We start from the raw sequence: 61,575 nt of genomic DNA, 5'->3' as shown, positions 1-61,575 counted from the left end.
AAAGAAAATTACTAAGTTTTTACTCGCATTTTAAATATTCTTTTATTTTTTGTGAAAAATTCTACTCATCATCTTTATACCATACATTATATATTTTCTTTATCAAATGTAAAGTATATGAATGATTAGTAAAATAACTTAATTAGTTTACGAAGAATAAAATAAAATAAAAAATTTTAAAATAAAAGAAATTAAATAAAAATAAATGTGATGTGTGAGGATGACGATGAGTAACAAAACTCAATTTCTAATTATAAAGAGATTCTTATGTGTCATCTCATAAAAATATTTTAAAAAGTTAAAATAAAATAGGTTAAAAAAGATATCTAAAAAAACCTTTAAAAATGAAAAAACAGAAAAACTTGAAAGCAAAATGTAACAAACTATGAAGGCGACTGAAGGCCACAGACATCGGCCACCTCTGTGTTAAGAACTTAAGCTCGTGCTCCGAGGAGCCACCATGGTGGTGGCTTACGAACCTTCATGGAGGCTAACGAATTTTTTTTTTTTTTTCAATTTCTTTAATTTATATTTTTACATTATTTTTAATTGGATAGCGTAGGATGTCATGCGGCAATTTTTCTTGCTAGAAAATTAATGAGAGATATAAAGGGAAATTACTAAATTAGAATGGAAAATGCTATTTATATTTATAATTTTTATTTAAGTAATATTAAATACAGTAATAAGTTGTATAAATATTGTGCATTTTTTTTTAAAAAAAATGAGATCTATTATTAAAAAATTATTTTTTTCATGTAAATCTTGTATTTATTCACTTTTTAATAAAAGTGTGCCGTGTTTGTATATTTATGACTATAAATATATTTTCTCTTTTTATTTACATAAAAATATATGCTGATGAGTTAGCTATAAAAATACTCAAAATTATGAAATTTAAAATTTTAAAAAATGATAAATAAATTATATACATAAAATTATAAATAAAATTATGACTACATATTTTACTATTCAAAATGCAATTAATAATAAAAATATTTATATATTCTATAAAAAAAAAATACTCTCACATTTTACGAAAGTTATAAGTGTTTAGTATGTAATATAAACAGTTACTAATATGTAACTAAACTCTGGCAATAAAAGCAATCATGGAATTCACTCATCAGCCGGGAATCTCATGATTGACAAGAAAGGGTTAAAAAAACAAAAACAAACAAACAATTTAAAATAAAGAACAGAGAGTGTGTGTGTTTCGTAAATGATAATAATTATTATGCTTTTTCCACTTGCCAGGTGAAAAAAAAAATAAGTAAATAAATAAATTGACCACGCGACGTCAAAGTAGATTCAGAGGTGTGGGACTGGGCTCAGTGGGGCCCACTTGCTGTTGGTACAGCCCCCAGCCAAATTTGGTGGCGCGTGGAACTACCTCGGCTTTCGGTGTTTGTGTGGCGGTGCATAAGCCACAGTAGAAATTAGAAGGCAAGTGGGGTGTGGACCCCACAAGATCAAATGTCAACATTATTAATGCATCTCTTTATCCGTCTGGTTTTACAACTGTCAACATCGTAGACGTAAGTCGCGAACGCAGCCGGTGTTTTTGGTCTAAACCGCCAACAGATCTTCGCACGTGGCAGCCTTGATAATTTAGGTATGGATTGAATTCGAATATGAGTTGAGATAAATTGTGAATAATAATGAGATGAATTATGAATAGTAATAAAATTTATGAGTTAAAATTGATAAATAATAAAAAATAATAATGAGATAAATTAAGATGAATTAAAATAAATTAAAATGCCTTACTAATACAAACTAAATCTTAATATTAAAGAGTCTTGAAGTAGTCGGTTGTGACTGAGTTTGATGTCTGTTTCAGGTGGGCGGCCATCTGTCTTGCTCCTATAATTCTAGTCTATAAGACCGGTGATTAATTTATATTATACTCTATATTCTAATTTTATTTTAATTATATTAAATAATATATAATATATTTATTATTATTAAATAATAATAAAAATATAATAAATAATCATTTAATGATAATAAATATATCACATTATATTTAATAAAATAAAAGTAAAATGATAATATAGTGTATAAAATTTTTCTTAATTTATATGTATATTTTCAATTGTCTGATAAAAAATATATATATTTATATATACAAATCTCACATAAATCTTTTATAAAAAAAAAAGGTGAATGTCATCATAAAAAAAATTATGAAAAATTCACTTTTTTTTTTTTATGAGATTCATATTTCTACAAAAATTTTGTATAACGTTTGTACATTCCTAACATTACTTAATAAACAATAAAGATTGATAAATAGTAAAGATTCATGTGCAGATTTATATTGACATAATTAAGATCTAGTTTGTTTTCATAACTCATCTCATCTCATTAATATAATTTTTTTAAATTTTTACATAAAATAAAATAAACAATTTAATTTTTTTCAAATTTGAAAATAAAAATAATATTAAAAAAATATATTTTAATAATATTTTATTCAATTTTTAATTTTAATATCAACTTATTTCATCTTATTGTAAAAACAAACGAGAACTCAATATTGAAAGATTTATTAATGCGTATAGACTCCTTTAAAAACTGTATCATCTATATTCTATAGGATTTTTTTTTTTCTTTACTGCATATATACACACATCTAAAAAAAAGATGTGGAAAGGGAGGGAGTGTTCGAATAAAAATCTCAATAGACTTCTAACAAAATTTCAAATAAAAAGGAAAATTAAGCCAGATTAATTGTCTCATCTTGAATTTCCTTGGTTGATCTGGTTTAAAGGAAAGAGTTGTGGCAAGGGTGTTTAATTTGGTAGTCAAATAACATGACAAATGATATTTGTAATTTTAAGAGGTGTAAATCTCGCGTATCTCATTTAAAATAAATAAATAAATATATGACTCATATAAAAAAAATTATTTTTAATGGTAGACTTTACTTTTTTTTTTAAATGAAGTATACATGCGTGATTTACACACTTTAAAATTATATATAACATTATTAAAAAAAATACAATTATAGACTTTTGGTTTGCCCATAGCAACACGTCAGTAGAGTGTGTTTCTACAGATTGTCGTTGAGAGTTCACTAGAGAGTTCCGCATTTTTCACAACAAATTAAGAGGTGTGTAGACTTTAATTTTATGGGAAAACATTATAAAAAGGTTTAAGGTATGAAGATTGGACTAGTCAAAGTAAAGTTAGATTAATCCAAGCCGTATACAATTATCCAGTGGCATGTGGGATTCACATGTCATCGATGGTAGTCTGCTTAAACACACACTAATTATGTGTGTGTGGCTGGATTTGCACATGTGGATGGTATATTGTTGGATCGAACTGCAACTATGCTGGATGCACATATTGACATTCTAAGAAAAATTCTACTCTTCATTTTCAGCACACCACACGATTTTTGTATCTTTTTATTTTTTTCTTTTAATAAGTATGTAGTATATGGATGATAAGTAGAAGAACTCAATTAATTTAGTATGAATAAAATAATAAATAAATAAATAAAATATGTGGTGTGTAGTGTGTGAGATGATCATGAATAACAAAACTCATAGTCTAAACATCATTTGGTAATCCTAGAGAGAAGCTATTGTAGCAGTGTATACTTTGTACTTATTGCATGATTACTTTTAATTGATTGTTTCTAATACTAATTTAGAGAGATGTATGGTCTAAATAATGTCATATCATATATGTAAAATAGATTATTCTAATAATAATTTTTATCTATATTTATTCATACAACACATCTTAGAAATGACGGGAATGTGAAAAATGGATCATTTCTCATCATAAAATAGGGAAAGAAAAAAGGTAAAAAAACAGAATGTGATCTTCACCTAAATCTTGGAAGGATTAGAGACAAAAGAGAGGGACGCTCCCATCTCAGATCAACCCAAAAAGGAGCGCTTGTTCGAATGAGTTTAGAGAGAGAGAGAGAGAGAGGGCCTAATGGTTTGCTCTCTCCAACATATATATATATATATATATATATATATATAAATTATAACTATTTTTTCCAAGCAATTATTCCATTGTAGTACAAAAAGGACGAGGAAATGAGACCTCAAACAAAAACAACACCACCTAAAAATTAGGTGTTAAACAATAAGCTTAATACAAAAAAAGGACCAAAAGGTACACCACAACCGACCAATCTGCCAAAATGTCAGAAAAAGATAAAACCCTCTCACATGCTGCAAAGGGTGGAGACTCTTTCAATCAAACACGCAAAAGAAAACCACCAAACCTTCGTACTATATATAAAGTTAATTATCATGAGCTACGACCTTACAAATTACAATAATTATAATAAGCTTATTTTACAGTTTTTTATAGTCACTTACTTTCACTATATAACAGGTTCTGGATGACTATATTCTGATGAAGATATCGTTTCTGTTATGAGGTTGAAAAAATTTTTTAGAAGAAGTCTGACTAAAAATTCTCAAAGTTATTTGTGTCTGTATCTTTTATCTTCTACTCTTTTGATTTACGTCCCTTCACCTCTTCTTTATATCACATCACCTATTTTTCTTCTTGACACTCTACACTCTCTTAGTCATTTGTCTCCTCATTCTCTTCTAATGAGTCTCTCTCTTGGGCTAGGCCTAAAAAACACTATAGACATGATATATTTTATCTCTTATACTAGTTTACATTGCTTGTATATATCAAGATGAGCTTAAACGTTGATTGTTATGAACTACACTAATGAAAATGTAAAATAGAAAGGAACAAGAATAGAACATTAGTTTGACATTCTCTAGGATGATAAGTCTTATGATTGGACCAAGTTTTTGTAGATGTTAATGGACAAAAAGATTATTAGATGATCTTATTTCTAAATAACTCATACTATATGATGTTATTACTAAAAATAATAGCGCATGAACCTAATCCTAAGCGTGTCATAGCATAAGTGGATGACCAAATTTACTTAAAATTTGCCCAAAAGAAATCTCAATGGTAAAAATGTAATTTTATTTAAGGGACAATACAATTTAATTAAGGCAAAATAGACCGTAAGAAAAATAAAAGAAAAAGGCAAGAGGCACTAATCATCTAAATGAAGACCTCAGTAATTTTGTAGGCCAAACGTAAAATATTTTAGAACCTTGTGGACAAAACGGTAGCCCTCAAACACAAACCTCAACAATAAAGAGGTAAATTTTATTCAACAACCACATTAGACCCTCGAGAACAAAGAGGTAATTTTGCTCATCAAGCACAAACCTCAAAGTCAAAAGGTAGTTTTTCTTTGCTTATAAATAACAAACCTCAAGGTCAAAAAGATAATTTTTTCTAAAATACAAACTACTATTCACATGTTGATAGCTGCTTTTATAATAGAAGGGATATATATATATATGAAAAATTTTACCATTTCTTACTTCATATATTTATATGTAATTTATAATTTTTATCATTTTATTTAAATACATACATATTAATGTAAATATGTGTGTTTAAATAGAAGGATAAAAATGATAAATTAAATATTAGTGTGTGGTGTAAGAATGGTAAATTAATAACATGCATTTATATATATATATATATATATTTATATGAAATACTTTCACATTTTTTTTCATCCAATCAAATGCCATCTGCAGTCTGAAAAACTCCATAGGTGAAAAAAAGCTGATCATTCTGAAATTAATAGACTGGTTAATTGAAACATATTAGGGCTAAAAAATAAAAGACTTTACTATTAATTTAAAGGTCATTATAATGAAATTTGATCTTTTTTTAAATGTAAAAAAAAAAAATTAAAAAAAACAGAAAGAAAAAGAAGAAAACAACCTTATTTTTTCCTTCAACTTTCTCCTCCATTCATGCTACCTTGTCTACCAATATCATAAATTTCTGTAAGCTTTTTCTCTCTAACATATGCAAATCATCATCACGTACTACGGCTACCTCTCAATATATGTACCTAGCGATTGTCGTTTTCATTAACATAAATATGCATGATAGATCAATAATAACAGTCGAAATTAATGTTACCATACACATGCAGTGGGTGATTTAACGTACGTACGTAAAGCTAGGCCTGCAGGCACTAATCACTCGGATCATCACTTCATGCAGATTCATGAGTTTATATAGGATGAATCTTCCATATTGAATCGTACGTCCATTCAAGACAGACAAATATTATGTAATAATTATTATTTACTTTTACATTTCATATCTATAATTTTTTTATAAAATATATAGATATTTTTTTATAGGATATATAATTATAATTTATAAGATATGAGGTACTATAGGATAATAAATAGTAATTGATAAAAATATTTTTCTTCATCAATATATATATTTATATATAATCATTTCACACTAGATCGACAAATAAAACAATTAAAATATACTATAAAATTTTCACTAAACAAATCCTTTCCATTTTACTTGAAGGCCAGGATTGCTCTCCTACGTACTCAAGCTCTAAGAAGAAAATAAACCATTTTAATCAAGTTTCATATATTTAAGAGTATTAGCATTAGTTTTCTTATATGCATATACAAAATCACATTTTTTAGAAAATGATTTTCCTAAAATTATTATTATTATATATTTTGTAATTGACACCCATTACAAATTCTATCATTTAACTTGTGCTCAAAAACATCTATCCCATATATTCAAATATTACCAATTTCATATATATCAAAATGATCAATTTCATCAACAAATATTAACATGTGCTCAAAAACATGACTTTGTATCATCAACTTACTACACATTACATGTATCAAAATCAATTTAATATAAATTTTACAAAGTTGATTTTAATACAAATTTCACAAATTTCAAAAGTGATACAAATCAGCAAGCAACAAACTATCAGCAAAACTGGCAATGATGTTGTTCTGGGATACAACTAATTCAAATTTATCTTTTTCAGCCTTAATTTCCGTACATAGCTATCAAATTGTTGGCAAGGAACACATTGTTATTAACATGTGTTTAAGACAAACCACCATTGAATAACAATAATAATACTTCATACAAGAAAATAAGCAATTATCCTCGTTCAGAATAACAATCAGAACATGACATAAATGCTTTAACACTACATATAAATGAAATATTGGATTAACATTATTGCAGAATCTCAACTGCCAACCAAAATCAATAGACCATCCAACTGCATATAACCACACAACTTTTACATATTTTATAACACTAAAAATTCTCAGGAATGCAGGTTATAGGTGTAGAAGGTTAGTCATACTAACCAATTACATTCACTATTTTGAGATTCGAGAGAAAACTTTAACAGCTCACTAACGGGCGAAATCGACAAGCCAAATCCAAGCCCAAATATTACCAATTTCATATATTAAAATGACCAATTTCATCAACAAATATTAACATGTGCTCAAAAACGCTTTCTATCATCAACTTAATACAAATTTCATGTATTAAAATCAATTTAATACAAATTCTATAAAATTGATTTTAATACAAATTCATACATAAAGTTGATTTTAATATAAATTCCACCAATTTCAAAAGTGATACAAATCAGGAAGTAGCAAACTATCTTCCTAGAAAGTAGCAAATCAGCAAAAGTGATACACCCCTCCCATCAGCAACTCCCGACAGTTTTTATGTTGTTGATAGCAACCAGTAGTACAAAAAATGATGAAATTAGTGTGCAACCAGCAGTACAACAATACCCAAAACATGTCACCACACAGTCAAAACAATTACAAAATCACCCAAAACCAAGCAAACAACTATGTACGAGATATGATTTTATTCCTTTGTTCATCAACGATTTCCTTATCGAAATCAAACAATGATAGCAATAGAAACAATGTTTGTCACGATAAACAAGGTCCAAAAACAAAATTTCCACCCAACAAGACCATGAAAATCAAGAGTACTACTTCTTCAAATGACTTCACCTTCATGTTGATATAATTAATGTGGTTTGGTATAAGATTAGCTTCACCAATATTTGGTAGGTTTGTTCTATTTCTTTAATTTCGAAAGGACTAAAAAATAGTTTCTCAAGACAATTGAATGAAGCGTTACTTTATGTTCACCATCAATATTTTGCCTGAACTAGTTTTGTGGAACAAAAGAAAACATGACTAATATGTGTCTAATCTAATTTGCTCCGCATACATCTACATACCTCGCCTCCATTTTTCTATGAAGAAATAGACAGTGTGAGGACAGATTCCTCCTAGTGATGATAATAAAAAGGATCTAAATACATACTAAATTTGGAGTGGTATAGAAAGCGGGTAAAAACATGGTAGTTCTTTTCTATGGTAAAATTGCTTGGTTGACACATACATCTTACAAAAGTAAACTTATTTAAGAAAACAAAGTTTTGGAACTCGAGAAATTCAATAAACAATCTAATCATAACGATTGCAAACATGTCCCACAAAAAAATTGATTGTACTAGATTTGAATCTCTAAACTTAATACAAAATTTTTTTTGTGAAAAAACCCTAAAATGAACCAAGTAAAAACAGTAAATAAAACCCCTAAAATCACCCATTAAAAACAATAAAGAAAAATGCTATATTCGACACCCATTAAAAACATATCTATACTAAAAATCAACTCTTCTATACGAAGAAAAACTTCAAAAAAAATAGAGAGAATTCGAGTTTTCCTATATTCAACATTGAAGAGATGTAACGATAATGAAGTGTTGTGACGATGGAGGATGTGCAGTGACGGTGAGGATGACAAATACGAAGAAAGAGAGCATTTGTTGATGTCGTTGATGAGCACTTATTGGTGTTGGTGTCGAGGGTAAATTTTTTTTTTCGAATTTCAGTCTATGTTGGTGTCGAGAGAGAGTAAAGAGAGAGAAGTTTCGAGAGAAGGTTTGTTTATATTAGTGTCGGGAGAGAGAGAAAGATAGAGGGGGAGGAGAGAAAAAAAATAAAATAAGTTTCAAAAAATAAACAGTATATCTTCAAATTTATAAAAATACTATTCATAATGATATAAATTTTTTAAACATGCATAAATCTATTTTAAGGTACGTGCATGTAATTATCTGTAAGATACAGAAAGAACGAACAGTGAAGCTTTCCTGCTTTTTGTGGGTGAGATTGCGGAGAGGGTGACATTGATGTCCGAATCTAGTCGTGCCGAGCAAGTGGGGTGGTAAAGTAGCCGACCTACCTAGTTTGCATGGATAATATATATGTATATATAGGCTTTGGCCCACCAGAGGCTCAAAAATTTTCAGAATTTCAAGTAATTATTTTATTTTTAATCATGACTCTTATTAAGTTATAGGTAGCTTACGGATCAGAAAAAAAGGGGCCAAAAAGAAAAAAAGTGAAAAATAATTATAAGTTGGGAGGTTTCAAAAACTTTCAAGGGTGACAATGATGCCTGTGGTTCGGCTTTCATATCGACTATATATCGTCTTGTGTATAATGATTATTATTACTTGTGGCCAAGTGTTTACCATTACCAATTCCCAAACCACCTTATTTTTTATTTTAATTTTATTTAAATTGCACGTTGTAATATAATATTATATGCATATGATCAGCTTCAATTTCTCCATTGAGTACACAAAACTTTTGTTTAGGTCCTCCCATTTTTATTCTTATTTTTCTTCCGGGAAATTTAGAATTCATCAAGAAAAAATCAAGTGGAGTAGGATAATTAATGCATTTAGTGGATATTAAAAAAGAAATAAATACTAGAAATGGACTAAGTATTTGGTTATATCCTATTCTTGACATGAAGATAAAAAATTAAAAAAAAAAAAGAATAATTTTAGTATGTCCTCTCATTTTACTTTTTGATTTTGACCGTTTATATATTTAATTTTTTATTAATTTTTTTTACTTACCGATTAAAGAAGTGATTATTAGTGTATTGATATTTTTTTTTTATTTTTTAAAAATGTTAAAAAAATATGAAAAATAAAAAAATAAAAAAAATAAAAAAGCTAAGTGTTGTGTAGTGGCATGCGGCTTAGCAGTCACTACAAGACAGCAGCCTAACATTACTTAAAAAACAAAGGGTTGCACGAAATAAACGTTTGTAAAAGTAGATCACGAAGGCCTCACTTGCTCGAGGAGAATCACGTGCCCAACATGGGTGAATTACTATATATGGAGGAAAATATATATATATATATATATGGAGGAAATATGTATGCATCAGTCTACAGCTGTAGCACACCTCATGTGCTGCGGTAAAAAAAAAAAAAAAAAATAATGTGAGGTATGCTGCGAGTTGTAGGCTGATGTATAGCAAGTCTCATATAGGGACCTTTGTCTCTGCAAACCCGTCTCCTATCTAAAAATCGTATTCCAACTACCTCCTCTTCTCCTCCCACAAGGCCTTGTTCATATAGTTTTTTTCTCTCTTTATTTTATTTTATTTTATTTTTTATTTTTGAAAAAAATAAATTATTTACCAAGTCAGAAAATGCATAATTTGTCACTTTTTGACTATCAAAAGAGTACACACGCCATACTACCACACTCTCGAGATGCCAAGCTACAAAGATTGGCCAAAACTTTCTGTCGTTTGACAAACATGTGTGGCTTGCATGCCTCTGTGATTCTGTAATTTCAATGATCACACGCTGGACACCGGCAGATTTCACTCCATTCTTGCTTAGTGCATGGTTTTCACGCACCAGTACAATGGGAAGTAATTTTTTAGGTGTAGCCAATGATCAGATTTTTCTATTTCTAGCTATCCCACTATATATGTTTATGCTTTTTTTGAATGAATACACGAAGGTTTGGTAAGTAGAGTTACCCTACAAAAAGTCCCAAACAAACGATCATAATGTTTTTCTTTTGGTACTTGTGGTTTGAAATCATAACCAATTCATCCACTTGCTCGATCAAAATAAATTGCCTTTGACGATCCCCTCTTTGGCGGGTCCGAACTTATAGTTTATGAGTAAAGTTACATACAATCGTGGAGTGTGTAAGTGCCGTACAATCGTTTTGAAAAAGAAAAGAATCTACTATTAAAAAATTAAATTTTTTATGTGAATCTTATATTTATTTATTTTTTTTAAAATAATTGTGCGGTACTTGCATACTCACGACTGCAACTATTATTTTTCATAATTCATTGGCCATTTCTTTTTGAACATTGCTATCGCTACAACATGATTTTTGTATGGAGGTAGAGAGAGTAGAGTTCTCTTATGAAAAGACCAAAACAAACAAATTAAAGCAAACGGCCACCTTTGATAGTCCAAACCTATAATTTATCACCCATTTCTTTTTTATTTTAACCCCTCCCTTCGAGCACTGCTATCATTGTAATGAGATTTTTGTATGGGGTTACCACACCCCTTTCTTTTGTATCTCTAGTAGTTTGATTTTAATGCATGTTTTATTATAAAAATTACTATGAACTTCACTCTACTATCTTCTGAAGGAGGTGCTTGACTATTGACACATTGATGATATTCATGGTAACTTAATTGTCACAAATTTACTTTTCAATTAGCATTTAAGATTCACATGCAACGTCTTATTGACGAAGCGAGATAACTCAAGGTAAAGGAAGACGATGGAGATGAGATAAAAGAGCTCTAGTATTTAGAATAAATAACAAAAATGTTAGGTATGTATACAAATCTTACATTGTTAATGTGGCTTAATACAATACATTAGTTACTTTATAAAAAAAAATATATATATAATATGATGGATCACATTAAACTATATCTGTGCATAATTCTTATTATTTAAGATATATGCGTTGATAAAATATTTCTAGAATAATACTCTAAAGGCTTGTTTGTTTTTGCAAATGAGATGAGTTGAAATTAAAGTTAAAAGTTGAATAAAATATGGAAAATGCTAAATGTACTCAAGAAAAACTTACAAAAAACTACTTATCCACATGTCAATTATTGATATGCTGAAAATCATGAAATTTAAAATTCAAAACTTGAGTTTCAAAAGAAAACTAATAAAATGAGTCTTGTAAGTAAAAATATAAGTAAAATTGTAAGTACATGTAGCACTATTCATAAAATATTGTTAGTATATATATTTTTTTAATAATATTTTTTTTGAGATTTGAAAAAATTGAATTTTTTATTCTATTTTGTGTGAAAAATTTAAAAAAATTGTAACAATTAAATAAAATTAGATGAATTAAAAAGAATTATGAAAATAAATGAGACCTAAATATAAGAGCAACGCTAGGTACAGTTCCTATTTTGGGGCTGCAATACAAGACTAGGAAATTTTATCTTTAAAATTTTTTAAAATTACAAAAATATTCTTTTTAAAATTATATTTTTTCTCATTTAATAAAAGACCTGCATATATAATCTCTAAATAGAGACTCCAAATAGAATTTTTCTAAGTATAATAGTCCTACAATGTTACTATGCGATTTGTGCTCTGCAAGATAGTGTGTGGGCTTTAAAGGTATGTGAACTTGTTCGTACAAAGAAAGAATGGGTCCTGTCTTCGTGTGAGCCCAACAAGTTTTTTGCATACTCGTCGTTAGATTGCTCCAGCTCAAAACTGTCAAAACGACGCGTGTCTCAACACTCCTTCTCCATAATTTTTTGACCTCTTCCCCAACTGACATCCCGAGAAAAGGAAACTCCCAGAGATTCCTTGAAACCAAAACCCCCTCAACGCCTGTCCCTCCACCTCCACCTTCACCTCCACCTCACCTAAACCTCTGTTTGGCTACAAAGATTTCTTGTTTTCCGTCGCTTCCAGAAAGCCCCATTTCCTGCAAGAGCGTTAATTCGTTTCTGTTGCTTTCATTCTTCTCTCATTTCCCAAATTTTTCACCTCAGGATTTTGGATTCTTTCCGACGCTTCCCAAAACTGCATTCCGAGAATCAAGTTTTGCGCAACAACCTGTTTCCTTTTCTTTCTATCTCGTTTACCGCGAGTTCCAAGCAGGAAAAGAAACGACAAATAGAGAACCTTGCGCTGTTTGATAACGTTTAGCGTCGGGTTTTGTTTTCGAAGCCCTACTTTTATATACCAACCTTCAATTCCGGCAAGGCATGGACAATTTGGATGAAGAATCGTCAACGGAGATCTCCAATTCGTACAAATTCTCTAACGGACCGTATATGAACCACTCGGCTTTGTTCGAAACCCGGCTTTTCTACGTGCGGATCGCTCCGTGCGTGATCAACAGCGTCCCGAGCCACCTCACGCTGCACCATCTCCGCCGCGAGATCGGTACCTCGCTCGAAATCAACAATTCCCGGGTACCTGCCTCGGAATCTACGTCACTGACCCTTCGGCGCGACCGGCTCGACAAGGAGTCATCGGAGGTAACCTACGTGAGCACTGATACTGTCAGGGTCACTGGCGGGGTCGAGTTCGAAGTTTACGAGAACCAGGACTTGATTCTGTGCGGGTCTTTGGAGCGAATGGAATCGGATTGGGGAAATGGGTGTGCGGGCTTGGACAACAAGGCGAGGACAGGCTGGAGTATGGACTGTTATATGTCAGCGTCGATCGGTTCTGGTTCCTCGGCGTTTTTCCAGCCGAAGCTCGGGGTTTCCTCGCCATCATTTGAGGTTTATATCGCCGGCTGTTGCTCGGGAGTGCCTGTGATTTTGACCAAGACTATTCAGATTAGTCCGAGGCGGAAGGCGGTGAGGCATCCTTTTCTTGATGCCATTCCGGAGGATGAAGAAATGGGGAAGGAACAACGCAATGCTAATGGGTTGGTTCGACATAGGAAAGGGCAGGTATTGATATTGTCTTTTTAAATTTTTATTGTTTATGGGTTTGTTTGATTTTAGAATGTACGTGCATCTAATTGGGTTACATTGTAAAACACTTTGTTAATTTTGTGTATGGGTGCTTGAAGTAGCAATAAGTTCCGGGCGAAATTGATTAATTATAGAAATATTATAGTAACAGAACTAAGCCCTTTTCGATGCATTGGAAGCATTATTTTTAGTACCAGGTTTAATGCGTGCCAGAAACTGGACTTGTGTTTAAGTTAGGCATTGGTGATGTAGGCTCGGAATTGCGAACTTGTAATCTGTGGCTTTTTAGCTTTTGTTTTATTCTGGATCTTATCGGTTTGGTTTGGATCCTTGTCGAGAAACGTTTCCTTGAATAGTTATTTTTGTTATTAACTTTCTTCTAGTTTCCTTAAGCTTCTTCTAGTTTGGTCCTAGATTCAGCAACTTGCAGTCTGCTACATGGGAACTTAGATTCTCTGCTTTTTCGTTATGGGGAAAAATGGAAACTTGTGTTCGGATTGTGTATTGGATTGGTGCAAGAGTCTGCTTCAATCTGTTTTTTTTTGACACTTTACGTCACCATGACACATATTTTAATGGAAAAAAAAATCTTTCGAAAATGCCCATAAATGTGCAAGTAAAGTGGATTAAACTTGAAAATAGGCAAGTTTGAAATATAAAATTTTCAGAGTTCAGTCTTTTTTTTTTTTTTTTGTTTTTTTAATAAGAGGTAAATTTTATTGATAAGAATAGAGTTCAATCTTGGAAAATGTTAATTCATTTTGGAAACTTTTGTCTGTTTAGTTTGGGGTGGAGAGTATGAATTTTTTGTCCTTAAATTCAGCAAAATATTATGCAATGCAGAAATGCACTTCAAAAACTTTATCCGTATAATTGTTCATGTGATTTTAGAGAACATCAAAATTATTTTTATTTTCCATTCCAATTTTTGTTGGCAGTTTTTCTTCTTTACTGGTAGCCATGTTTCATTTCCAGTTGAGGGAAAGAGAACATTTGAAATTTAGCTGAACTTTTGGACCAGGAAAAAATATTTTCTTTTGAATGGAATGATTTGTAATCAATCCTCTCTTGGGAATTTTGCAGATCACGGACTCAGATGTTGAAGATTCTGAGCCTGATGGGAAGATTGGACATGATTTTTACCCTGAAGATATGTACTATGGCGAGGATGGCCAACTCTCTTGGTTTAATGCTGGTGTTAGAGTTGGTGTTGGTATTGGTCTTGGGATGTGTCTTGGTATAGGAATTGGCGTTGGACTTCTGATGCGATCATATCAAACCACTACTAGGAATTTTAGGAGGAGGTTTCTCTGAACTGGATCATTTAAAACGAAAATATTGTTATCCTGGTTTTAAAAGATGCGGAGGGAGGAAGCCTTTTGGGATTTTAATGGAAGTCATAAAGGATTTCAAGCTTCAGGAAGAGGAAGCAAGAGATGTTATTTAGCAGTTAGCTTGCCTGTTAGGCATGAGCTTTTTGTAGGTGAGGTGGATGCTGTATAGGCCTTTGGATGGGTAGTTTTTCTGATTACGTGGGGGGCACTTTGAGACTCTTGTGAAGTCTCTCATCCTAGACCCAATCACTGGGTATTAATGTATTATGCCATGCATTTCTTCTTTGAAATGAAGGATTGAGGTGTGCGCAGTTCAATTTTGGTTTTTGATCTTTGGTCCAATACACCCTTCGGAGATGCTAGCATGCAACAGGTCCAATACACCCTTCGGAGATGCTAGCATGCAACAGTTTTGAGCCGAACTAAAAGAAGACTTGCTCAGCCAGCCAGCATAAGCGTCTTGAAGTGTGACTTCGCTTCTGTGATGATATGTCTATGTCCACCCCATATAGAAGTTTCAAGTGGTTTGATGTTTCTCTGTGAAGTGTCATTTTATGCTTTTTTTTTTTTTTTTTTTTTGTAGGAAAATGCTAGATGGTTTTCTTTTGTTGTATTAAGTTTTGGAAGGTTCTCATTATTCTATTCAATTCATTAGTTGTAATCAGCATTTTGTGTTTGAAATAGGTATTGTTTATAACTTTATTTACTTCTTAACAATCCGTATACTGTGGTGTGATTAAATGCATCCTTGCCGCTTGGAGGCATTGACAGGGATCCCATTTCCTGGTATCTTGTGGGGTTCAGAACCTGGAAACATGGTTATGTAAATTGTATACTCCCTTGAGTTGAGAGGTACATTTTTTTCTTTTTCTTGAAATCCTCTTGGGAACCCACTTTTTGATGTCATGCTTCGGCATTAATGTGATATAGCATGTTTGGCTTGAAATTTTTTAGAAATATTTAAGATGTTTGGATAATGAAATGAAATGAGAAATTCTCAAAACTTCCCAAAATTTATTTTTCAAACATTACTCAAACACAACATTTTTTCAATTTTAAATCTTTAACTTTTTTTATCATTATATATCTATTGTAATTTTTATAAACTTCAAAATAAAATACAAAAATCAATTCAACATTTTTAGACAAAATTAATAATAAAAATTAATATTTAAATAATTTTTTAATATTTTTATTCAATTTCTTTTCTTACATTTCTTAAAATTTAATAAAATATTTTAATTCAAATAGTTTTGAGATGTGAATTGAGAAGAAGTTTTGAATAAATTTATCTGTAATATGTTCTGTATTGTTTGTAAGAGTAGCATTTGTTTGTAATTTTGTCAAAGCTGTTTTTTATTTATTTATGTAATGATTGAGTGAAAAGGGGAAAAATTGGAATACAAAACCTTTTTTAAAATTTGAATATGTTCGATTGGAGAAGCCAAAGCAGAGGACTGGTTATTTGTCTTTACCGTAAGCATCTCTTGACCAATGCTATTTGATTCGACAGCCCATGAAATTGCACTTCGTGGACAGACTCTCAGCTGAGAATTGAATTGCTATCAAAGTCTCATCATGAAAAAGCAAGTAACGCATTATATCTCTCTAGTGTAAAACCATTAAAAAATAGAAATTGATAGATATTTATTTTTTGTGAAATAATTTATAAATATTTTTATTTTAAAATATATTTATATAAAAAATTATAAAAATGATGTACGTGTATCATTATTCTTAAAAAAATTTCCATCCTAAAATGGTATATAACGAATTTTAAGTAGTTATTTTTATCTACCGCTTAAATATAAAGATATTTAAAAATACATTACATCAATCAATAGGAAAAATGAAAATTATTGTACGGTAGATGTGGTTTTGATCTTTTCAAAAGTAATACTTATGGTTTTAAAAGCTTTAAAATAATACTTATATTCAACTTTCAAATTAATCATTCTGCCGATATAAATACTGACAGGACATGTCAGCACCAATCAGAAAATGACACGTGACATAAATATTTAAAAAATATAAAATTAATATATTTTAATATGAGAAATCAAATTTACTTTATAAAAATAAAATTACATTCTTAATAAACAATAATATACTTTCTTTTATCAGGGATATTCTAAATACTCGATATATGTATAATCTTTTTTATAATTATGTTTTAGGGATATTTATTTAAATAATTTATAAAAATATTTGTCATTTAAAATATAATTATATAAAAATAAATTGTATATTTATTATTTTTATTTTTAAAAATGATAGACCAACGAAAGTTGAAACGACTGATAAACGATTTGTTTACAGCTGCATAATAAAATAATATTTTTTTTAAAATTTTAGTTTGAAGTTCATTTTGTTAAATATTTAAAAAGTATTATATTATTAAAAATTATAAATGAACTGTAATTCAGTTGTAAGGCTATTCTTTTTTTCTTTTTTGGGTATTGAGTCTTGACCGGTCCCCGAACATTGTTGGAATTCAGAAATATCCAAAGGACACCTTTACAGAGAGAGAGAGAGAGAGAGAGAGAGAGAACTGGGTTCGGTTCTGAGCGCCAGAGAGAACACTTGAAAGAATCCAAGAGCACTGGAGCAACCCTAGAACGACTCCTCAGCTAAGCCCCAACTACCACACAGAAATGCCCCCCCAACAAATTGCATTTTCAGACATAAAACCCTAACTACCACACTCTGTCTCAGATAGCAACGGCAATAACAACATTCTACCTTGTCTTGGTCCTAGACGAGGTGAATCGTGACCACCAATAATCTCACGTCCTCGACGGCAATGTCCCACCGTAATAGCCCTGCACCACCTCTCCCCTCCGTTGTCTCCCTTAACTGTATCGAAGATTGCGCTTTTGAGCAAGATTCCTTGGCCGGCGTCGCCTCCGTTGAGCACGTCCCTCTCAGCCGTTTGGCCGACGGTAAGATCGAGTCTGCCGCTGCCGTTCTCCTCCAATCCCTTTCTTTCCTCCCACGCGCTGCCCAGCGCCGGCTTCGCCCCTACCAGCTTATCCTATGCCTCGGTTCCGCCGACCGCGCCGTCGACTCCGCCCTTGCCGCAGACCTCGGGCTCCAGCTCGTACACGTCGACGCGTCGCGAGCCGAGGAGATCGCCGACACGGTCATGGCGCTCTTCCTCGGCTTGCTGCGCAGGACGCACTTGCTCTCCCGCCACGCGCTCTCTGCTTCTGGATGGCTCGGTTCGCTGCAACCGCTTTGCCGTGGAATGCGACGCTGCCGTGGGTTGGTTTTGGGGATCATAGGTAGATCTGCGTCGGCTAGGTCTTTGGCTACAAGGAGCCTAGCCTTCAAGATGAGCGTGCTTTATTTCGATATTCACGAGGTTCGAATATTATTATACTCCGTAATTTTTCACAATTGTCACTCAGTTCTGTTCTAATAAAATTTCTGTATCATTTTTATTTGGTGCTTGAAAGCAGTTGGATTTGAGTAAATTTGGCTAATTTGAATTTCATGTTATCATTTGAATGCGAACTTTTGTTTGTGATGTTTCGGAGAAAAAGATACTTTGTATTGATGCCAATGGGCTATGAATCAGTAGGAAAGTGAGTACATTATGTTCAAATGGATGCTTTTGCAGCTTGAAATGTGCTTCCTCTATTATGATTATGAACTGCAAATCAGATCGAGTTGACATGTTCAGTGTTACAACCTGTTGAGCTTGCCAAATTTCATGGCTTTTGATTTTTTTTGGGACTTTGGATGAAAGTATTAGTTGCCAAAAATGTGCTAATTTGGATGTTGAGAATTACATATTGTATAGAACAGTAGTCTTTTATAAATGCTTGAATTAAAATAGAAAGGAAAAGAAACAGTTTTGTGTTTTACTCTACTGCCGGTTGTGCTCTATGGAAGTGTTCACTAAAATGAAGCTGTGTTTATACTGTTTTGTGTATGAAACATTCTTGGAAATTTTCCATGTCGACTTATTATGTATGAAACTGGATTTATAACTTTATCCACATTTACTGCTCAGGGAAAAGGAAAAGTAAGCAGGACTTCAATAACTTTTCCTCCCGCAGCCCGGAGAATGGATACTCTTAAAGATTTACTTGCAGCAAGTGACCTTATTTCACTTCACTGTGCTCTAAGTAATGAAACAGTTCACATTATTAATGCCGAATGCTTGCAGAATATAAAGCCAGGTACATGTATTTTCATAATTTGTGGATCTTTTTTTACAGGTTTGTGGTTCAGCTTTCTTTTTTATTTAGTTTTTGACATGAACAATTTTTTTCTGCAATGCACAGGGGCTTTTATTGTCAATACTGGTAGCACTCAGCTGATGGATGATTGTGCTGTGAAGCAGCTTTTGATTGATGGCACCTTAGCTGGATGTGCTCTGGATGGTGCGGAAGGGCCACAATGGATGGAAGCCTGGGTGTGTAACTAGTATATATTTATGAATTCGTACAGGCGTTTTCAGACTCATGCATGCTTGAGAATATCTTCAGCCCTTTACTTCTTCCACGTGGACCAACTACAGAAATTGTGTCCCAGTTGTCATGCTGTGGGTAACCGAAATGACTATAATGTCTGGTTCCACATTCTGTGCCAGATACACTCATATTCCTGCACATGTCTGAGGGTTTGAGGAAAGAAGTAAAGACTAGAGGGCTCTATATTGTTTTTGCCATAGTCCTTTTGGCATCTCTAAATAATCAATTTTTTTATCTCTTTGCAAATTTTGCATGGAGGAAGTCTGGTACAGCGTAAGAAGTTGCATTATTTTTTTAATCTTATGCTGTAGAATATTTCCATATGTGACAGATTTTCTAAATAGAGCCACTAGGAATATGGCAACTCTGTTGACTCTAATACATCATATCATGTGCATTTCAGTTAAAGGAGATGCCCAATGTATTGATTCTTCCACGAAGTGCAGACTATAGTGAAGAAGTATGGATGGAGATAAGGGAGAAAGCTATTTCTATGTTACACACATTCTTCTTTGATGGGATTGTTCCAAAGAATGCCATCTCTGATGAGGAGGAAGAGGAAAGTGAAATAGCTGATGAAAATGAACAATCTGATAAGCAAGACAGAGAAAGTGCTCTGCAAGGTTCAGTTGGTGAGCGATTGAAAGATAATGCTCTTGTAAGTCCAGAAAGCTCAGAGAAAAAAGATACCATCAAATCCAAAGAGTCTCCTGGCCAGCACCAGGTTTCAAGTTTGTCTCGAAGCACCACTACCAGATCTGAAGTAAGGCGAAGCAGATCAGGTAAGAAGGCCAAGAAGAGACATGCACATCAAAAATCACAACAAAAACCGGATGAACCCTCAGCTCTGGAAAAGGAAAGTATCTCACTTCGAGAAGATGATACTGCTATGAGTGGCACAGATCAAGCAGTAAGCTCTGGTTCACGATTTGCTTCCCCTGAAGAGTCAAGAAGTAGGAAAACACCCATGGAGTCAATGCAAGAATCAACTTCTGACCAGCGTCTAAAATCAAAGAAGAAGCTCGGTGGAAAGTCTGATGAACTGTTGAAAGATGGGTATGTTGTAGCTTTATATGCTACAGATCGCCCTGCACTCCATGTCTCTAGGCAAAGAGTTAAAGGTGGTGGTTGGTTCCTAGATACCATGTCAAATGTAACCAAAAGAGATCCTGCAGCACAGTTCCTCATTGTTTTCAGAAGCAAGGTTTGTTGACTGGAACTTTTTTCTTTTATACTGGGCCAAATTCCTGCCTATTTTCAGTTAATGATAGGTAGCTTAAATTGGACATATTAACTGCAATCCTGGTTGGCTGATATGTCATGTGGATGCCTCTTCTTCAGGACACAATTGGCTTGCGATCATTTGCTGCTGGTGGAAAGTTATTGCAGGTACTACAAAATCGTACAAGGTGGAGTATGTGGTCTTGAAATTGAAATTGGAGTGGCTAAAAGGGTTGCTTGTTATTGTCTGATTTTTCATGCATTACTAATTTAATATTTGAAAAAAGTGGCTTCGTCTATTCTTAATAAAATTCTTATTTACTGATAAAAAAAAATAATATTTGAAAAAAGGCCCTTAGTTATCAACGGGGTCTGACAATATATGCCAAACTAGCTGACTTCCTGACAATTTAAATGTACTTGTACATGAATAGTCTTGTTATTTGGTAGTTGAAGACGTTTAAATTTTGATATGGCAGATTAATAGAAGAATGGAATTTGTATTTGCTAGTCACAGCTTTGATGTTTGGGAAAGTTGGATGTTGGAGGGTCCCTTGGAAGAATGTCGGCTCATTAACTGTAGGAATCCTTCGGTAAGTTTCGAAATAGAACTGTTGTCTTTTATTTTCATTTTTTCTCAATATAATCCTTTGGATTATGATCAATGTGCTTAAACACTGTGCCTTGTCCTTCAAGGTGCTTAGAATGTTACCACCACATTCCTCTTGTCACAGGTGAGGGTATATAAATAAAATGATGGGGGCTGACCTCTTTAAGAAAAATGATGAATGTGATGGGGGTGACGTTTCTTCCCACGGTCTATATTTAGTATTATGAAAGCTGAAGAATCAGTGGGAATTCTTTCAGTTCAAGGATCCTTCCCAATGTCTATATGAGGATTCCTCCCACTGTCTACTGGTCGAGGCTGCCCATTTTGCTAGGTTGTGTGCATAGAAATTAGCCCCTCTATGACTTATATAAAAAAAAGAAGAAATTAGCCCCTCTATGAATTCAATCCGAGGCTGATTGAAAACAATTGGATGTCAATTACTACTGGGAAAATTCTCCAATTGCTGATAAGACCTGTTTTTTGGATTGCCGGCAAAACAGCTATAGAATCACCTTCCATCATCACTTTTTCCCAAATCCAACTTAGTTGCATCATACACTGCTAAAAGGGCAGCTTTGACCTCTTCAATATTGGGAGCCAAAGGTTGGCATTTTTCTGTCCATCTATGGAGAATAAAGTCCACATCATCCTTGCATAAAGCTATTGACGTGGATTAGTTTTCGCAAATGGAAAGATCATACATGGTGGGAGATACCAAGAGTGTACTGGGTGAGTAGGGGAGGTGATCTGCCATGACATCAAGTTTTCCCTACTGATTTTCTTGATCTGGCCAGCCTATTGAATGGAATTAGTCTAATATGTTCATTAGTTATGATGCCCCATATGATAGGGATAAGGGTAGGTGGTGTATGAGATCCTACATTGCTTGGGAATGAGAAGTTCTTGCACTTTATAAAGTTCCAATAAGGCTCAAATTGTATTATTGACTAGTCCTTTTAGAGTATAGACCATGTAGTTTGGGCCTTCTATTGACGCATTACATATGGTATCAGAGCCTATCTCAACTAGAAATGTGAGACTTGAGTCATGCTACCTACAATAGACAGGTTCGAAGAAGACGTCGGGAATTTAAGTGGGGTAGATTGTGATACCCCATATGATATGAATAAGGGTAGATGGTGTATGTGATCCCATATTGCTTGGGAAGGAGAAGTTCTTGTACTTTATAAGGTTCCAATGAGGCTCTAATTGTATCATTAATTAGTCCTTTTGGAGTATAGGCCATGTGGTTTGGGCCTTTCATTGGGGCGTTGTGATATTTCATATGATATGGATAATGGTAGGTGGTGTATGAGATCCCACAGTGCTTGGGAAGGAGATGTTCTTACTCTTTATAAGGTTCCAATGGGGCTCCAATTGTATCATTGACTAGTCATTTTGGAGTATAGGCCATGTGGTTTGAGCCTTCCATTAGAGCGTTACATGAGTCCCTTTGTTCCTTGTTAGCCATATTGGGTCAATAACCCAATTGTTAGTGACAAGCAAGAGGAATTGGTGGATCTCTTATAGGTTGATATTGAGGATTGGGTTAGGTTTAAGAGCTAATTCGACCCAATCAACTAGCAACATGTGCACAGATTGGAATGTGTCAATGCTGGCATGCTTTAGTGGGGATAGTGTGCCAAACCACTTTCCGAAGTAGGATTTGTTTGTCTATGGTGCAAATTTGCCTTAGGGAGTTTCCATTTGTAGGTGAGCCTTTTTTCAAGGAGGGTTTGAGTCCCCAGTATACCTTTCCAAATCCAAGGGCCTCTCTTTTCGGGCTGAATTTTTGGAAAGCTGGTATTTTTATGGTACTTGTACTTTAGTACTCTAATCCATGCATACTTATGGCTAGAAGCCACCCTAGTTTGGAAACTAAGGCTCTATCGGTGTCATGCATCCATCTACTACCCAACCTTCACCCCCCCCTCCTTTTCGGCCCTCCCGGATTTAGGACATTTTCGGATCTTAAAAACGTGATTTTTGGTTCATTGCATGAAAATAGGATGACCCCGGTGTTTTTTCTTTGGCCTGTGTTAGCCTCAGATTAATGATCGGGATGCTATCCTTAATGTGTAACCCTGTATACTGTTGCTTAAAATATTGACGGAACTGGTCTTATTGAGCAGTTGGCTAGACTAGAGAGAATACGTTCAAGTCTTGATCTGGTCCTATTGAATGGAAGCAGATTCTTGTAGTGATGCATGGCTGAGTATAATCAGATCATCAATATATAGCAAATTGGTAATGGTGGCACATTGCAACTGATTTTGACTACCATAGAATTGCATCATTACCATCAGTAGGGAAAAATTTCTAACCCAATGATAAATGCTAAGACCTCTTCTTGGTTCAAAACATCCACGTGGACAGCCATTAATTAGGGTTGAAAAGGTTGAAGTTATGGGCAGGAAAAAGAACTCAATTTCTATCATTTCCGAACTGTGATTGAAAGGATATATGGAGAATAATTCCTTTATGTATCATACTATCATGTGGTGTCTATAGATTGAAAGAAATGGTTGAAGCTTTGAAGATAAGGAGCGTTCTCCGGATGAGCTTAGAAGTTTCTACTTTCATACTTTATTTCTTTGGGCCTCATCTTGTGTTTTTAATGGAGCTTGCTTAAATGATTTTCTCATATCACTTTCGAGCTCCTAACTTTTTAACCAGGTGTATGCTGTTTGTATACCTCTTGTGTATTTGGGCAATGCCTTTTTACAACTTTCAATAAAATGTTATTTTACTTGTAAATAAAAACATTTCCAAACTGTGATTGACTACAATTCAAGCCAATTTGACACATGCTCACTTGAATGTCTCCTTATCCCTTCCCCTGGGTGATTGAGAGCAAAGCCAAATCAAAGATTGCATGTATGACAGTCTACTTTCCATAATGCATCGTTCGGATTTCATTCCTATTATCGATCATTCTAGTTTGTGCATGTCTATATGCATGGATATTTGGAGGAATGTATAGGGGAGTTTTCGGTAGCCTGCCATTTTAGAAATGTAGATGATGGTTTTGAATGGGCTTTTGTTGGTATTGACGGCTCTACCGTGGACAGCAGCAGAAGATTTTTGGAGAAAGAGCTTGCTGGTTTTATTAGTTGGTGGGATGTGCCTTGGTGTGATGGAGGATTTCAACATCACTTGTTTTTCGAGTGGGAGATTGTCGGATTCCAATTTTACCTTGGCAATGAGGGAGTTCTTTGAATTCATTTTTTAGACTGATTTTGTTGACTTACCTCTTGCGGGAGGTGCCTTTTCGTGGTCCAATAATAGGACTTGGTTCCCGTTTAGATAGGTTTTTGATATCTCCTTCGTGGGTATCTCATTTCCCTGAGGTGTACCAAAAGCGTTTGTCTAGAATTTGTTCGGACCATTTCCCTATTCTTTTGGATTGTGGTGGTATTCATGGAAGTCGTATATATTTTAAGTTTGAAAATGTGGTTGTTGGCTAATGGTTTCAAAGATATGGTAAAACAACAGTGGACTTCCTATGAATTGTGTGGTACCCCTAGTTTCATATTGGCTGATAAGTTAAAGGCTTTGGAAAAGGATTTTAATTAATGGAATGAACAAGTCTTTGAGAGTGTGGATAGACAAAAGGAGTCTCTTATTGAGGAATTGTAGGGGTTGGAGAGTGATGCAGGCCACTTGAAGCAATGACAAACGAATATGGATTCGCTGAAGCGATGCATGTGACTTGCAAGAATATGTGAGGATCAAATGCAAAATAAAATGAGGAAAAAACTATTGAGTATGGAAAAGAAACAAAAGAACAATAGAAAGAAAAATGGATAATCATGGGATGTCACTCAACACTATCTAATTGTGGATGTCACTCACACAACCTAGTCAAACATTTGATGGAAGAAGATGAACTCAACTTCAAATGCAAAACTTGCAAGAGGGTTTTAAACTCAAAATTATATTTTCATTTCGTCCATTTCATGGTCCTTATATAAGAGTACATGGTTTTGGCTTATTATAGCCTACAATAAATGAAAAACATTTCCATTGAAGAGCATTTGGCAGACGAAAGCTCATTCAAAAGTTGCTTTTTTTATTTGGACAACAGTGTTGGGCAAAATTCTCACCATAGATAACTTAAGGAAACGACGATTAATGGTGTTGGACTGTATTGCATGTGTAAGAGAGATGGTGAATCAATAAATCATCTATTTCTACATGGCGAGGTGGAGAGGACCATGTGGGATTATTTTTTTATAGGACTCGGATTATAATGAGTCATGTCTCTTAGATTGGTGGATTTTCTATCTAGCTGGAGAGGTCTCAAAGGTAATTCACAGGTTGCAACAATCTAAAAAATGGTCCCTATCTGAATGTGTTGGTGTATATGGTGGGAGCGAAATGATAGAAACTTCAAAAACCAATAGAAAGACAATGGAGGAGCTAAAAGTTTTTTTTCTTTAAAACATTGTTCTCATGGGTGGGGACCATTGTTTGTAACGTACTAAATGTACATGACTTTTTATTATCAGTTGTAAACTATAGTTAGACATTTCTCATGTATACTCCTTGAGGACCTTGTGTACTTGGACTTTGCCTATTCTTATAATAAAATCTCTTGATTACCGATAAAAATAAATAAATAAATGAAAAACAGCTCCCAACATTCATATTAATGCTTCAACCAACTTCCAACAACCTAATAAATGAAAACCAGCTCTCAACACCCTATTAATTGCTGCATACAACTTCCAACCACTTCTACAATCTCCAATAGCTATAAAACATTAAATGCTCAACTACTTTCTATATCAACATACCATTAAAGACACATAAATGCTTAAATTCGAAATTCAAAGTAAATAACATTCTAGGTCTTGACCAGCACATGCCATATGCTCAACTGCAAGGTTAGGTTGCCACGTCAACTTCGATGAAATGACATTAAAATCCTTTTGCAAGTCACGTGCATCACTTCAACGAGTCAATAATCGTTTGTTGTCGTTGTCTGTGCCCTGCATCAAATTGGTAACAAAGCTTTTGATTCGAAATGGATCAAAAACAAAATTATCTTATGTATTTCACTTTCGATGCTCATGAAAGTGCATATGACGTTCTGTTTGATTGGTCAAAACTTCTGAACTACAATGAATATTTACCAATCTTTGATTAAGTAGAAAGAGATGAAGAACAGAAACATTGTGAAACTTTTGCGGAAGACTTGGTTTCTCAAAGAGCAAAGACTAGCCTCATATCCTTCCAGAAGTACGAGTAGAGTTATAAATGGGACGATGTCCCATCCTTTGTGGTTGCAACGAAGAGTAAATTTGATCGAAAAACCATTTGGGGAGGATGTAAGTTTCAACTTAAGGTCAAGTTGATTTTTGAAGAAAATGAGAATGATGCAACTATACAATCAAACTCCTACATGTCATTTCAACGAAGCTGACGTGGCATTTGACTTGGCAATTGAGATAGCATATGGTATATGTGTTAAACAAAACCTAGAATGTTATTTATTTTGAATTTTGAATTTAAGCATTTGTGTCTTTAATTGTATGTTAGGTATAGGAAGTAGTTGAACATTTAATGTTTATAGCTTTCAGAGGTTGTAGAAGTGGTTTGGAGTTGTCTGCAGCAACTAATAAGGTGTTGGGAGTTGTTTTTCAATTATTAGGTTGTTGGAAGTTGGCTGAAATATTAATATGAGTATTGGGAGCTGTTTTTCATTTATTGTGGGTTATAATAAGCCAAAACCATGTACTCCTATAGGACTGTGAAATAGGGATCAGATTTTGAGTTTTAAAATCCTCTTGCAAATTACGTGCATCGCTTCAACAAATCCATATTTGTTTGTTGTCGTTGCCCGTGGCCTGCAAGAATATGTGAGGATCAAAGGTCAAATAAAATGAGGAAAAAATTGAGTATGGAAAAGAAATAAAATAAACAAAAGAATAATGGAAAGTAAAAATGGATAAACCTGGGATGTCACTCAACCAAGGGATGGTCAATGTCACTCGACACTATCTAATTGTGGATGTCACTCACATAACCAAGCAAAACACTTGATGGAAGAAGGAAATGAACTCAACTTCAAATGCTAAACTTGCAAGAAGGTTTTGAACTCAAAATCTGGTCTTCATTTCGTCCATTTCATAGTCTGTATATAGGAGTACATTTTTTGGGTTATTATAGCTTACAATAAATGAAAAATAGCTCCCAACATCCATATTAATGTTTCAGCCAACTTTCAACAATCTAATAAATAAAAAACTTCCAATATCATATTAATTGTTGCAGACAACTTCCAACCACTTTAACAATCTCTAACAGCTATAAACATTAAATGTTTAACTACTTAATTCCTATGCCTAACACACCATAAAGACACAAATGCTTAAATTCAAAATAAATAACATTCTAGGTCTTGTTCAGACATATGTCACAATATCATGCCACGTCAGCTTAGATGAAATGACATATAAGAATTAGATTGTGCAGTTGCATTACTATTTGATGCAGGCCACGAATAACAATAACAAATGAATTTGGATTCGTTGAAGTGATGCACGTGACTTAAAAGAATATGTGAGGATCAAAAGCAAAATAAACTGAGGTAAAACTATTTAGTATGAAAAGAAACAAAATAACAATGGAAAGTAAAAGTAGATAATCCTGGGATGTCACTCAACCAAAGGATAGTGGATTTAACTCAACACTATCTCATTGTGGATGGCACTCACACAACCAAGCCAAATTGTTTTTTTTTTTTTTTATTGGCAGCAGGTGTCCAGAAAAAGCGTCCCAACTAATCTCGGGGGTATACAGGCCCTCGGCAAGGAGTTTCCTGCTAGTGCACCTTGGGTAATTCAAGGGGATTCCCAAGTCCGATGGCTCCTAGAGATTGTTTGCATCTAAAGGGATTTGAACCTTAGATCGGGTGCTCGGGGGGGGGGGGGGGGGGGAAACCATGTCCAAGGCCTTTACCACTTTAGCCAACCCCTAGGGGTTGCCAAATACTTGATGGAAGGAGGAGATGAACTCAACTTCAGATGCAAAATTTGTAAGAGGGTTTTAAAACTCAAAATTTGATCCCCATTTCATCAATTTCATATTCCTCCTATAGGGTACATGGTTTTGGTTTATTATAACCATAATAAACGAAAAACAACTCCAACCACTTCTACAACCTCCAACAGTTATAAACATTAAATGCCCAACTACTTCTTATACCTAACACACCATTAAAGACACATAAATGCTTATATTCGAAATTCAAAATAAATAACATTGCAGGTTCTGTCTAGCACATATGCCATATGCTACCTCAATTGCTAAGTCAGGTCGCCACACCATAATGCCACATTAGCTTTGATGAAATGACATGTAGAATTTTGATTGTGCAATTGCATCACTATCCCTTGCTTGAGTTTCATCCCAGGATTATTCATTTGTACTTTCCTTTGTTCTTTTGTTTATTTTATTTCTTTTTCTTAGTAGCTTTTTTCTCATTTTATTTTGATTCTCACATATTCTTGCAAGTCACATGCATCGCTACTGTAAATCCATATTCTTTTGTCATTGCTCGTGGCCTGCATCAGATAGTGGATGTCACTCAACGCTATCTAATCGTGGATCACTCACACAACCTAGCCAAACACTTTATGGAAGAAGATGAACTCAACTTCAAATGCAAAACTTGCAAGAGGGTTCTAAACTCAAAATGATATTTTCATTTCGTCCATTTCTGTTGGGGTATATGTGGAGACTGGTTTTGGAGCTGAAAAGGTATTTGCTGAAAGTTGGCTTGAGCCAAAATTCGTTTGACACACCGCTCGACATACCGCTCGAGTGAAAATCAAGTCTGAGAGTTCGCTCAAGTCTCCCTCGACACTCCGCTCGAGCGAGACACAAATCCTAGTGTTCGCTCAACAATCCGCTCGAGTCAATGTTCATTTGGTTGTTCGCTTGAGGTGTGCTCGATACTCCGTTCAAGCAAAATATGCAGATTTTGCCAGATTAGGTTTCCAGCGCCACTCACTATAAATATATCATATTAGACTTGTATTGGACGGCCTCAAACATATTTTGAGAGAGAACAACTGTCTTGTGAGTGCATATTGTGTGAGAGAGTAAAAAAGTCCTAGAGAGTGAGTTGAGATTGAGTGAATGTAATCTCCTCTAGTTAATAAGATTTCTACAGGTCTGTGGACGTAGGTAATTAGCCGGATCATGTATATTGTGCGTCGTGTGCTTGATTGTGATTGCTTTTATTTTATTTGTCATCTTTGATGTGTGTTTTACATAACATTTCACAACAATTTCATTGTCCTTATATAGGGTGCGGTGCATGGGGCTGGAGTTTACTCTGCAGGGGTGGATCCGAAGGGCCTTGCCTTGGAGAGGTTACCCGACATAAAAAAAGCTCTCAATACCCATAATAATGTTTTAGCCAACTTTCAACAACCTGATAAATAAAAAACAACTCTCAACACCCTATTAATTGCTGTAAACAACTTCCAACCACTTCTACAACGTTCAACAACTATAAATATTAAATGCTCAACTACTTTCTATACCTAACACACCATTAAAGACACATAAATGCTTAAATTCGAAATTCAAAAATAAATAATATTCTAGGTCCTGTCCAGCACATATGCCACCTTAGCTGCCAGGTTAGGTCGTCACGACATCATGTCACATTATCATGCCACGTTAACTTCGATGAAATGACATGTAGGAGTTTGATGTAGGCCACGAGTAGTGACAACAAACAAATTTGGATTCACTAAAGCGATGCATGTGACTTGCAAGAATATGTGAAGATCAGAGGCAAAATAAAATGAGGAAAAACTATTAAGTATGAAAAGAAACAAAAGAACAATGGAAGGTAAAAATGGATAATCTTAGGATGTCACTCAACCAAGGGATAGTGGATGTCATTCAATACTCTCTAATTGTGCATGTCAATCACACAACCAAGCTAAACACTTGATGGAAGGATGAGAAATCGCCGCATTTATAATTGTGCTTGTACTTCTAGAAGGATATGAGGCTAGTCTTGGTTATTCGAGAAACCAAGTCTTTTACAAAAGTTTCACAATGTTTCTGTTCTTGGTCTCTTTCTACATTATCAAAGATTGGTAAATATTCATTGTAGATTGGTTCCTTCTCTTCTAGATACTCGTCGTAGATTGGAAGTTTTGACCAATTATCAAGAACGTCATCTGCACTTTCATGAGCATCGAAAGTGAAAGACATAAGATAATTTTGCTTTTGATCCATTTGAAACCAAAAGTTCTGATATCAATTTGATGCAGCCCGAAAGCAACAAGGATGAATACAAATGGATTTGGTGGATTTTGACGAGGGAACAGATGTAGGAAAACAAGAATATGTAACCTGGGATGTCGCTCAACCAAGGGATAGTGGATGTCACTCAACTCTGTCTAATTGTGTTGATAGACATAAGGCGCCTCTTATGGAGGAGGAATTGCAGGGGTTGGAGAGTTGGGCAGAGGGTTGTATTCTTTCGGAGGATGAGATTTTGAGGAAGAGGTTTGTTGGGTCTGAATTAGAGAAGGTTATTTTGATGGAGGAGACTTCCTGGAGGCAGAAATCAAGGGCCCTATGGTTAAAAGAAGGGGATAAATGTGCTGAGTTTTTTCACAGGGTGGCAAACTAACTCTCATCGGAGAAACAATGGTATTGAATTGATTGAGGTTGATGATGCTGTTTTTTCTAACCAGTCTGACATTAAGGAGCATATTTGCCTTTTCTATGAGAATCTTTTTACGAAGATTGGGCTTCATTTGGGGGCTACGTTCAAGGCTAGTATGGTTTGGGATGGGGTGTTGGAGAAGGTAGAGAGAAGGTTGGCAGGTTGGAAGATGTATTTGTTAAAAGGGGGAAAAATCACCTTTATCAAAAGTACGTTGCCTAACCTACCTAAATATTTTCTATCTTTATTTCCCATTCCAAATCGTGTGTCTAATTGGTTGGAGAAGTTATTTTGAGACTTTTTGTGGGGTTGTATGGGGGGAGTGATGAGGACATTTTATTATTGTTATTTTGGTTATTTTACTTATGTTTTCTTTATTTTAATGGGCTTGGGCTTTAGCCATAGACTTTTTAAGGTTTACTTAGAGTTTTGTTATTTTTCCTATTTAAATGCTTGTAATGAAACACTGAAGATTAGTTTTGAAGAATTGAGAATTGAGAGCTTGTTACAGCCGCCTCCTTCCAATCCCCATTTCTCTTGCTTTCGTCTCCTTCTCTTCTCTTTCTGGGTTTCTTTTCTTCTCTGTTTGCTATTATTTTGATTCTATTTCTTGTTCTCATTTCTATCCTACATCATATTTGGTATCAAGAGCAAGGTTATATTGTTTTCTCAAACAATTTCGATCCCCATTTTTTTCCATTCCCACCAAAGAGTTCCCTTCGATCCAAACCAAAACAAAACAACTGTTCACCTTCTGCAACCCATCTTTTCATCTTCTTTCTTTGAAACCCATTCACCTTTTTCTCAGATCAACCATACCAAACCACGTCGACAAAACACCCAGCGCCGAAAATCCACTCATCTTCTTCTCAAACCGTTTCATCTTCTCCATCTGGTTTTTTTTCCCCTCTCGGCCTTCTTCCCCTTTGGTTTCCCTCTCTTGGCATTCTCTCCCCTTGCGTCGAGCAACAAATCTCAAGTCCACGCCGATAAGCCTCTTCGGCAAAAACAGACATCGTTGAAACCACCAAACCTGAGACAGACGGTGCCGGAAACACGAAATCTTAGCTCCGATTCTTCACCATCTAGCAGACGTCTCTCCCTCTTTCAGTCACTCCTCTTGCAGGTGCGAAAAAAAAAAAGGTCGAGAACAGGAACTATAACATCGGGTGCACCATCAGAAGCGTTTTTTTCTCAACGATCAAAGGGAGTCTTGTTTCCTATTTCTATTTGGTTTTATACTATCGGTTTATTTTAAAATTGTATCAATTGTTTTTCTATGTGCTGCTGTTACCGTAGTAATTTTCCAGACCCACTTGATTGGATCCTTTTTGCTAATTTAATCTTTGTGGTTAATTTTACTCCACTTTTGCTGTAACCCAATTTATCCAATCCTTAGATTTTGTATTCCCATTCTCTCATTTTAATAGTCCCAAAAAAAAAAAAAAAAAAAAAACCTATGTGATTGGATTTTCTTGATTGGTATATGGTCTTTGCTTTGTCATTTTAAATATCAGCATTAGTTGCTTGCCGTATTTGGATTTACGTAATCCCAAAAAAAAAAAAAAAAAAAAAAATTGCTCAGGTTGATATTTTTCATTGCTTGCATTTATTGTTCATTAATCTCTCCATTGTACTTCATTTAGTGGGTGTTGCATTGCATGCAGTTGCGTAGTGGTTGTCTTGTCACCCCTAATTCTAGTACCTTTACCATGGATCATTCCCAATTTGATGCCCTCACCCGACAATTAGCTCAACTAGCTACTAACCAACAGCATTTTCAGACTCAATTAGCGGCTGTCCAAATTGAGATGGCTGCTACTCGTGAGGAGAACAGGGACTTAGCTGCCAGGTTGAACAATTTTGAGGAAATCCCTCATTCATCTAACAACTCTGAAGCGTCCCATAATAGAGACCATCGTCGTCGACGAGGTGGTCGACAACACTTTAGACGTGATCGTGGGGATATGGATTATGATGGTGAGCGCGGACGAGACTATTACCGTCAGAGTACTTAGTCTCCTACTCGTCATGAAGATCGCTTATTTAGAAACATCAAGTTAGATGCCCCTACTTTTGATGGTTGTTTAGGATCCTCGAGTTTTTACTCGATGGATTAAGGATATGGATCGTTTCTTTACTTGGTATGGGGTTCCTGAGGATTGGAGAGTTCAATTCGCTAGCTTGAAATTAACTGGCACTACCCAACTCTTTTGGGAAAGTGTAGAGGATCTTCTTGAGAGGCGCCATGTGCTTCCTGTTGGGAGTTGGGAAGAAATGAAACGACGTCTTCAAGACCCCAATCTTACAGGGTAATCTATTGGACCAATGGAATGCCCTTGCACAGGGCAATCGATTAGTGACTGAGTATGTCACTCAATTTGATGAATTCTGGATGAGATGTCATGTAATTGAGAATGAGGCCATGACTTTGAGTAGGTTTAGACAAGGCCTAAAAGAAGATCTTAAGCGCGAGCTTGTCCTTTGAGGTGTTAGTACTATTGACCACGCTTATTCTTTAGTTCGAGATTATGAGTCGGTTACCAGGACTCTGTATGGAAAGCGTGGTGACAACCGCCCGTCTATCACCCCAGCATCCACTATTTCCCCTAAGTCTCTCTTAGGGCCTCTCCCATGTAATGTTCCTCCCATACGAGAAAATAAAAGTAAAGGTCTTGAAATTCCTAGGACTTCCTCCCACTTGCAGTGCTTCAACTGTAAGGGTTTTGGCCTCATTACCTCCAATTGTCCTAGTCGAGCCTTGGTCATTGAGGAACATGAGGGTGTTGTTGATGAACCGTTAGAGGATTAAGTCTATGAACCTAAGCTTGAAGAGTTTGGTGATTTGGGTGATGATGAAGATACCTTCTTAGGTTGCATCTGGACCCTTCCTCTGGGTCTAGGTTCTATGCCCCTTGTTTCAGACATATCCCGATTAAGTGTTGTTCATTGTACCCTTAGCCAGCCCAAAGATGCTGATGATTGGCGTCGTCATGCCATTTTTCATATTGGCATTAAAATAAATGATAAGAGTTGTAAAATCATTGTAGATAATGGTAGTTGCATTAATGCAGTTTCTGTGGCTACTGTGTCACGTCTTGGGTTGAAGTCAGTTCCTCACCCTCAGCTGTATAGCAACTTTAGGGTCGATACTTCTTCCATAGTTGTAAAAGAGCGTTGTTTGGTGCCCATCCAGTTCCTAGAGTATAAGGATCGTATATGGTGTGACGTCATTCTTATGGATGTCGGTCATGTCATTCTTGGTAGGCCTTGGTTGTTTGACTTGGATGTGACCATCCATGGTCGATCCAATTCATGTTCTTTCGTGTTTAATGGAAAGAAGATTCATCTTAATCCTTTACCCCCAAAACCTGTTGGCTCCCAACAAGCAAAGAAAGTTGTGGAACGGAAAGGGTTAAATATCATTAACCCTACGGAGTTTGAGCGTACACTTGTAGGTGATTCTATTGTGTTTGTTGTGGTTGTTATGGAGGTTCCGTCAGAATCCCCAATAGTTGCCCCTGCTGAGGCCCAACCATTTCTTTAGAAGTTTTGGGATGTCTTCCCTGAGGATCTCCCTGACCACTTACCACCTTTATGAGATATTCAACATGCCATAGATCTTGTCTAGGAGCGTCTCTTCCAAACTTGCTTCATTATAGGATGAATCCCACTGAACATGTTGAGCTCCAGAGGCAAGTGGATGAACTCCTTCACAAAGGATTTATCCATGAGAATTTGAGTCCTTGTGTAGTTCCTGCCCTTTTGACTCTTAAGAAAGATGGTTCTTGGAGGATGTGCATTGATAGTCGTGCCATTAATAGAATCACAGTGAAGTATCGTTTTCCCATCCCTAGGCTTGATGATATGTTGGATATGATGGTTGGTGCCACTATATTTTCTAAGATTGATTTAAAGAGTGGGTATCACCAAATTAGGATTTGCCTGGGTGATGAGTGGAAAATTGCCTTCAAGACGAAGGATGGTCTTTATGAGTGGTTGGTCATGCCTTTTGGACAAACCAATACCCCGAGTACTTTTATGAGAGTGATGACACAAGCTCTTCGACCTTTCATCGGTAAGTTCCTCGTTGTCTACTTTGATGATATTCTTGTTTACAGTAAAACTAGAGAACAACATTTAGATCATCTCTCCCAGGTTGTTTTACTCTTCGTGAAACAAGTTTGTATGCTAATGTGAAGAAATGTTCTTTCTTCACCGATCGAGTTGTCTTCCTAGGATTCATTATATCCTCTACAAGAGTATCTGCTGACCCCACAAAGATTTAGGCCATTGTTGGTTGGCCAGAGCCCAAGACTATACATGATGTCAGGAGTTTTCATGGTTTAGTTACCTTTTATCGTCGCTTTATTAAGGGGATTAGTACAATTATGGCTCCTATCACAGAGTGCATGAAGAGAGGAGAGTTTTGTTGGATACCGGAAACGGCTAAGGCTTTTAAGTTAGTCAAGAAGTGAATGACGGAAGCTCCTGTCATTCGACTTCCTGACTTTTCTAAAGTTGTTGAGGTCGAGTGTGACGCCTCAGGGGTAGGAATAGGTGGAGTCCTTAGCCAGGAACGCCACCCTGTTGGTTATTTCAGTATGAAGTTAAATGATGCCAAACAACAGTATTCTACTTATGATAAGGAACTGTACGCAGTTGTGCAAGCTTTGCGCTATTGGCGCCATTATTTGTTGCCTCAGGAATTTGTTCTTTATTCGGACCATGAGGCTCTCTGTTACCTAAACTCCTAGAAAAGATTGAATTCTAGGCATGGCTGTTGGGTTGAATATTTGCAGGCTTATTCTTTTGTTTTGAAGCATAGGAAGGGTGTTGAGAACCAAGCAGCTAATGCCTTGAGCCGCCGCATCTCCCTTTTGTCTATCATGACTGTCAAGTCATAGGCTTTGAAAGACTTAAGGAAGAGTATGAGTCTTGTCCTGATTTTAGGGATATTTTTCTTGCTTTGCAAAGTGGGCAGTTGGATACCACTAATGGTTTCCGTCTGGAGGCTGGTTATCTTTTTAAAACCAATAAGTTGTGCATCCCTCGAACTTCAGTTAGGGACTTTATAGTTTGGGAAATTCATGCCGAAGGCTTGGCCAGACATTTTGGACGAGATAAGACCATAGAATAGATTGAACGTCAATTCTATTGGCCTAGTTTGAAGAAAGATGTAGGTAAGATAGTTAGTACCTGTAACACCCGTCAATTGGCCAAACAAAAGCGACAAAATACTGGTCTCTACACACTCCTTCCCGTCCCTAATTTTCCTTAGCAAGAAGTCAGTAGGGATTTTGTAGTGGGACTTCCACGCACTCCAAAGAAGCATGATTCTATTTTTGTTGTAGTGGACCGTTTCTCGAAAATGGCTCACTTTATCCCTTGTAGCAAGACTTCAAATGCATCTAAGGTCGCTAGGTTGTACTTTAATGAGATTGTCAAGTTGTATGGTCTTCCTAAGACTATTGTTTCAGATAGGGATGTTCGTTTCACTAGTCATTTTTGGAGAACCCTCTGGCATATGGTTGGCACTAAATTGAAATTCTCCATTGCTTACCATGCTCAAACGGATGGTCAAACTGAAGTTGTTAACCGCAGTCTTGGCAACTTATTAAGATGTTTGGTCCAGGAAAATCTTAGGCTTCATTTGGATCGTCAATTCCTCTCAACTCCTCTCAACTCATTTCAATAACTTTTTCAAATTTCAATACAAAATATAATAAACAATTTAACTTTTTCAAATTTCAAAATAATAATAATATTAAAAAATAATATTCTAATAATATTTTATCATCTCAACTCAACTTAACTCAACTCACTTCAACATCCAAACGCAGCCTTAGGAATTGAGATTTGATCCTCCCTACAGCTCAGATTGCATATAACAGTTCTGTGAATCGGTCTATAAGTATGAGTCCATTTGACGTTGTTCATGGCTATAAGCCTAGGAAGCCTTTAGACCTTGTTCTCATGTCCCCCCATGCTAGTGTGTCTGTGTCAGCTGAGGCATTTGTTCAACATCTTCATGATTTGCATATAGAGATTAATAAACTTGAGGCCAATAATGCATCATATAAACTTCGAGCTGATTTGCATAAACGACATGTTGAATTTAAGGTTGGGGATTATGTTATGATTCGAATTAGACCATAACGGCGTCCACCTGGATCTGCTTCCAAATTGCAGGCACGTAGTGTTGGTCCTTTTAAAATTTTAAAGCGTATTGGTCCAAATGCCTATGTCATTGATCTTCCATCACATTTTGATTGCCACTCTACTTTCAATGTTGAGGACTTAGTTGCTTACAAAGGCCATTTCAATCCCTCCAATGATCATCTTTTACCTCCATCTGTGGACCTTGATCCTGACCCTTTTGTCATTCTTAATCCAATATCATCTTTTACAGAACACAAAGATAAAATTGATGCTATTTTATATGAACAAATTGTGTTGACCAATGATGGAGAGGTTCAACGCTTCCTTGTTCGTTGGGTAGATCGACCTGATTTCGACTGTACATGATTTCGATTGTACATGGATTCCCAGAGAGACACTTCAACAGCTTGAGCCAGATTTATTGGAGTTTTATCAGAATCAACAAGATCTTCTTATGCCCGGGCCACCGTCCACCCATTCCAAGGGAGTTGGTGGTTGGTGGGGATACTAGATTCAGGATACTAGATTCAGGCCTCCGCTCACTCGTGTTTATGGACGTCGGAAAAAGCTTGCTCAACCACTTAGCTTATGGCTGAGTGATTGATTGCAGCTTTATTGTGTCCGTCGAGTTTTTTATTATTGTTATTTGATTATTTTACTTATGTTTTCTTTATTTTAATGGGCTTGGGCTTTAGCCCATAGACTTTTTAAGGTTTACTTAGGGTTTTGTTATTTTTCCTATTTAAATGCTTGTAATGAAACATTGAAGATTAGTTTTGAAGAATTGAGAATTGAGCGCTTGTTATAGCCGTCTCCTTCCAATCCCCATTTCTCTTGCTTTCGTCTCCTTCTCTTCTCTTTCTGGGTTTCTTTTCTTCTCTGTTTGCTATTATTCTAATTCTATTTCTTGTTCTCATTTCTATCCTACATCAGGGAGGAAGCTAAATTTCATTTGGTTAGTTGGGATAAGTTCAAAGCATAGAAACCCCACAAAGCATACAAGCCTAAAGAAGAAAGGGACCTGAGACAGAGATATTTGAGGTCAGATTAGATAATTATCCATAGTTGATTGCGAGTGAGTGCTTTGGCAGCTGGGAGTTGGGAAGAAAATATATATGAAGGAAATCTAGTGTGAGAGTGCTTCGGCTGCTAGGACTTGGGACTTGTGAGAGTGCTGCACCCTGACAATCTAGTGCAAGGGTTTTGGGAAGAAAATATATATATATATATATATATATATAGGGGGAGCTCGAGTGATCTGGGCTGAGCTTTTGAATATGAATACAATGTTCTAAAAGCCACATGAAGATCTTTTTTTTTTTTTTTTTTTTTTTTTTTATCATTTTATTTAAAGAAGTGCTATAGACACAAACAAATTTACAAACTGATATGGTTTCATATGATATGTTAGATCTACTTTATAATAAAAGTGACGTTACAATATAACGTACTACATCAAGATACGTTAATTTGTGGGTTTACTTTTGTGGGATCTCTTTGTGGCTAAATCATTTCCCTTTTATTTAAGAGCTAGAACACATGCTTTTAAAATATAAGCTGCGATCTTTCCTCTATAATAAGTAATAAGCCCATGCATGTATGTTAAGAGGCATTCTCAACATAATTGAGGAATTGACCAGCAACCAGTTTCCAATTATTAAGGTCCAACAGTGGTTTCACCCTTGGCTGGAAAATATTTATAAACACAATGTAATTATTAGTGTTGATGGAAAATATATAATTTATTCATATAACGACTATCCCAAAATGTTCTGATACTGAAATATTCTGTGCCAGTTTCTCAACCGGAACGGTCACTGGAACAGAATTCAAAATTTTGGTGAAGAAATATTTGAGTTTAGAGGACTGGTCGATGCGGAATGCTTGGTGGATGATCTTAGATGTTTTTCTTTAATTCCTTATTTTAGCGTGCTTCAGCAATTGTATTTAATGAAACTAGTGTGTGTAGACGAGGAGCAGTCCATCTGGTCGTGTTGGGTTAGATCCTACCTTAACAGAGAGACAAATTTCTGGCAGTTGAAGTTCCCAGGAGACTGCTCCTGTGTGGAGGGAAATACTGAAACTGAGATCCCTTGCACGAGACAAGTCCATGATTTTCTTGTTTCTTTTTCTAGTTCCTGACTTGTTTAGTTTTTGTATACTTCCTGTATACTTGGCTTTGCCTTATTACTTGTCTCAATAAAATTTTATTATTCATCAAAGAGAAAAAACATTGCCATAATTTGCTGTTCTCAAGTAATGCACCCCCACCTCTCCACTTCTCTTTTCCAATTTTTGTTTTGGCCTTTTTGTTGCTATTAAAATATTTTTACTGTTGGCAAAATGCAGGCTGTTTTGGAGGTACGCATTGAGATTTTGGCAGCAGTAGGGGAAGATGATGGGATTACTCGCTGGCTTGATTAAATCCTAAGAGTTAAGAACACTAACATTTTCCTGCCCATGAGGTTTGTATTAATTCAAAACAATTTGAAAGTTGTAAAGCATTCTTCTATATTTCTTCTTGTTTGATTTTTCTTTTCCCCCTTTTTTTCTTATTGAATTTTGGAGATGTTATGAGCTTTGTAGGCCTTCTATTCCATTCGAACATATGAAATTTGTTATGCGGGAATCTCATTTATTGGCTCATCTTATAGATTTGTATGTTGCAACTCAATTCTATAATTCTTTCCTTCTTTAGCTGAGCATCTTAGCTCTTTCCTATTTATTTGCAGAGAGCAGGGTCTCCATGACATGACTCGTGAAAAGCATATTCTTCTGAAATGCTACACATTTAGTGGCCGAAAAAGAAAGCGTGTGTTGTTTTTACCTTTGTGTGAGCTTAAGCTTCAAGCAAACTGTGGATTCTGATATCCCCACACCCCTACACAAATGGTGGATCAAATCGTCAATGATATGTCCCATTTCAAAGGAATGGTGTTGGGGTCCCAAACTGGTGGTGCAGGAATCTGAGCGTGAGCTGTGTGTTTCTCAAGTTTTTCACAAAAAGGGTTTAAGCCACAGGGCCTACAGTTTACCTATTTCATGGTTCCTCCTCCCCCACCCCCCCCCCCCCCCCCCCCCCCCCCCCCCCCCCCCCCCCCCCCCCCCCCCCCCCCCCCCCGATTCTTTAGGATCAAGCAATGTCACATTAATTTTTGCTTTTGGGTTATAAATCCCAAAAATATATAAACTTCACCTGACCCTACAGCATTTAGTTTAACATCGCACTAATTTGATTGCGCGACGCATTTAGCTCCTTACATATTAAGGCATCATTTGATTATGTAGTTTAGATAAGATAAGATGAGATGAGATGTTTTGTTGAAAGTTGAATAAAATATTATTATAATATAATTTTTATTTTAAAATTTGAAAAAGTTGAATTATTTATTATATTTTGTATGAGAGTTTGAGAAAATTGTAATGATTATATGAAATGAGATGAAATAGATTGGTTTTGTGTAACTAAACCAGCAATAATACGGATGACGTGGTAATTTTGGTCAAAAATAAATGTGAGAGATGCAAGCTTGCTTGTGAGTTTGCGATCTTGTTGGTTTAAGAAATATGTATCATACAAATCAAGAAAAAAAATAGTAACCTTGTTCTTTGTTTGGGTAATTCTCAATTTTTAAAATTTCTCGTATCTTTATTCTTAAATGTCATTTAAATACAAAATATTTTTTTATTTTAATTTTTAATTTTTTATCTAGTAATTGCATAATCATAATTGCATAATCATTACTTAAATATAAAATGAAAAGAAAAATTATATTAAAAAATTATATTTAAATAAATTGTTAACTTTATTTATTTACTTACATTATTCCAATACAATACTTATTTTAAAAAATATTTTTATTTAATCTTTTCTTACTTTTTAAAACTTAATAAAATATTTTTACTAAAAAAATCTTACTTTTTAAACATACAAAGGTGCTAGAACTTTCCCTGAACTTGGTGCCACCTGGGATATAACCCAAGGTTGCTTAAAATAGTGTATGTCACTCTCAGACGCTTAAGCTACCCGTGGCAACATCTTTTCGCATTTTTTCTTTTTATATTAATTTTTGGTTTGGAAAATGTCAAATTTTGCCCCCCTTCCACCTGTAAAAAGCTGGGACACCCTGCCACGTTTCCCCTTTAAAAAACACAAAAGGTAAGGGAGGGAAATGTTAGGTATTAATTATGTAATCATCAATTGATTTATTTATTTTTATAAGTTTAGACTTTTTTTTAAAGGAACATATATCATTCATCAAAAAGTCATAACAATGACAATATGTATGAAGGAAGATCCTCCATGCCCACTACTACATCATAAATAAGAAAGGCATTCTTAGTTAAGACATGAGCAACTTTATTAGTATCTCTTCTCACATGATGGACAGACCACTTAGCGATGTCACCATCATCATTGCAAAAGTCCAGGATTCCTCTTCCTTAGTAATTGCTTGAATGACTTCTAATGAATCTCTCTCCAGTAGGATATGTTGAAGTCCCAGATGTAACCCAAACTTGGTAGCTTTGAGTGCTCCAATAGTTTGTGCCAATAGAGAGTCAGAAAACAAAGATCGATTCATTGTTATTGTAGCAATAACTAATCCATTTTGATCTTAAACTATGATGCCAATACCAACTCTGCATTGAATATTGTCAACTACTACATCTCAATTGATCTTGAATGAATTATCAAGAAGGGGGTCCACCTTAGATCCACTGAGCTAATATTGCTTGGCTGCTTAACTACCATAGAATGTAGAGACTTCATCACATGCAAATCTTCTATGGCTTGCTTCACCACTGCATTAGGGTGCTTGAAAACTTTTTGAAAAACAAAATTGTTTCTCCTTTGCCAAATTCTTCTAGAGACCACAACAAAGTCCTCCAGGATCTCTTTTTTTGCATCATTACACATTTCTTCTATCAGTTCCATGAAGAACATCTTGGATTGAGAACTTTTTGCAACTTTTTGGAACACTGGCCCTAGATATCCTGAGATGCAGGATAGCTCCACAATGCATGAGCTACTGACTCCTCCCCCTCTATACAGATAGGATAGTTAGGCTTTTCCACAACCTTTTTATTGTACAAGTTCAGGTTGGTAGGAAGTCCATCTCTGCATGTTCTCCACATGAAAATTTTATTTGCTGGGAAAATACTTAGCTTCCAAATGTCAGACCACACCTTTCTACCATTCATACTATTAGAAGGTTGGCCTTTTGATTGCTAAACCAGATCTTTGTGAAGATGGTAAGTACTTATGACTGTGAATTTACCATCTGCAGTACCTTTCCATATAAGTCTATCAGGCCTATCATTGCAGCTTAGAGGAATTCTTTTAATGATAGCAGCTTCCTCTCTCAGGAAGATCTCATCAATTATGGAGGATTTCCAATGCTTAGTATCAGAATCAATGAGTACTTGCACTGTTGCATTCTCTTCCAACACCTTGACTGCACTATGAATTCTGGATGTGGAGGATTGTGGAAGCCACTTGTCTTTTTATATCTGAACATCTTTTCCATTCCCATTTCTTCAAATTGTGCCTTTTTCCTGTAATGATCTAGCAGCCAAAATGCTTGTCCAAGTAAAAGAGGGACTTTTGCTCGATTTAGCTTGAAAGAATGAGTCCTTTGGGAAGTATTTCAACTTAAGAACTTGAGAAGCTAGTGACTAAGGATATTCTAATAAGTGTCATACCTGCTTAGCAAGCATGGCCCGATTGAAGCTCTCTAGATCTCTAAAATCCAGACCTCCAGCTGATTTTGCTTTCCCCATAGTGCTCCAAGAAATCCAACGAATTTTCCCTCTTGATCTTGCTGACCCCACCAATAGTTTTGCATAATTCTATTAAGGTTTCTGAGTAGGCTGCAAATGAGTTTGAAAACTCCCATACAATATGTAGGGAAAGCTTGCACCACTTATTTTAGAATGATCTTCTTGCCTACCTGAGAGAGAGTTTTGACTTTGTTGCTACTAATCCTGAGCCTCATTCTGTCGATTATGCTTTTAAAAGAATTGGCTCGAGATCTCCCCCACCAAAGTTGGCAAACCAAGGTATTTCACATAGGGTACAGTTGATCTGACTCATGCAATGTTCAGAATATTTTCTTGAACTTCTCTTGGTGTATTCTTGTTGAACTGAATTAAGGTTTTCTCCTTGTTTAATCTCTGACTATATGCCTTTTTATATATGCTCAGTATATGAATTAATCTACTCCACTCAAGAGAGTTAGCTTTACAGAAGAGCAAACTATCATCTGCAAAAAAAATGGTTAATATGTAACTGGCCATGAGCAATTGGGATGCTCGTAATAGCTCCTTGACTTTCTGCATGGTTCAGTATTGAACTTAGCAACTTAGAACACAAGATAAAAATATATGAGGATATGGGGTCCCTTTGCCTAATACCTCTTGAAGGTTTAAAGGAATGTTGAGGGACACCATTAACTAACAGTGAGTATGAGATAGCATTCTATGCAATTCATCACCAAGTTATCCCAATTCTAATCAAAGCCTAGCTTGATCATCATAGTTTTGAGAAACTTCCATTCAATATGGTCATAAGCCTTACTCATGTCCAGTTTAAGAGCCATATGTCTAACATTCCCCATGAGCTTGTTGTTCATAGTGTGCATTGCCTTAAAAACAACAATCACATTGTCAGATATTAATCTACCAGGCACAAAAGTAGATTGAGTATGAGATATAATATCTGGGAGAACCTCTTTTAGTCTATTGGTAATAGACTTTGAGATGATTTTGTATAAGACATTACACAGACTTATTGGTCTAAAGTCTGTCACTTTGGAAGGAGATTTCACCTTGAAAATTAAAACAATATGAGTATTATTAATCTCATCAATCCTGCCCTCAGAATTCCGAACAGATAGAGCAACATCACTAACCTCTTTGCCAATAGAGCTCCAATGGTGTTGATAGAAAGCAGGTGGGAACCCATTAGGTCAAGGGGAGCTTAAAGAGTTCATCTGGAAAATGGCCTCCTTGACTTCCTGAGTGGTAAACTTCTTTGAAAGGTAATAATTTATGTCAGCAACCACTTTGGGCATCAAGGTCCTCAAACAATTTGCTATGCCTTTATGGTGAGATGTGGAGAAGAGCTCCTAGTAATAGGATTGGAACTAGACAACAATAGCCTCTGGAGATACAACTTCATTTACACTATCATCTTTGATGTTCTTTATAGTATTAGTCTTCTTTCATTGGTTAGCACGTTGATGAAAGAACTTAGCGTTTCTATCTCCTTCCTTTAGCCACTTTTGCTTAGCCCTTTGTTTCTAATTAATATTATCCTTTTTAAGAAGCTTGTCAACCTCCTTTTGTAAAGCCTTAATACTGTTCATTTGATCCCTTGTGTTAGCCTTCTGTAGAACTGAGATCTGATGAAGCTTGGAGTTTATAAGTTTTTTAGAGTTACCAAAACTTTCTTTACTCCACTTCTTTAGCTTTGCTTGGCATCTGAGCAGGCTTTCAACAATATTATTTAACTTATCAATATTAAGCATAGGCTTTTTCCAAACTTTCTAAATCAGCATGCAACACTCCTCTCGTTGGGATCATTTGGCTTCATATCGAAATGATCTTTCTCCTCTACTTTCCTCCTGTACTCCAGAGTTCATTGTGATCATGAGGGGTATATGATCTAAGCTTTGAGTTGCTCCAGTTCTCACTATAGTATTAGCAAATAAGTCATGTTATGCAGAATTTCCAAAAGCTTTATCAAGTTGTTCTTTGGTAAACTAGGCTCCTTCTCTATTGTTGTTCCAGGTGTATTTGTCACCCTGGAAACCCAAGTCACTTAACCCACACTCTTCAATAGCTAATATAAATTTTTCCATTTGACTGTAGGGTCTTACAACAGCTCCAAACTTTTCATTCTGATGCCTAATCTCATTGAGGTCTCCCACACAAATCCAAGCCATCTCATCTACTAGTTTCAATGCTCTTCGTAATCTCCAGCTGTCTATTCTTTTACTAGTTATTGGTGACCCATAAAATCCAGTTAACAACCACTCCTTTCTCTCACCCACATCAGAAACTCTTAGAGAGATATGGTGATGAGAGTAGGATTCTAGAATTACATTCATCTCATCTTTCCATAAAAAGGCAACCTCCACTTAGGCCTTTGTTGTCCACCACAAAACTATGCTCAAGGCCTAAATCATGTCTCACTTTCTCTACTTTGCTTCTACTACATTTTGTTTCATTAATGAATATGAATTATGGGAGCTTGTTCTTCACCATAATATGAATCTCATGAACTGTCCAAGGGTTTCCAAGCCCTTGGTAGTTCCAACTTATAAAATTCATGGCTGTGGTGGTTGCTCCACCACCAACTGATGCTAGGGTTTTTGGTTTTTTAATATAGCTATTATCAATACCTTCCTCCCCAAATATACCACCATCTCTTTTGGTAGAGCTAGTGATAGGAGATAGCTTAGTATTCATAGGATCAGTAGAAACTGCATCGAAAAACTTGTCTCGAGCTCTTCTCTTCCATTTAGCTTATTTTTTGGACTGAGCTGGTTCCTTGATCTGATGAGAAATAAATTGGCTCACAGAATTAGCTTGACTAGCAATAGGCAAGCCCGAATTAGGGGGATCAGTTGACTCTGAACGTTCCTTTTGTGAGAGATCATTCATCTCCTCAATTGCCTCTACAGGCATAATGATTCTATCCCCCATTTTGTGCTAACTATCATTCTTTAAAACTTTCCCATTAAGAGCTGGATCCTCAGAGGTGGAAAGGAAGTCAAATCTGTTTTCTCACTAAGCATTTTAGGAAACTTTTCAAAACTTGCAACTTTCCTTAAGTGCTCCCTTAGTTCATGTTTTATAGGGATTTCTACTATCTTATTTGAAGAAAAATCTTATAATTCTGGCATAGCAGAGTTTGTTTTCTTATTGAGCATCTCCCCTGAGCTCCCATGTAGCAGACTTACTGTGGTGGTTGAACAGTGTTTCCACCATACCTCTTGGTATGCGTCCATTAGACTTGGCAGGATTGGCCCGTAACCAAGGGCCATACTGACTCTTCCCCATGTCTTGTTGTTGTCTTGATTGATTCCTGAGCAGTGTTGTACATGTTTGATTACCCCACAATGGAAATAGAAAGGAAGAAGTCTTTCATACTTGAATGGAATCCATAATTGCTACTAGTCGATGGTTAATAATCTGTCTCTTGTCAATGGCTTGGTGATGTCTATCTCCACCTTGATACGAAGGAAGCTTCCCCAGCCAAAACCTTTTTCTTCTATCTCGACTTCCACCACCTTTCCCATACCAGAACATATTTTCACTCCTACCTCTTCTGTCATACTGGCTAGAGGCATGATATGTGCTTAAATCCAAAAAGTTTCGTTGGAGAAAGGAATGTCCTTTAGTGGAGTGTTACCATCAAAATCCTGTAGACAAACCAACATTCTGTCAAAGGACCATGGCCTTCCCTTCATAACTTTATACTTTTCACGATCATATTGAAATTCCAATAGGACTCGATTTTCACCAACATCTATAAACTGTATCCATCATTCTGGTCTCTATATTTTGGACATAGTTGTCCTAAAAGGCTCCCGTTTAATCAGCTTGTAGCCTCTCTGTTAATCAGCTTGTAAGCAACTATCAAAGCTAACAGACAACATTTTCCTTTTGCTAATGATTTGTCTATTACTTTTTGATCCAAAACAATCGCTTGTTTCTTTTGATCCGTGAGACTAAAGCCTTCCCAAAATTTTTGAAGTTCTTCCTCCATCCTATTCTCTTCAGACAAAGTTTAAAGGACAGCTCTTTATCAAGGCAAAGACAGCACCTCACCCCTCAAAGAATGAGAGGACCCTCGTCAATCTCATGAATATTTGAATATTTAAATCCACAATGGAGAGTTGTCATTAAACCACATATTTGAATCCACAATGTCGTTTCACGAGTTTATAGACTTTTTTTTTTTTTTTTTAAGGCAAGATAGTTATATTATGTTAAACTAAACAAAGAGGATTCTTGGTAGACAAAGCTACCTTAGTTACAGACACATAAATAGGTGGGTCTTTTCCACTATGAAAATGCAAAAGAAGGGGGGGGGGGATACTAATAATGGGTATGCTTCGAAATAGACATTTTGAAGCCGCCCATTGTGCTATATTACGCGCATATCAATTATGATCTCGATAAAGTTTTTTAATACACCAACTCTCAAAAGATCGCAGGAGTATTCTTGTGTCTCTAACTATAGGTTCGATGATCCAATCAGTTACTTTCTCAAGATTTTCAATCAATTTAATAAAAACTTCTGAATCACCATCGATAGCTAATTTCTTTATCCGATGTGCTCTAGCTTCTTCAATTCCTATGAATAGAGCTGTTGCTTCTCCTTGGTTGGCATTCTTGGAATTGATAAATCTGGTTTTAACAAAAACCACTGAATCATCTAGTGTTTTGCACACTACAGCTGCAGTACTGCCAGATTCCTGAACTGCTACATCAAATGTTAAAAAATAATGTCCTGCAGGTATAGCCTTTTCACACACAGGGTTACAATGATGTTTATTGCCCCATGCATTACAATGATCCCTGAAATTCTTGATGGTTCCTGTCACAAAAGTCTCAGGCCTCGTTTGTTTTCAAAAAATATCTCATCTCATCTTACCTAATCATTACAACTTTCCTAACTTCCAATACAAAATAAAATAAACAATTCAACTTTTTCAAATCTCAAAACAAAAATGATATTAAAACATATATTCTAACAATATTTTATTCAACTTTTTAACTTTAATTTAAACTCATCTTATCTCATCTCATCTCATCTCCGAAAACAAACGAGCCCTCAATTTTAGGAGTATAGGATTCATGAACAACTTTGTTTCTAAGAAACTAGATATTTTCTATTGAAATGATGGCAAACAATTGGAAGCTATGTTTATTCAGATTTGGAATACCAATGTTTTGAGGGGAATTTACAAAGCAATCAATCCAATTAACAATGTCTCTGCTTGCAAAGAAGGAAATATCAAGGGGCCAAGGTGCTTGTCTCCATAATATTCGAGAAAAGGGGCATATCAGAAATAAGTGGTCAAGTGTTTCTTCCTCTGATTCACATATGGGACAACAAGATTGATCATCTATTAAGGGAATGAATTTTTCTAGCAAAGCTCTTGTTAGGAGGATATTGTTCAAGATTTTCCAGGTAAACATCTAGTCTATCATGGATCTTGATTTTTCACACATTCTTCCAGGTTTTTGAATTGATATGCGACTGATTGCTCTCTGTGGGTATGTTAAGGACAGCATGAGTAGATTTCACAGAGAAATTTTTTGAGGTTGATTGATCCAAATTAATCTATCCTCCTTAGAGTGGAAATCAAACTGAGCTAAAGGGATATTGATGATCTCATTAACAGTGTTTTGATTCAAAAGGGTATGAAGAAGCAATTCATTCCACCTTCTAGGTTCCTCTAGTTTGAGTTCAGAGACTTTAAGAGTGAGATCTTTGAAGATAGTCTCATTTTGAGGGGTGGGAGTGAAGGAGTTAAGATTGGGGATCCACAGGTCAATCCACACTTTAGTGTTGGTACCATTATTAATCTGACGACAAACACTTCTCCTAAGAAAATTTCTTTGTTTTAAAATCCCTTTCCACAACCAAGAATCTGTCACTTTTGGAGAGATGTCAAGAAAATAATTGTTTCTGAGATATCTATTCAGAAGAAGAGTTTTCCAATTTGAAGTGCTACCATGAATCATTTGCCAGCTTAACTTGCAAAAGAGAGCTTTGTTGAAGTTGATTTTGGTGTGAGATTATGAGTTTTATTCGACTTGAAGCCCCACCAGAAATTTTTGAAAGACCTATCAATGCTTTTTAAGATGTTTTGAGGAATCCACATGGTACAGATTAAATAAGATGGAATGGTACTAGCAACAATTCTAATCAAGGTAGTTCTACCTGCTTGTGACAATTTTGCCTTCCACCCAGCAAGTTTTTGACTAATTTTTTCTTGGACCTCTTGAAAAAACAATTTTTTGGATCTAGGAATGGTTAAAAGAATACCAAGATATTTAATCCTAGAATTTGTAGTTTTGAAACCCAACAAGTCTTTTATATCTCTTCTATCATGTAGAGTAGCGTTTTGGCTGAATTGAATAGAAAACTTTCCTGTATGCACCTTTTGTCCAGACCAGGTTGAGTATTTCTCAATACAATTTTGGAAGGCTTGAGCATTTTGGATAATGGCTTTACCGAACAAAATGAGATCATCAGCAAAGAGCAAATGTGTGAGAATTGGGCCATTGTTGTTGATTTTAATACCATTGAGGGTATTATTCCTCTATTCTTTAGCAATTAACCTAGAGAGAACCTCAATGCCCAGGATAAACAGAAAATGAGACAGTGGGTCACCTTGTTTAAGACCTCTAGAAGGAGTGAATAACCCTTTTGGAATCCCATTGTTTATGATAGAAAAACTGACTGTGAAAACACATTCCTTTATCCAATTGATCTATGTGGGATGAAATCCTAAGCAGGTAAAAATTTTGAGAATAAAAGACCATTCCATGTAGTCAAATGCCTTCTCCATATCTATTTTGATGGCCATTTCCCCATTTTTCCCTTTTTTCCTTTTTAAAAAATGGAAGACTTCTTGGGCCAAGATGGTATTTTCTTGAATTACTCTACTAGGAACAAAAGTAGTTTGGTGTGGAGATATTAGTTTTGGGATAACAGCTTTGAGTCTATTAGCAAGAATTTTGGAGATGAAATTGTAGCAAACATTTGAAAGGCTAATGAGTCTAAAGTGGTGAACCATATTTGGGTTTCCAGTTTTTGGAACAAGAGTGATGTGGGTGTGATTTATCTCTTTGAGCAAGTTTCCATGAATGAAGAAGTTTTTAATAGCTGCACACACATCTTCTTTTAAATATTCCAAAAATGTTTAAAGAATAGACTAGTTAACCCTTCAGGGCCAGGAGCTTTTGGAGTTACGGGTTTTCTTGATGACCTCCCAAACTTCCTCATCACTAGGTATCACACAAAGGCGTTGATTATCACTGTTTGAGAGTTTTTGCAGAAAGAGATTATTGAGCTCATGTGGAATATCAGGATTAGTGGTTGTATAAATATCCTTGAAATGTTTAATAAACTTGGTTTGAATATCAGTAGGATTAGAGGTCCACTGATTTGTGTCAATTTTCAAGCTGTCAATGTAATTTTTTTTTCCTTTTCATAGTGGCAGTCATGTGGAAGAACTTTGTGTTGAGATCCGTGGTAATGAGCCATTGGATTCTAGATTTTTTACGCCAAAGAATCTCTTCCCTTGTCAAGGATTCATTCAATTTTCCTTTAAGCTCTTCTTCCAAGAGATTGGAATGAGAAGTAGGAGTATTGGATTGGATGAGGTTAAGGGAGTTGGTCATACTTTTTATAGAAGTTTGAATATGACCAAAGCAGTTTTTGTCCAAAACTTTTGAGCCCTTTTTTCCTCTCTTAGTTTTTTTGTGAGAACGAAACTGGGGTTACCTTGAAAGTTATTGTTCCAAGCTTTTTGAATCACCAATTGACTTGTAGGATCCCTTATCTAAAATTCTTCAAACTTGAAGCTGGTGTGATTTTTCTTACTGCCTATAGTGTTTAAGAGGATGGGGGCATGATCAGATGCGTATAAAGGAAGGTTCTTGACAATGGCATTAGGAAAAAGGAGTGACCAGGTATTAATTGCTATTCCTCTGTCCAATTTCTCTCTTATGTGATTCAGACCATTCCTATTATTAGACCAAGTGAAGATAGGACCAGAGAAACCTATATTTACCATCCCATTCTCATTCATAATTTTTTTGAGTCCACTAGGAGAAGAGGTAGTTGCATAAGGTTTTCCTCCAAACTTTTCATTTTGACCAAGAATGTTGTTGAAGTCTCCTACCCCAGCTACAGGTCCAGTAGAGTTATTGACCATGTTATGCATGGTATCCCAGAATTTCCTTTTCCTATTGTATTGAGCAAGGCTATAAACAAGACTAATTAACCAAGGGTGGTGTGAAGGACTTGAATATACCATGCAAGCTATTATATTAACATCTAAGTATTAAGCTCAACATCCATATCATCTTTCCACATAAGCAAAAGGCCACCCCATTTACCTACTGGTGGCATATTTACATACTTAGCAAAATCAAGTCTATTTACAATATGTAAAGTATTAACATTATTCAAAAGAGTCTCCGATAAGAAGACTGCATCAGGTTGGTGGTGCCTGATGTTTGCTCTCAAATTTCTGACTGCACGAGGTTGGGCAATCCCTCTGCATCCAAGATATTACCTTCATTGCTGATTTGATGGCAGATTTTGCCTTGCCACAATAGCTTCAGCATCACTTGAAAAAAATTGAATGGTTTTTGGTTCAGACTCATTACTAGAGTTTGGGATCACAAATTCTGATCAAGAGAATACTCAGGCCTTCTTGCTTTCCTTGCCTTTTCTCAGCTTTATCTGTGATTTGCTTTTGTGTTTTCCAAGAGCCAGGCCGAACGTAAATCTGGAAGGCGGAGTGCTATGGGAGTTGGGTTAGGCTGTGTTTGAATGTTGAATTGAGTTGAGTTGAGTTGAGTTTAGATGATAAAATATTATTATAATATTATTTTTTAATATTATTATTATTTTAGGATTTGAAAAAGTTGAACTGTTTATTATATTTTGTATTGAAATTTGAAAAAATTGTAATGATGAGCTGAAATGAGTTGAGAGGAGTTTAAGAAGCAAACGATTTAGAAATGAATAGCAAGAAACTTGAGATTTCTATTTTAATAGAAATCTAATATTTTTTTATTTTCTAAAATGATTGCGAAAATATAGACAAATTTTTGTTTGATCTTTTGTAATTACAGTTAAAAAATTAGAATCTCAATTGAAATTTTCTTCGAGATTTAAAAGAATTTGTTACACTTTTTAATGTAACAGACTGAGAAACTGATCAAATTAATGTCTTATAAATAAAAATTCTATTTTTTAATTCTAAATTCTATTCCTTTAATTTATTAAGTGAAAATAAATCTTATATGACCAATACAGAATGTTTACAATTTAGTTGCAAATAGTATTTTTTGAATATTTAAAAACATCAAATCAAAATAAAAGTGAAAATTAAATTTTAAAAAATATATTATTTTAATTCATAGTTGTAAATATATTGTTAAGAGCACTGGGGTTCGATAAAATGAAGAAAAATCTAAAATTTGAATGGATTGAGAGTTAAGGCGCTGGCATTGGATTCGGTAAAACTCAAAACTCAAAACTCAAGTTTTGAGCCATGGGAAATTTAGTTTCATCTTTATATTTGAAGACTTACTATTCATAAGTCTATCCTATTATTTTATTACAAAATACAGGAGATTATTAGTTTAGGTTTGAAAATTAGTTTGTGAAATGTGTTTGTTAGGTAATTAGGTTGAGAAAAAAATTAATTGTGAAACAATAATTTAAATATCAAATTAAATTATTAATGTACATATGGTTAGTGTAATTATAAAATATGAAAAAAATTAAAAATATTATTATTAAAAAAATAATATTATATTATATTTTGATGAATCTAATGACTAATCTAATGTGAAATTATAGATATAGATGTTTTGAATTTATAAAAAATATATACTTTTCATTAAATTTTAAAAATAATTTTGATAAAGTCAATATTAATACGCTAGCAAGGAGTGAGTCTATCGTTTTTATTATCATTTTTCATTAAATTTTAAAAATAATTTCAATAAAGTCAATATTAATACTCTAGCAAGGAGTGAGTCTATCGTTTTTATTATCATTATAGTGGACTGTTTTTGTAAGAGGAGCAACATTTTAAATTCATATACAACACTTTTATATACTTTTTCCACATTTGATTTGCGTTATTTTTTTAATATAGAATAATTATTTTAACCAAAATATCGGAGTTCACAAAAAAATACATAAAAATATTGTGTAACAGAAGTCTTTTAAATTAACCTAGAGGTATACGAGGAGCCACGTGGTGCATCCACAATCACCGTAAATTCTAAGTTCCAGAAGCTTGAAAGAAACGAAACCGCCACGTGTACGGTAGTCCGAAAAGTGGTAGGCACAGTCTACAGACTCTGCCTCTGTATATGAATATGGGATTCAAAAGTCGGTCGGGTAGTTATCACTTATCATTTAGGAAGCAAACAGAGGAAAAGAGAGAGCGAGCAAGAAACAAAGGTAATAAGAGCTTTGTGGATTCAAGCGTCATGGTGTCTGTGAGCCCAAACCCTGCTCAGGGGTTTTACTTCTTCGATCCCGCTACTATGGACCCTCCTGCCGGTCCCAATTCTCTGCCGCCGCCGACCACCACGACAACCACCACCGGCGCTGTAAGTGCTTCTGCGGCGTCGTTCCTGGATGATGCGAATAAGAAGGTCCGGAAACCCTATACGATTACCAAGTCAAGGGAGAGCTGGACGGAGCAGGAGCACGACAAGTTCCTCGAAGCTCTCCAACTGTGAGTGTTTGTTATTCCTTGGAAATTGTTTCTTTTCAGCGTTGGGAATTTGTTCTTTCTCTCTCTCTCTCTCTTTTTTTTTTTTTTTTTTTTTTTTTTTCTGTTTGGCTGCTGAGAATATTGAGGAATTGGGGGGAAATGATGGATTTTTGTTTGTATCTTGGGGTTTTCAGTGGAAGATTCTAGATCAAAATAATTGAATGCCAAAATTCTGAACAGTTCCCTGAAATACTTATTGTTATCGGAGCCGTTTCTGTATATGAGAGAAAACCTTCTGGTTCTGTTAATTGTTTCTAAATTAATTTATCTTTTTGCTTGAATCATTTCAGATTTGATCGGGACTGGAAGAAAATTGAAGCATTCGTAGGGTCTAAGACGGTTATCCAGGTAAGTTTAGTGGTGCGGACTTACTTATTACCTTGAAATTGAGAAACTATCGGATAATGTGAGCATGAAAAGCTTTTAACTGAGCCTTTGTGTTGGAGACTTAGTCTATTGTCTCGTGTTCCACTTATCCCATTGTCTTTGCCTTTACTGTTCCTCCTTTTGCAGATTCGTAGTCATGCACAGAAGTATTTTCTGAAGGTTCAGAAGAGTGGAGCAAGTGAGCATGTGCCACCGCCTCGACCAAAGAGAAAGGCAGCTCATCCGTATCCACAGAAAGCCCCTAAAAATGGTTAGTATGGTTGGCCTTCTTCTTCTTCTTTTTTAATGTTGTAGTTTCCATTAGAATTTGAGCTGATCTTTCGCTTGTGTGAATTTTGCAGTTTTAGTTTCATCCCAAGTTACTAGCCCATATCAATCTTCATCTGCTATGCTTCAACCTGCATATGTTTACAGGCCAGATTCATCATCAGTTCCTGGGAATCCAATAACCAGTTCAACCTTGTCTACAAGGAGTTTTAACTCTGCGCCTGTAGCCTGTGTCTCACAAGTGACGAAAGGTTTTGAGCCGTTCCTACCTGATTTGCGAGTTGAAACTTGATTTTATATTCTTTTCTTCTAAAAATATGTTGGCCTCATTCTGTTTACATAACATATACTTGTTTGGGTTTTTTAGATGATGCGGGATTGGTTGAGCCACCCATTGCAAATAATTGCTGCTATAGTAGTAGTAATGAAAGCACTCCAAGGACTTGGCCAAGAGGGGAAAAGGTCGATCAAGAGGATCATGGAAAGCCAGTTAGAGGTTCGTAATTTCGTAATTTTTTTCTCAGTTTTCTAATTTAATAATTGAGGTTTGGGCATAATCAGAGAGTGAGTTCCGCTGTGCCATGTTTCCTCACTACAGAACTATGAGAATGACAAATGGCATTCCCTCCTTTAAACATTTTTATTACAACTAATCATGCAGTAGCACTGTCATAATGGAATCTCTGAGGGTGCGGTTCTCCATCCATTGACTTGATTTTGGCTTTCTTGGGAGTTTTCAAATTGATTGTGGGTTCAAGGGATTCCATTCCCACGTGTTCATATCAGGTGCAATGCATTCTGGAGTTTGGTTCTAACAGTAGTTTATCAGGAAAAAGATTATAGCAAAAGAAAAAAAACTTCCATGATGTAAATCCTGGTTGGGTTAATATGTTTCCTCTTTTCCTTGTGTCTTTTCTAAATGCTGCATGTCTCAACTGTAATTCTTTTCACCCATATGCTTCACCTTTGATTCCAAATTTTTTTTTTTTTTATTTATTTATTTTTTTTTTTTATAAGTATTCCAAATTTATGTTAAATATACAATCATTTATCCTTCAACTTTTGGAGCTCATGAATGCACAAGTCTAGCTTTTCTTGTCTGGTCAGACTTCGCTGATTTTATATTAGCTTAACACTTGAAAGTGCATGTTTTATTTTTCAATCACCTATTATTTTGTAGCATCCCAGTAATCATGGGTGATAAATTCATTGGCTATTTACTAGGTGAAACTGGGTTTATAAGTGATTCTAGGAAAACTTCAAATTGATTTTTAGGGTTATAGCACAGATGTTGCTGTCATTTCTGTTAGTATCAAAGCAATTTAGTCAAGAGTGTGGGATTTGAGCTGTGCCACCTATAATGGAATGACCTATCAGTGACCTTAAAATTTAAGGGAGAGGTAATACCTCGAATTGGGTATCGAAGATGGTGAATGGAATCCCACATTGCTAGCAATGGATAAGTTCTTACCTTCTGTAATGATTCCAAGAGGTTTCAATTGCAATCTACTATTTCTTTTGTAAGGATAGGCTTAGATGTGGCTTGAGCTTTCCTTAGGTCATTACAATTTGGTACTGTATTAGCTTGGGAGATACTCAGGCTTTAGAGCACATGCTAGAGAACCTGTATTTTCTGGAATTCACCTTCTTCTGGAGTCAAGTATTTTCTGGTCAATGCTGCTTTAAACAGTTGTAGTTATTAATATTGCTTGTATTTTTTATTATCAGTTCATGAATTTTTTTGACCTACTATTGCTGATAAGCTTACTTTCCGTTTGATGCAGTAATGCCAGATTTCGCTCAAGTTTACCAGTTCATTGGCAGTGTCTTTGATCCAAATACCACTGGTCACTTGCAGAGACTGAAGCAGATGGACCAAGTAAATCTGGAAACTGTACGTCCCTCCTCTTCAAAAGTCTAGTTCTTTTGTTTTACCATTTTTCTGTGGTTATCAGGTTTAGTAGCAAAAGAATCCTGTCCCGCCCCCTTGTTCTCAATAGAGATTGTATGCTTTAGATTTTTCTCAATTATTTTTTCTCTGATGAAGCTGCTGATTTATGTAACAAGTTTATGTGCATTATCCCAGGTATTGCTGTTGATGAAAAACCTCGTTGTCAATTTGACAAGTCCTGTGTTTGAGGATTATGTAAGTCATTTCTTCTATGCCCAGTATTTCTTTTGCTTCATGTTGTTCTGGATTTATCCTATATGTTTTCATGATGCATCTATCAACCCTAAAACAGCTATTGCTAATGTTAATTTTAGAGATTTAGGTTTGAAGTCTGGAATCAGACAGCCACCCATTCACATTCTTGTTATATAGAATGTCATGGAGGCATGTGCGTATGCTGCTCTTCTGTATGGACTCGATCATGTAGTTTACTTGTAGTTTACTAGCAATTGTATGTTGATGTCATGAGAGAGAGAGAGAGAGAGGGAGAGAGAAGTAAATGTGGCTATAGGTGTAGGATGACTATTAATACAAATCATGAGAGAAGCATTGATCTGGAAGCATTCGGATACATTCTCTAATTGTGGTTATCGCAACCTACCTAGTTACCACACAATCTTGCTCCATCATTTTGGGCCATGGAAATTGTATTTCAAGTGAAAACTTGGGGTTGTTCACCGAATTTAGGGACCTGAAATTTAAAGGGGGTGAAGTTCTATTAGCTTGAAGACTTGTAACATATTCAATTTTCATATAATATCACTGTTTCAAATTGGCAAGTGTTATCACTGTTTTCTTATTAATTAGGGAAAAAATTTCTTCCCAAAAGCTTTTTGCTTGTTTGCGGTGTTTTAACAGCTTCTATTAAATGTATCATCTTTTCCTTCTATAGTTCAAAAATTTTATAGTTAGCGTAAGGCTTCAGCTTCAAAACTTAACTTTGAGCTTGATATTAAGACATTTGATAGTTTTATCCTGGCATTCGCTCATCTTTGATTTTACCTTAACTGGATGTTCAATATGGTGCTTTTATATTTTTTCGAGAAGGTGTTCTTAGTGGATTGTATTTGATCCCAGATTGATTGTAAGTTACAAGATCTGAGGTGATTTTTTTTTTGGCTTTGGGTTGGAGGATGGGGGGTCGAGATATGGTAGAAGTTGCTGTTTGAAAAATTGCAATAACTAACAAGACTAACAAGATCACCTTTATGTTTTTTTAGACTTTGCTTCCTGACCAATATGCTAAGTTGTCCTTTACATAAGTTGAGAAGGTGCTCTTACCTAGGTTTCATTTACTACTGAAAGTATGTTTCAATTTGTGGAATGGTTGTAGAAGAGCCACTACTACCTTTATAGTCACACTTGGAGATTTAGTACTTGTTTCCTATTCGTAAATTCACTAGAAGTTTTCTTTGGAAACCCTTTTTTGATGGGGAATTATCTGGCTATGCATTCTACAATGTTTTGATGTTGGAATAATGGCTTTGTGGGGAATAATCTATTATGCATGCTACATTAGTATGATGTTTCGATGTAACTCTAGAAAAAATTACGGTTGTGCATCTTGTCAAATGGATTGAGCTTCCGAAGCCAATCAAAAATATGATTAACAATTTATCCTATATTACTTCATTAAATGATAAAAACAATCTTCTCATTTGTAAACTATTTATGAAATTGATACAGAAAAGGCTGCTTTCATTGAACGATACTGACCACGAGAAGGTCAAATCTGGTAGCTCCTGCAACAATCTCTGTTCTGATCAATCACATAGTGCCATTCTATCTGCTTAGGAAGTGAAAGGTACGACTAATAAACAGAAAATGCCGGGCTGAGCAAGACACATGGATATGGCATTGTGATAACCCGAAATCTGTGTACAGAGGAACTACCAGTTCGTAGCACTACTGCTGTTTGGCTAATTATGTACTTGTTGTATCCATTAGTGTAGGATAAATGAGCTTAGTATCGAGAGCCATCATCTGTATAGAGTTGCAAGCGTTTTGTGTCATTCAGTTTTGACTGTATATAGTTGTAATTTTGTTTTGGAGGTTTTGCCTACTTGAGTAGTCTTAAGAGTCATCTCTGTCATCTTCTGGGTAATTGTTTATGATGAGATGATGTAAGTATGCATCTTGTCCTTGTGTATGAACAAACTTTCAGAGTAGCTAAAATACTCATTTTCAATGTTATCTTTGCTACCTAGATCTCATAGTTTTACTAATCAAATTTTCTTGGCCGTTATTAAGGAGTGAAGTTATTAAGGATGGGGTATTCGAACCGCTCGCGATGGGGTTAATAGCACAACGGAGCTCCAATGAATCGGGCAAGTCTTTGGCAGTAATAGAGTATGGTGGTGGTGGTGGTGGGAGAAGAGGTCCCGTTTTATTATCTCTCAAGAAGTGGAAGGAAAGGGTTAAGAGGAAGATGGCCATGGAGCTTATGGAGTTGTGCGATAGTGTTACAAAACCTCCATTTTGTGTGTTGAATACAGAAGACTAGGCAAGGGTGGATGGGAGAGCATTAGAGATAGGAGAGAGATAAAGTACAACTACCATCAACAAGGGTGAGTACGGCAGCAGGAAGACCATACAAGGCGGTGTTACAAGGGTGGAAATCGAAATATGGTTTCCATTGGGAGGAGTACAAAGCAACATCCGAAGAGGGGACGGTTTGAATCAATCGAGGTTGAGATTCCGATTGAGAAGAAGTGTTGACGCTGATGAACCACCTAAAGGGGTGTACAGAGTCCAGACGGACGAAACTACATGGGGGGCAACAGAAGCCATCCCCCTTGGAACTCAGTATTTTATTCTTTCAATGTGAATAAATCAGAAACAAAATAAACAAGAATCTAAAAACATTCTGCTGATTAAGAGTGCAAGTTCTTAAATATTTTTTTTTTGCTTTTTCATATTTTTTTAGTTTGACAAGACTCTTTTTATGGGTTTTGTTTGTATTAACATAATGTTTATAATTAATTATTTACTTTTTAGTTGATATTTGTAATATTTTTTTTTTTTTTTATCAATGAATGGTTATATAATTTTATTTTAAACGTATTCATATCTTTACCTTGTTTAGGTGTTGTTGTTGCTCTTTTAATTAATGCATGTTAAATAGAACATCTAAAACATCTATTTCTTTTTAATTATGACTAGTATTTTATTATCTTTTTTGAAGGACCGACACTTGGATATGAATTGAAAGAAATTGGTTAAGGAGTAGCTCTATAGATTTTGATTTTCTAAAGATGTCTTATATGCATTTGAAATATTTAACGATATATAAGTTTTGCCATATCAAAAAATTGATTAAATTAGCCTTGCGTTTTATTTTGTGAGTTGTTAATGGGTTGTTTTTAATTATTTTATTTTGAAAAAAATAGGCTGAATGATATAGGCATACCAAAAACTATTGAATCGTTTTCCAAGAAAAATCTTGTAGATATTTCATAAGTTGAAGCTGTTTCTACTACCAATGTTGACACTTTAAATCCTATGCAAGACTTGATTAGAAATAAATAAATAAATAAATAAATCCTATGCAAGATTCTAAAAAATACCCAGAGTTCCACCTGAAGAAATTGATACTTCTAGATTAGTGCGTGATCCAGGTTTTCTTCCTCCAATATGAGATTATCATATGAATAAGCATGATGAAATAAGATGAGGATATCTCAAAGTTAGCCAATATCAATTTTCTATGGAAAAATAGCCATATTCTGAAAAAATTGGTCATCCTAGTCGATATCAATTTGAGTGGTTTAAGCTATTTCCTAATTGGTTGGAGTATTCACCGACAAAAGATGCTACGTTTTATCTTCCATGTTATCTTAACAACAAGAAACCAACTGGACACCTAGTTCAAATGTGTTTACGGTAGAGGGTTTTCACAATTGAAAAAAAGTTCAACAATAAAATGCCTGCACCTTTTTGTGTCATGTTATCTTTTCAACAAGAAACCAACTAGACACTCTGGTTCAAATGCATTTACAGTGGAGGACTTTCACAATTGGAAAAAATCGTTAACGAAAAAGACTTTTTTAGTGTCATGTGGGTAAAGACTTCAGTTCACCGTATATTGTTACTATCAAAGCTTGTGCAGATTTGTCAACCAATCATAGCATTTTGAAAAAGTGATGCGTCAACAAAAAATACAACAAATCTTGAAGAATCGACTTCAACTTAATGTTTCGATTGGTGTTCTTCGATGACTCACTTTTCAAGTATGTGCTTTTAGAGATCGGGATGAGAGCTTAAATTTCAGAAATCAAGGTAATTTTATTGAAATGTTGAAACTCACAAAAGCTCGAAGTATGATTTGTTATGATATTGGGAATGCAAAGTTTTGTTTTTTTGTTGATGAAGTCTATGATGAGTCCAAAAAAGAACATATGGCTATGTTTTAAGATTTGTTGACATAAATATTTATTGAGAGCAGTTTATTACTCTTGTGCATGTTAAGGATACTGTTGCAACAACTCTGAAGAATGATATATCTAATATTTTATCTCATCACAACCTCAACATTTAAAATATCCGAGGTCAAGGGTATGACAATGCTAGTAATATGCGAGGTGAGTGGAATGGTCTGCAAGCTTTATTTTTACAGGATTGCCCATATGCATATTACATACACTACTTAACACACAAACTACAGTTATCTCTAGAGGCAACCTCAAATGGCCATGGGTTTGCTAAGAGACCCACAACCATTCGTAGTCATGATTCTTGGTAGAGTTTGAAGTTAGATCTGTTAAGTTTTGGATTTGTTTTTCATTTTTAGATTTTTTGTTGTTTTGGATTTTTTGGCGTTCCCCGATTGTCTATTTGCCATGGGTGGGTGGTGTGCGAGCTGGGGAAGATGTTCATGGGGGCCAATCCACCACCCAGTATCCATACAAGGGCACCCGCCCATCCGGGGCTGTGTCGGGGTCCAAGGGCCCAAATTGTCCCCTCCCCCCCCCCCCCCCCCCCCCCCCCCCCCCCCCATGAGAGGGCGGGGGGCGGGTAGCACTCCTACTGGAGTTGCTTCCTCGATTTATGATACAATAACATCATATGAATTCATACTTATCTTGCACTTGATGAAGAAAATTATGGAAATCATTGATAGTTTTTGTTAATGTTTACAACAAAAATCTCAGGACATC

At 35.3% G+C, this 61,575-nt stretch overlaps 2 protein-coding genes and 1 long non-coding RNA gene across 3 annotated transcripts; 2 read left to right on the top strand and 1 right to left on the bottom strand.

Annotated features, from left to right (window-relative positions):
- The first annotated feature begins 12,537 nt into the window (after positions 1 to 12,537).
- Positions 12,538 to 40,208, top strand: LOC121250731 (C-terminal binding protein AN-like). The gene is given in 10 exon segments (XM_041149930.1): positions 12,538 to 13,723; positions 14,831 to 15,051; positions 17,845 to 18,445; positions 19,100 to 19,268; positions 19,374 to 19,504; positions 19,966 to 20,766; positions 20,904 to 20,951; positions 21,263 to 21,376; positions 39,608 to 39,723; positions 39,991 to 40,208. Coding segments are annotated over 9 exon segments (2,859 nt in total). The 5' UTR covers positions 12,538 to 13,024; the 3' UTR covers positions 39,683 to 39,723; positions 39,991 to 40,208.
- Positions 30,498 to 30,825, bottom strand: LOC121250740. The gene is made up of 2 exons (XR_005937847.1): positions 30,778 to 30,825; positions 30,498 to 30,602 (listed from the first exon to the last, which is right to left on the bottom strand). It is a non-coding gene; the product is annotated as an uncharacterized LOC121250740 (long non-coding RNA).
- A 13,187-nt stretch (positions 40,209 to 53,395) lies between the features above and the next one.
- LOC121267796 (protein REVEILLE 3) lies at positions 53,396 to 58,613 on the top strand. The gene is made up of 8 exons (XM_041171864.1): positions 53,396 to 53,775; positions 54,105 to 54,162; positions 54,328 to 54,451; positions 54,543 to 54,719; positions 54,836 to 54,964; positions 56,253 to 56,362; positions 56,555 to 56,614; positions 58,106 to 58,613. The coding sequence occupies exons 1-8, from the start codon at positions 53,405 to 53,407 to the stop codon at positions 58,211 to 58,213; spliced, it is 1,137 nt and encodes a 378-aa protein (XP_041027798.1). The 5' UTR covers positions 53,396 to 53,404; the 3' UTR covers positions 58,214 to 58,613.
- Positions 58,614 to 61,575: the final 2,962 nt, after the last annotated feature.

Source organism: Juglans microcarpa x Juglans regia, chromosome 1D (genome assembly GCF_004785595.1).
Source record: "Juglans microcarpa x Juglans regia isolate MS1-56 chromosome 1D, Jm3101_v1.0, whole genome shotgun sequence".
Taxonomy (NCBI): Eukaryota; Viridiplantae; Streptophyta; class Magnoliopsida; order Fagales; family Juglandaceae; genus Juglans; species Juglans microcarpa x Juglans regia.
Note: the sequence above shows the minus strand (reverse complement) of the source record. Positions and strands in the feature narration are given on the sequence as shown.

What these genes read in the sequence shown, in the direction of transcription:
- LOC121267796 (XM_041171864.1), top strand. Translation starts at nt 53,405, where the DNA reads ATGAATATGGGATTCAAAAGTCGGTCGGGTAGTTATCACTTATCATTT. An exon ending in TCATGGAAAGCCAGTTAGAG is followed by an intron (nt 54,965 to 56,252) that starts GTTCGTAATTTC and finishes CGTTTGATGCAG; the next exon opens with TAATGCCAGATTTCGCTCAA. An exon ending in ACCAAGTAAATCTGGAAACT is followed by an intron (nt 56,363 to 56,554) that starts GTACGTCCCTCC and finishes GCATTATCCCAG; the next exon opens with GTATTGCTGTTGATGAAAAA.